The sequence below is a fragment of the Stenella coeruleoalba genome (genome assembly GCF_951394435.1).
Source record: "Stenella coeruleoalba genome assembly, chromosome: 8".
Taxonomy (NCBI): Eukaryota; Metazoa; Chordata; class Mammalia; order Artiodactyla; family Delphinidae; genus Stenella; species Stenella coeruleoalba.
In genome coordinates this window covers 58,901,266-58,973,354 of record NC_137154.1, presented here as the reverse complement: position 1 = coordinate 58,973,354, position 72,089 = coordinate 58,901,266, and the positions used below count along the sequence as shown (strand labels likewise).

The window sequence follows — 72,089 nt, the reverse complement described above, 5'->3', positions numbered from 1 at the left end:
TATTTTTCTCTCTCTGACTTATTTCACTTAGAATAATGTCCTTGAGATCCATCTACATTTTGCAAATGACATGATTTTCTTCTTTTTTTAAGGCCTAATAATATATATGTTAGATATAAAACATTTCCTTTCATTTTCCTTCATATGTCATCTATGGATGGACATGTAGTTTGTTTCCAGGTCTTGGCTATTGTAAATAATGCTGCAATGAGCGTAGGGGTGCAGATACCCTGCTTGACCATGGGTACACAGACAGTGGATGTGTTCCTCTCTATGACCACAGTTCCTAGCAGATGCATATACTCCCATGGCCACAGATATCACCAGACTGGAGAAAATCTGTTCCCTTCCACTATCCTTCTGGTCATCCAGTTGGGTGACAATGCACCTTAAGGTAGCTAGTTCTTGAATGCTTAACCAGCCCTTATTGACCTCCTTATCTCTCTCCACATCTTTATAAACAGTTCCATCTTTAAACCTTTGTAATTAATTTTTTGAGTGTGCCATATTTTTCTTTCCAGGGTCCTACCTGATTCAACAGGGACCATTTTTAGAGGACTGACAAATGACAAATAATACAATCAGAACTGGCAGTAGAGAAGGCAAGCATGGTATAAGGGAAGAAAAGACCTGGGCCAAGAATTTGGTCCCCAATATATATCCCTTCTTAACCATTTACACCACATTTCAAGTGAATAGAGTTCTACACATATATCTATCTTCTGGCCTGACTGACATAAATTATCCACTTCCCTCTACTTGCTGAAATCCAGTATATGCCCACATTCATTCCAATTTCTTCTAGTCTCTTGATAGGGCTTATATATTGATGTGAGAGTCTCCAGTGATGCAGTGAGGATCCTGAGCATAGTTTGATAAATACAAGGGAAGTATTTTTAATTCTTAACAAAGGGAAGATATTAGGGAAGTGATGTTTTAGGAAGATTCAGAGCCCTTCCATTTAACGTAATTTTCCCCAGAGTACTCAGCAACAAATCTATTTATGATAACAGTAACTAAATAATTTTTGAATGTTTAAAGGTGACATTTAGAAGTTTGTAACTTATCAACTAAGAGTATCTACAATTCAACTGCTGATAAAAATGTCATATTTCACATGAGAAATACAGAACCTTTAAAATGAATCCTCTTTACTGATAAGGCTTCTCTCAATTTCTCTTAAAAATATACTTTCAGAAATTTTTAACAAACACCAATAAACAAGATGGAATTAATACTTCATGATTCTGACTTTTTTTTAATATTGAAAAGGACATCTTTATCATTTTCATGCCAAAAGCAACTAATTAAAACATATTTTTTTCTGCATAATAAAATACGATGATATTATGGGCGAATATTCTACCAATAAGTTAATCTGTTATCATGTATTGTAAAAATTTTTTAAAAAGTCTATGTGGATATGTTTTTATATTGTCCAGCTGAGCCTGAAATGAACTTTAAGTGTCTCCTCCATCCCCCCTTACACCCCCCAAAAAGGTAGGAAGAGGGTAGAAACACACACAATACAAAACATCATTCTTAAAATCTGAGAACTGCAGGATCATCTTGTTTATTTAATTTAAAAATAGCATTTATTACAAAATAAAGAATAGCATGGATCTGATAGCCCTTCATTTATACCATGACAGTCATTAGTGCACTTTAACTTACATGTGTTCATGATATTCATAGTCCTTCTTCCTTCAAAATGCTGGGGCTTTAAATTACTGCTCAAGAGCTAGGAAGTAAGATGGGGCTATTAGATTTAATATCATATATTTTCCCAAGTGGTATACACAGCACTGTTTAAATATGTATGCAGCCTGTTTTAGACTGTAATCTCTCTTCAGTTATTTATACCACTGACGGGCTTTAGATTCTTATTCCTGACACTATAATTTAATGCCATGGCACAAGCTCGAGATTTACAGCTTCCACTGTTGGCCAGAGAGTTCCATTCCACTTCTCTGATACAGTGAATTCAGGGGAGTTGCAGAAGGGAATTTCATCAGCCTTTTTTTCTTTCTTTACAATAAATTTTTGTAGACTCAGTGTTGATTCCTTTGTCTTTAGAGAAGTGCTCTAACTCTGAATTTTGAAGGCCATTTTGTAATCCCTGATTTTCCAAAACTGGCATTCCACTGTATTTATCTACCTAAGTTCACACGTCATTCACTGAAGGTTTACAAGACCATGGACAAATCATTGGACCTCTGTAAGCATCCATTTTCTCACCTGTAAAATGGGGATAAAATATCTACTTCATGAGGTTGTTGTTAGAAATAAATGAGTTTTTCCATGTGAAGTACTTAGAACATCATCTGGTACATAGCAAGGGGCAATGTAAAATAGCATTCAAAGTGTGGGTTGTGAAGTTGGAGGCTATGCACTAGACAATTTCAGGGACCTCCAACCCACAGATCACAATGAGAATGGTGTCTTCTGGAATCATTCAGTGTGGTAGCCCTGGCTTTAACCAGAATTTCAAGAATGTATCCCAAAGGGAAAAAGTGCGAACAGACCAGAGATGTATAGGGAGTTGTGTGTGTAAGAATAATTTGAATAAATGAACAGAAACAATTTAAATGTTTACTTAAAAAAAGATGCTTAAATAAATTATGTAGCATACAAAGAAATACATACTCTGCAGCTGTTATAAAAGAATGCAGAAATATCTGTACCAACATTCTATACATACTATAATATGTTAACTGACAAAAGCAAATTGCAGAAGTGTATGTGCATCAAGATTTAACATTTTTATTATATAGTAAGCATATAGGGAAATATTGAATACTGATCCTAAACTATTAACCAGTGATTATACTGAAGAGTGGAATTACAGAACATTTCCCTTTATAAGTATCAGATTTCTATAATTTTTTAAACAAAAATATTACTTATGTAGCAAAAATGTCAATAAATACATATCTGATAATATATAGTATTTCTATTTGTCTTAGTCCATACAGGCTGTTAAAATAAAATAACGTAGATTGGGTGGCTTATAAACAACAGAAATTTATTTTTCACAGTTCTGGAGGCCAGGAAGTCCAAGATCAAGGCACTGGCCGATTCAATGTCCTGCTTCCTGGTTCATAGATGAATGTCTTTTTGTTCTGTCCTCACATGACTGGAGAGAAGAGGGATCTCTCTGGGGTCTCTTTTATAAGGGCACTAATCCCATTCATGAGCTTTCCACCTTCATGACCTAATCACCTCCAAAAGACCACCCATCCAAATATCAACATGTTGAATGTTAGAATTAAACATATGAATTTTGGTGGGGATGGGAAGGGGGACACAAACATGTAGTTTATAGTACTAGTGACAACCTTTTAACTAATACTCATTACTTACAGGGTAAAGGCCAAGACCTTCATAAACTATATACTTCCCTACCTGTCCGGTATCTTCTATCATTATCCATATTGCCACAAATTCTCAAGTTATAGAGAATGATTGTAGTTCCCATTAATCATCTTTCGACTGATGTTTTCGTTCATGCTGATTGATCTGCCTATAATGCATACCTCTGTGATACACCTTATTGTAATTGCCTATTTGTATATACAGCTCTCTTTGCAAGTTTTGACCACTTGAGAAAAGACAACTAACAGAAGGGCTAGAAAATAATAATCTCTCAATAAATGCTCATTAAACTAAAATGAACTATACTGATATTTTGGGAGAGTTGACAGGCCAAGATGAGCTCACACACAGAGAGAAAATCTAAGCAATATATGTTATAAACTGAATATTGACCAGTATATCAGTAGGTTGAAAGAAATTTGTTGCAAACCATGTTCAATCGGGCAATATATGATTTTTGTTAAATACATGTAATTATAATAATTCAGCACTTTTGGGTGGTTAATATTATAATGGTTTGTCAGATACATGCAAGGATATAAATAAAGAGCACAAATTGTTACATTAATACAAGATTGAGCAGATAAGTTTCTTAAATAGAGTTACAGACCACTTACAGATAAGGCTGGGGATAAGAAAGGCACTAAGAGGTGGAAGATGGGACAGAAATAATGTAGGAAAATAATTAGAAAGAAATAATGATGCTTTAAAGGAAGAAAATGTAAGATAGGAGATTGAATTTGAGATTGCTGATGTAAAACAGTAGAGAGGAGATATTTTGTAGAATGTTCTTGAGGATCTTTTAAAGTACCAGCAGAAGCTTTTTATGGTAGTGCTTCATCTCTTTAAATGGATCGATTTAAACGGAAGCCATGTTACTTGGGACTATTTTGATTACTTCTAATAAAACCAATTCTAGCTTCATTTGATAATGTATCTATCTTCCTTTTTTGTTTTTAAAGAACAGCCTGATCAAGGATGAGCTCTCTTAATTTCAGATCCAAATTTATTGGGAAGAGCCAATTTAGCCAACATAAACCAGATGTCCACTTACACTTATTTAGCTGGACCAAGGAGGTTCAATCATGTTTTTAGAACATTGCTTTTAAGAATTCACAGCTGTCACCATGAAGTTTGAGATAGATGCTGTTCACAGAAAAATGTGGGCAGAAGTAATTCCAATTGATGTTCACTGCTACACTCAGAAAGAGGTATGAAAAACCCCAGATTTCTCTTGGATTGCTTTTTTGTAAACATTTATGTATCCATTCATTCATTCACTCATACAGCCAATCATCTATTCATTCATTTATTCACTCTCAAACTATGTTTGATGGCTGAAACTGTCATGAATGCTATCTATAATCATCAAGACATAACCTTGGTCATTTAAAAGAATACAGACTGGCAGGGGGGTATAAACATTTTGGTACAAGTTAGAAAGTGCTATAATAATTTCTTGGTATATGTCTGCGAGCTGTCAGAGCACAAAGGACAGCTTATTAACTTTGACCAATAAAATCTGTAAGGGGTAATAGTTGAGCTGAGCCTTAAAGGATACATAGGAGTTTCAAGAAGAAAAGGGAGGAAAAAAATAACATGTGCAAAGCCTTAAAAGAAGAAAGGGCTTTATAAGTTTAGGAAATGGAGAAGATATGGCAGGAGACAAATATAGGGAGGTGGGTTGATCACAGAATACACAGGCCTTAGTGTAGCATGTTAAGGAGTTGGGATTTGTCAAGGATTAAAAATATCTTTAAGAGGGGGAAGAACTTGATTAAATCATTGTTTAGAAAGAAGAATCTGATAAGGGTGAGGGTGATTGGTAGTGAGATGGTATGAAAGCAGGGAAAACAAATAAGTGGCTTTTATAAAAGCTTAGGTGACAGATATAAAAGTCTAGACTGAAGAAAACGTAGTATATAATTTCTCTTAGTAATTAGGTTTTTCACCTAAAAAAGAAAAAAAAACGAATACAGAAAAAAAACAGAGTTCTGTGACTGATGAGGTGTTTCCCTACATCTGTGGCCTAATTAATTAATTGTTCTCTGATAGATATTTAATTAAATAGTTGTAGTGATCTTTGTAAAGGATGTGGAACAACCAATTAAAATTTTCATTGTGGCCTTTCAAAATTAATTAACAGTTAAATGTCACAGACTAACCTATATCACAGATATTTAGACATAAGGGAAAAATAATGTTTGGATTTGGGTGAATCATAGTGTCTAGCCTATATTCGTATCTCATAGGGAAAACAAAAAGCAATCAGGGATATATTACAGACAAGTGTTTTTCAATAAAACTTTCGGTGATGATGAAAAGTTTCTATATAGATGCTGTCTAATATACTCACTTCTACTCGTATATGGCTAATGAGCATTTGAAATGGACCTCGTATAACTAAGGAACTGAACTTTTAATATTTTATATTTTTATTTAATAGTAATTAATTTAAATACAAATTTAAATAATCACATGAATCTAGTGGTTACCATATTGGAGAGCAGAGCTACAGACCGTGAGAAATGTGCAGGTTCAGTAGGACAATACTGCAATGTCTAGTGTGGAGAAGGCAGCGAGAGGCAGCAGGGGAAGAAGAGGGTGGAGACTGGGGATGAAATTTATTCTCAACACAACTGGTTAGTAAGCTGTGACAACTTGGAGAAATCAGTTCACACATAGACATTGGTATCTTCACACATACTTGCAAGTGATTAGCCATTTAGGTGTCATGTTTCTAGAGAAATAAAAGCAATCTGTCACAATTCGACTAAATAACATAGCATTTAAGAAAATGGCTTGGGACTTCCCTGGTGGTGCAGTGGCTAAGAATCCGCCTGCCAATGCAGGAGACACAGGTTCAATCCCTGGTCTGGGAAGATCCCACATGCCACGGAGCAGCTAAGACCGTGCACCACAGCTACTGAGCCTGCACTCTAGAGCCCATGAGCCACAACTACTGAAGCCTGCATGCTCTAGGGCCCATGCTCCAGAGCCCGTGCTCCACAGCAAGAGAAGCCACCGCAATGGGAAGCCCACGCACCATAACGAAGAGTAGCCCGGCTCGCCACAACTAGACAAAGCCTGCGTGCAGCAACCAAGACCCAAAGCAGCCAAAAATAAATAAATAAATTTATATTAAAAAAAAGGCTTATTTTCCTCGTTGTTTCATTAATTCTTATTATGAATTCCTCTATTCTTCTTATAAAATTACTCTAAGTGTGAATTTGAGATATGAAAGTCAAGAATGTGTATTTTGGGCAGGTTGAGAAAGGGAAGGCAAATGTGTACACTTGGTGAAAGCTGTTTATTTTCAAAATAGTAATTTATGTATACCTGACTTTGTAATTGTCTTTTATTGCCTTCCCTTTATTGTCTGTTACCTTCTGTAATAGCAACCTCCAAAATGACTTCCAGTGATCCCCAATTCCTGCAATTCACACCCTCCTTTTATCTCCTTGCACAGATTAGCAGATTTGTGAATCTGGCATAAGTAATCTGTGTGAATACGGCAGAAGTAATGGAAATTGACTTCTGAAATTAGGGTATAAAGCCCGAGGTTTCTAAGCTTCCATCCTGAGTTTTCTCTCTCCTACTTTTAATCCTTTGGAAGGACTACATAGTGAAAAACTTAGGTTTCCAGCCTACAGCTAGTAAGGAAGAGAGGACTCCAGATAACAGCCATGTGAGCAAGTCTCCATGGGAATTCTCCAGCCCCAGTCCAAGCTTTAAATGATGCAGCTTCATTACAATCTTATGAGAGACACTGAGCCAGAATCACTCAGCTAAACTGCTCCCAAACTTCTGATCCTCAGAAACCATGAGATAATAAATATCTGTTGTTTTAAACCACTAAGTTTGGGGTAATTTGTTATGCAGTAATAAATAGCTAATACGTCCTCTTTACTAATCTTTCAAAAGCACTGGTCATCATACTAAACTATCTGTAATCCCCCAAATATTTCCCATTCTTGTGGTCATCCATAATTTCTTAAATGTTATGCTTCTGGTATGGAGCATCCTTCTTCTTTAAAGTATCTTAACACACACTCTCTCTTTTGAACTGTTGTTCCTTTTTAAGAATTCCGTGTTCCCACTAATCGGAGTTAAATACCCATAATCATTCATGTTTCCATAGAACCAGCTGCCTGTATCTAACTTAGCACTAGTCACATTGTTATGTTCATAGTTTTCTACAAAACAGATAGTATTTCATATTCTTCAATCTATATGTATAACATTTCCTTCACCCCTCCCCCCCCCCAGACATACTATCCTGAGAAAAACTTAACAGAGAAGCTTTGCTCTAGAAAAAAAACAAACTCAGAAACAAAGAGTAGAAAAGTGGTTGCTAGGGGCTAGGGGGTGGGGGAAATAAGGTTCTTGAAAGGACTTAGAATTAAATGTAAAACATGGTGACTATAGTTGATAACACTGTATGGTACAATAGAAATTTGCTAAGAGAGTAGAAGTTAAATGTTCTCACCAAAAAAAAAACAAAAAAAGAGATAAATATGTGAGGTGATGGGATTTGTTAATTTACTCAGTGGGGGGAATCCCTTCACAATGTATACATATATCAAATTGCTACAATGTGCATTAAATGTCTTACAATTTTATATGTCAATTATATCTCAATAAAGCTGAACGAAAAAGAAGTTTGCTCTGACGTGATTCTCAACTACAGATTTAGAGAAACTCAAATCTTTCCATAGTCAGCTCAGAAAATCATTATGGAGTTTCTCCTTCACTGTGGCCCAAAATGTTTCTGGCTATTATTGACACCTGTCATTTTAACAACCATTGGTAAATTGCTTTCTTTCATTTCCGGTTTCTGTGAAAGTATCATTTTATTGTTCAGTACCAGGTATTTTCAAAAAGTGTTTCAACAGATTCTAACAGTCCTTAATGCCAAAAATTCTATCTATTTCCAGTCTAACAAAATGTTTTCTTGTGTCCCTGGTCTCTTTGAGACTTTAGAAATATAGATCTTTCCACTTAAAATTCAAGATCATAGAGAAGATAGGCTGGAGGGAAAAACAAAGAAGAATAGGAAAAGAAGAAGAGCAAACACCAACCTGTACTTCACTGCTTTTCAAAGAGCTACAGCCAGGTAATATAGCAGAGAAGTGTGAAAGCACACCTTACCCAGATATCTCATGCTCTTCAACATGATTATGTTGTTTTAAAACAAAAATAATTTCCCTAAAATTACCTACCACTGGATGAAATTAGGGCTCTGGGAACAAAAACCTGAAACATAATAAAACATTCTTATCATATAATTTTGCAGTTTTTGCACAGTCATCACCAAAAATTCCATCTCAAAAAAATAAAATCTCTTTTCTCTCTTCATAGCAAAACCTACTTTTATTCTAAGCTTATTTTCTTGGCCCACTATTCTGCAAGGATTGATTTTTTTTTTTTTTTTTTGGATGAGGCTTCTTGGGCTGTTTTGCAATTTATGTCTATGTACTTCAACTTGAGCTTTAGCATATCAAAACCTGTATTGTGTAGGAACTGAAGCCTGCATCTTGAGACCAGAAATATTCAGATAAGGGGGTTTTGAGCAGTTCTGGATGAAGTATTTAGCTATCCTAAAATGAAATAAAATGGAGCCCTGCATTTAAAAAAAGGAAAACAAAGTTGTATTTGATAAAAACAAACCCACCATGGACAGAGCCTTGACTTCGTTATCAGTGTTAGCCATAGTAGATGAAGATGCTTAATAGCTGTTCAAATAACACACAATGTATTTACACCTTTTAGACCTAAATTTCCTTACCCAAAACGAAAATAATAAAGGTGAAAATACATACACACTACCCTCTAAATTATATCACAATTCTATCAGTTGGCTTTCTGTGAGAGTTGGTACACTGCCAGTTATTTGGAAAGTCTCTGCTTGACTGACTTCTTTCACAGAATATATCTCTTGTTTGTAGAAACTGGTTGACATTCCATCACTCCCGGGCATATCTCATTGTTGCTATAATAATGTGATAATAATTTAATGGCACAGTGTATTAGAGAGATATAGTGGCTACTCCCTGCTGAAAGTTTTACAAGGGGTGCTTTTCTTCAGCTCTGAAGAAGGTTTGTTACAGAATTAAGAAAAATTACCCAAGCCACAGTAGAAAAATGAGGGTGATTTTTTAAATAAGGTTTCAGGGACTCCTGTCATTTTCTTATTATTGCTTGTGGGAGGCACCTGGAGGATGGTGGAAGAAGCATTGGTTTTAGTGCCAGAAAATCTAAGATTGAATGAGGGTTCTGTCTCATACAGTCTATGTGACCTGGAGCATAATTGTAGGCTAACTGTAGTCTTTTTCCAACCTTAATTTCCTATGGGTAGGAAGAAATATACATTGGTAAACAAGAAAGATAAGGCTCCTCTCCTTATGGAGAAAGAGTCTAGCAGGCAACATAGAAAGAGAAGTAGTACTTGTGTGTCAGGAACAGGAAGGGTAGGATGAAGCAGTGATGTTTAGTGGGGTGTATGTCATGAAAGCCATCCCTGAGGAAGTGACAAATAAGCTGAATACTGAAGATAAGCAGATGCTAAGCAAATAAGGAAAAGTACTGGGCAGATGAGAAGAAAACTCGTCCTCACACTCCTAGAAAAAAAGACTCATTTTTCTATAGCCCTGGTAACAAGTAGCCACCCAAAACATGTTTTAAACTCTTTCAATAAGTCAACAAGGGCAACTCACACCTCAGTGAACATGTTCTTACAAGTTGATGAATCTGTGACAGTCCCTCACATTTAAGTCAGTCAATCAGGAATGGAAATATTCCAGTAAAAACTCTTCTAAGTTCCAACCAATCAAAAATACCTCCATTCAAGTATTTAAATATTTATAATTCTCTGAAAATCCAATCAGCCAATTTGGTCTAATACAGGTCCCTGAAAATCCACCAATTACTGAACTCTACATATTCCTAAAACCCTATACAATATCAGTGATCTGTTCTGCTGAGAGAAATTATGCCTAGCAGCATAGCTCTCCCTCACTAAAGAAAGCAAAACATCTAGTTTTTTATTCCCCCAGATATTGAATAATGGTCTATCATCCTTTGTCATAAGTGAAAGTGTGGCATATTTGAGGAAGTGGATGAAAGTCCAGCAGAGCTTGATGGTTATAAACGTAGGGAAAATTGGCAGAGGGGTTAGTCAACAACAGGATTGCGGAGGGCTTTGTAAGCCATGCAAGTGATGTTGGACTTCATCTTAGAGCAACGGAAAGTCACAGAAAAATGTTCAATCCATGCATGGCATGATCACATTTCTTTTTTATAAGGATAACTAGGGCTGTATTGTGGAAAATGGTATAAGGAGGGTATAGAGAGAGAGAGCAAAGAAGAGCTGTATTAGTAGTTGGGGTGATGGCCAATTATAGCTTGTACTGGTTTCTGGGAAAGGGATGGATACAAGGGTAGGAATTAAAGAAAATCATAGAAAAATAGAATGAGCTTAATACTTACTGGAAGTTTTAGAGTGAGGAGGGAGAAAGGGCAGCCCTGATTTCTGGTCTATGCAGCCGGATGGTTGCTGTCACCATTCTCTGAGGTCAGGAAACACTGTAGAAAAAGTACTTTTGTGGAGAAAGTGGTATCAGTGTAGTATAGGTTGAGTTCGAAAAACACGAAGAAGTGGAGCCATTTAGTAGGAAGTTGGAGTCCAGAAGAGAGGGCTGAATTGAAGATGCAAATGTAATATGTCCTATTTCCACTCCAAAATTCTGTAATCATTAATTTTTTTGGAGAAGTGATATCTGGAGATATGCCCTAATAATTTCTAACATTTTTTTCCACCATGCAGATGAAACCATTGTTTTTCTCTTTCTCCTTCTTCTTCCATAACCACACCAGTCTCCTGTGGAGACCGTAGCCCAGATCTGAATGAGCAACATGTCTGTGCCCACTGCTGAACCTCAAAAGACTTAATTATGGGCATGCTGGAATGCTGGTTCTTTCAATGTTCTGGTGGTTGGAGGCTCCAAGCCATTCAAATTAGGCTCCCAGTGCACCTTGTTGGTTGATCTCATAATACTGAATAAATATTATGATTCTCTATGAACTCCAAAATAAGAAAATATTAGGGAAGCACTGGTAAAAACTATTTAATTGAAAGACCTTTGTGCTTCAGTATGGATTTCTGGTTTATGTCCTAAATTGGCAAGGATCTTAATTCCTTGACTAAATAGAAAAGCAGGAGTTTTTTGCTTATCAGGGGACCAATCAAAGAACGAAATGAAGAATTGTGATGAGAGGGTATCCAGCAAGGTCACAGAGGCTGTACAATGTTGATTTGGTGCCTCCCCATGATCCTTTCAGACATCTATGAAGTATAATTCTCATGATGTGCATGGTCTGAAAGAATCTGTGGTATAAATAGGGTAATAGGCTTAATTATGTGCCAGGTTTGTTGTGGAGGAGCATGTTTAACACTTATAAAACATGCAGTTCTGAAGAAGAGCCATGGGACAGTGAACATGAGAACTTTTAAGAAATGACAGAGTTTAGGAGTTCTACAGATTGTGGAATCGGAAGTTCAGTCTTAATCAACCTAGATCTGGGTTGTACTTCTCTTCATTTTTTTGTAAACTCAGCTTTTTTTTTTGTGGTACGTGGGCCTCTCACTGTTGTGGCCTCTCCCGTTGTGGAGCACAGGCTCCAGACGCGCAGGCTCAGCGGCCATGGCTCATGGGCCCAGCCACTCCGCGGCATGTGGGGTCTTCCCGGACCGGGGCACGAACCCGTGTCCCCTGCATCGGCAGGCGGACTCTCAACCACTGCGCCACCAGGGAAGCCCCTGTAAACTCAGCTTTTAGAGCTAAGCCCAAGGAAAAAAGGCTGAACTTCATCTCAACAGCTGATTTATCCCCAAATGATGTAGCCTTTTTGTAATAAGCTCTTGATACCAATATTATTCCCAGCCACAAGGAGCTGTCTAAGAGTAAAAGGCTTGTCTTTCCAAATTATAGGATTTTCTTAATGAAAGCAAACACTTTGGGAGGAATTTAAAAGTTGTTCTGTCCAGCTCATCTCAAATTTCTCTTCAGAGCTCTTGTCTAGGATGGCTTTTCCTTTGGGTGGAAAGAGTAAGGGTGTGAAAACCTGAAGCTTTATATCTGCCCAAGAAAAAAACCCAAATAGAGTCCTCAGCAACCTTCCAGGTAAAATGGAAGTGTTTCCTCTGAAATGCAAGTAACAAGGAAACAGATAAACTCAATTGATTTTCTAAAAGAATTACAAATTAAGTAAAAGAGGTTTTCTACTGAAAACATGAAGACCTCTGAATTCCAAAAGAGAAATATGGAAAATAACATTTATCAAATATGGACTTTAAAAGGTTAATATAAATTTACATTTAATATTAAATACTACTTCTAACAAGATATTTTCCATCAACATTTTGAAAGTTTTTAGTGACAGATTAAATTTTTAATATCAAGTCAGTGTGTTGAAATGTACAAACTCTTCTTACATGTGTGCCTTTAAATGAGACATCTTTCTAAAAGGGCATACAGATAACAAACTGTTTCATTTGTATGACCTAAAAAATGTTTCTTCTCCTTTTTTCTTTATCTTATAAATTATAAACTTTTTCAAAATTATGGCATTCTAAGACCTTGAAGAAAATATCAGCAACTTTGTTGAAACTCTGTACTGGAATATTGTTTCTGAAGTACTCACTGTTCTTCCTTCATTGACTTTTTCTCTTTAATCTAATACCATCCCAGGTTACCTAATGTTTGATCAACAGTATCTTGTGACAATTAAGTCACAGTGCTGGTTTTTCTCAACTCAGACTGTCTGGAGCCTTGTTCCATCAAGAGGTAACTTTGCACTTAACACCTTAATGGTCTTAACAAAAAGAGATAGAGCGAAATGGAGATCTTCAGTGGTGGGAATAATTAAAGACAGACATACAAATGCATTTGGTGCCAGATTTGATTACCTCAAATGAGTAAAATTAAAGCAAACATTTTATCATCTCCAGTTACACAGTTACTCCCTTGAGCATAATTAAGACAAATGGGTAGAAGACACTAATGACAAAGCTTTACTTGGTTCTCAAGGCAAATGGAAAACTCACAATGAAAATAACTTCAGATCAGAAACAGTTACTATTTAGTTATTGTTTCTGGTTATTATACAAGCTAGAATAATCCTTTTTATTCTCTCCCCCAATCTCTTGTCAAATCATAGACAACATTTAAGTCCCATTTCCTGCACCAAGCTTTATTTGAGCATAGCACTGCTTACACAGAGACAGCCTGAGTTAGCAAGAAGCAATTGGCTTTTGAATTCGGATAACCAAAATCTGCATCTTATTAGCTAAGTGATGTTGACCCAATTAGTGTAAACACTCAGTTTCTCTGAGCTTCAGTTTCTTTGCTTAAGCAATAGGTATTGTAATAATACCCAATCACATTAACCCCACAAGATGGCTGTGAGTAGCAAATGTAAGTGATAATATTCAATGAATGGTAAACTAGTATACAAAATTTAATCATCAGTTACTAACCTCTCACCCTCTTGATCGTTAATATTTTATAATATTCTTACAATAAGATGATTGCCATTGTAAATTCAAAACCCAACTAGCAAATATTTACTCAAAAATTGTTATATGATTCGCATAGCTAAAATCTTGTGAGGACTCAATAGCTCCTTTGCATTGTGTTGGGGTCATTTATTCAGGTAAGATGTGCATTATTCATTTTTATGTCCCAAATGTCTATTCCAAAAAGTGGTAAATTTAGTGGCGCAATAAATAGTAAACAAATATATTAAAGAATATAAAAATGTGTCTTATTGATTGATTTCAGCAACAATATTAGGCAAGTAAAGTTTGTTACTGAGAAAAAACACAAAAATTCAGAGAGTTATTATGCTCAGGGTTAAAAAGATAGCAGTCAATGATAAAGTGGTATTATATTAAATCAATCTAATAAATTGTTTGCTAAGATACTGTTCAGATTGTTTGGATTTGGTGCATTATTTCTACTTACAATAGGATTTTCCTAATCAATGCATAATCCAAGTAGTGATTGAAATAAAAATATATGAAAATATTCTAGAACTTGGCTTTGTATCCAAATATATATCTTGAGTTTATATAAAATGCTGCACATGACCTATTATATCTACAGAAATCCCTGGCTTTGGACCAGCAGCATTTTCACATTAAAGAAAATCTATGAAATTCATTACTTTTGGGCAGAATTGCCCAAGCATTTGTTTAATATATGAATATCCCATGACCACTTTAATAGACAGCTTTTCATGGAATGTAAATCAAAGCATCACTTTTGTCTGCCTTCTCAATGGTACACTGAGTTCTAAATACAAACACTATTTGGTCAGAATGGCTTGGTGAGGAGTACCTGATTTTTAAAGATGTTAATTTAGAATATGGTATCACTTTATTTTTCTTTTCCTTCTTTTCTTTAATTATTCTTAAGTATCAATTGCTCTCCCATTAAACCTATCTGTCCAGAATCCTCACTTTCACTGATACCCACATCCTATTCCAGGTCTTCTTACAGAAGATACCTCTAGCTCTGGATTCTTTTTTTTTCCATTTGAATTCCTGAAAGCTTTTTGTCCCATATATCCAGACTTTGCTTGTGATAGTGCTGATAGAGTTGTCCGCTGGCACATTCTTCAGCCTATTTACTTCTTGCTCCTTTATCTGTACAATGAAAGATGGAGTTGAACTTAGTGATTTCTAAGGCTTCTTTCATTTAGATATTGCCATGCTTCTTTCTATAATACTGTTTTGGAGCTTGCCTTCATATTTCTCAAATATACCTTTGCATGTTTCATGGACTAACAGTATAACAGCATCTGAAGGGAGTTTAGAAGCTATCTGCATCTTTGACTCACCAGTCATCCTCTCTGAATATTTTCAGTAGCAGGAATACTTTCTCCCACATGAGAAAGATGTTTTAATTTGCTGATACTTCTGACTATTGGAAAGTATTTTCTCATAGGGATCCAGGTATAATTCCAACCATCAGTTCTACACCTACTCTACCAAACTGAAGGCGCTTCACAGATTAGAAGTTGGAAGTTGTGGGCTTCTGGGGTTTCTCTTATTTAGGGTTAATCTCTTCCCATGTAAAATCCTATAACTCAACATCCCATAGTCATCAGAAGCAGTGTGGTATAATGAAGTAGCACAGGGTGGGAGGCTGTGTTTGAAATCCAGATCTAAATAAGAGCTGTTTGACCTGGAGCTTTATATTTAACATATGCAAATTTCCAACTTTAGTGCCTGGAACACAGTCACCATAATGTTTCATCCCTGTATCTACAGTACTTGGCACCCAGCATACCTTTAATATTTGTTGAAAAAATAATGTGACTAAAGGTATCACTTCTTGTAGTAGATGTTATATAGTCACCTCAGAGCAGCAAAAATAGAGGCTTTCAGAGGACCTTCAAGATGGCTGAAGAATCAGACATGGAGATCACCTTCCTCCCAACAAATACATCAGAAATACATCTATATATGGAACAACTCCTACAGAACACCTACTGAACACTGGCAGAAGACCTCAGACCTCCCAAAAGGCAAGAAACTCCCCACGTACCTGGGACAAAAGAAAAAACAGAGACAAAAGAATAGGGATGGCACCTGCACCACTGGGAAGGAGCTGTGAAGGAGGAAAAGTTTCCACACACTAGGAAGACTCTTCACTGGCAGAGATGGGAAGTGGTGGGGTGGAAGCTTCGGAGCCACAGAGGAGAGCGCAGCAACAGGTGTGCAGGGGGCAAAGCGGAGAGAATCCTGCACAGAGGATCACTGCCAACCGGCACTCACCAGCCTGAGAGGCTTGTCTGCTCACCCGCTGGGACAGGTGTGGGCTGGGAGCTGAGGCTCGAGCTTCGGAGTTCACATCCCAGGGAGAGGACTTGGGTTGGCTGCGTCAACACAGCCTGAAGGGGACTAGTGCTGCCACAACTAGCTGGGAGGGAGTCCGGGAAAAAGTCTGGAACTGCCTAAGAGGCAAGAAGCCATTGTTTTGGGGTGCACGAGGAGAGGGGATTCAGAGCACCGCCTAAACGAGCTCCAGAGACAGGCGCAAGCCGTGGCTATCAGCGCAGACCCCAGAGACGGGCATGAGACATTAAGGCTGCTGCTGCAGCCAACAAGAAGCCTGTGTGCGAGCACAGGTCACTCTCCCCACCTCCCCTCCCGGGAGCCTGTGCAGCCTGCCACTGCCAGGGTGCCGTGATCCAGGGACAACTTCCCTGGGAGAACACACCACACGCCTCAGGCTATTTCAACGTCATGTAGGCCCCTACCACCGCTGGCTCGCCCCGCACTCCATACCCCTCCCTCCCCCAGGCCTGATGTGACCCAGAACCCCCTAATCAGCTGCTACTTTAACCCCGTCCTGTCTGAGTGAAGAACAGATGCCCTCAGGTGACTTACAGGAAGACGCGCGGCCAAATCCAAAGCTGAACCCCAGGAGTTGTGCGAACAAAGAAGAGAAAGGGAAATCTCCCCCAGCAGCCTCAGGAGCAGCGGATTAAAGCTCCACAATCAACTTGATGTACCCTGCATCTGTGGAATACCTGAATAGACAACGAATCATCCCAAAATTGAGGAGATGGACTTTGGGAGCAAGATAGATTATTTTTTCCCCTTTTCCTCTTTTTGTGAGTGTGTATGTTTATGTGTATGCTTCTGTGTGAGATTTTGTCTGTATAGCTTTGCTTTCACCATTTGTCCTAGGGTTCTGTACATCTATTTTTTGGTTTTTTTTTTACTTAAAAAATTTTTTTTCTTAATAATTGTTTATTTTAATAACTTTATTTTATTTTATTCTCTCTCTTTCTTTCTATTTTTTCTCGCTTTTATTATGAGCTGTGTGGAGGACAGTCTCTTGGTGCTCCAGCCAGGCATCAGGGCTGTGCCTTTGAGGTGGGAGAGCCAACGTCAGGACACTGGTCCACAAGAGACCTCCCAGCTCCATGTAATATCAAACGGGGAAAATCTCCCAGAGATCTCCATCTCAACACCAATACCCAGCTTCACTCAACGACCAGCAAGCTACAGTGCTGGACACCCTATGCCAAACAACTAGCAAGACAGGAACACAGCCCCATGCATTAGCACAGAGGCTGCCTAAAATCATAATAAGGCCACAGGCACCCCAAAACACACCATCAGACGTGGACCTGCCCACCAGAAAGACAAGATCCAGCCTCATCCACCACAAAACAGGCACTAGTCCCCTCCACCAGGAAACCTACACAACCCACTGAACCAACATTAGCCACTGGGGGCAGACACCAAAAACAACGGGAACTACCAACCTGCAGCCTGCAAAAAGGAGACCCCAAACACAGTAAGTTAAGCAAAAAGAGAAGACAAAGACACACATAGCAGATGAAGGAGAAAGGTAAAAACCCACCGGACCAAACAAACGAAGAGGAAATAGGCAGTCTACCTGAAAAAATATTCAGAGTAATGATAGTAAAGAGGATCCAAAATTTGGAAATAGAATGGAGAAAACAGAAGAACATTGAACAAGGACCTACAAGAACTAAAGCGCAAACAAACAATGACGAACAACACAAGAAATGAAACTTAAAATCCTCTAGAAGGACTCAATAGCAGAATAACTGAGGCAGAAGAACGGATAAGTGACCTAGAAGATAAAATAGTAGAAATAACTACTGCAGAACAGAATGAAGAAAGAAGAATGAAAAGAATTGAGGACAGTCTCAGAGACCTCTGGAACAAAATTAAATGCACCAACATTCAAATTATAGGGGTCCCAGAAGAAGAAGAGAAAAAGAAAGGGACTGAGAAAGTACGGGAAAGGAAATAGTCAGTCAGTTCCAGGAAGTGCAGAGAGTCCCATACAGGATAAATCCAAGGAGAAACACTCCAAGACACATATTAATCAAACAATCAAAAATTAAATACAAAGAAAAAATGTTAAAAGCAGCAAGGAAAAAACAACAAATAACATACAAGGGAATCCCCATAAGGTTAACAGCTGATCTTTCAGCAGAAATTCTGCAAGCCAGAAGGGAGTAGCAGGACATATTTAAAGTGATGAAAGGGAAAAACCTACAACCAAGATCACCCTACCCAGCAAGGATCTCATTCAGATTTGATGGAGAAATTAAAACCTTTACAGACAAGCAAAAGCTAAAAGAATTCAGCACCACCAAACTAGCTTTACAATAAATGCTAAAGGAACTTCTCTGGGCAGGAAACACAGAGAAGGAAAAGACCTACAATAACAAACCCAAAACAAATAAGAAAATGGTAATAGGAACACCCGTATCTATAATTACCTTAAATGTAAATGGATTAAATGCTCCAACCAAAAGACATAGACTGGCTGAATGGATACAAAAACAAGACCCGTATATATGCTGTCTACAAGAGACCCACTTCAGACCTAGGGACACATACAGACTGAAGGTGAGGGGATGGAAAAAGATATTCCATGCAAATAGAAATCGAAAGAAAGATGGAGTAACAATTCTCATATCAGACAAAATCGACTTTAAAATAGAGACTATCACAAGAGACAAACAAGGATACTACATAATGATCAAGGTCTCAAACCAAGAAGAAGATATAACAATTGTAAATATTTATGCACCCAACATAGGAGCACCTCAATACATAAGGCAAATGCTAACAACCATAAAAGGGGAAATCAACAGTAACACAATCATAGTAGGGGACGTTAACACCCCACTTTCACCAATGGACAGATCATCCAAAATGAAAATAAATAAGGAAACACAAGCTTTAAATGATACATTAAACAAGATGGACTTAATTGATATTTATAGGACATTCCATCCAAAAACAACAGAATAAACTTTCTTCTCAAGTGTTCATGGAACATTCTCCAGGATAGATCATATCTTGGGTCACAAATCAAGCCTTGGTAAATTTAAGAAAATTGAAATCATATCAAGTATCTTTTCTGACCACAATGCTATGAGACTAGATATCAGTTACAGGAAAAATCTATAAAAAATACAAACACATGGAGGCTAAACAATACACTACTTAACAACCAGGAGATCACTGAAGAAATCAAAGACGAAATCAAAAAATACCTAGAAACAAATGACAATGAAAACACGATGACCCAAAACCTATGGGATGCAGCAAAAGCAGTTCTAAGAAGGAAGTTTATAGCAATATAATCCTACCTCAAGAAACAAGAAACATCTCAAATAAACAACCTAACATTACACCTAAAGCAATCAGAGAAAGAAGAACAAAAAACTCCAAAGTTAGCAGAAGGAAAGAAATCATAAAGATCAGATCACAAATAAATGAAAAAGAAATGAAGGAAACAATATTAAAGATCAATAAAACTAAAAGCTGGTTCTTCAAGAAGATAAACAAAATTGATATACCATTAGCCAGACACATCAAGAAAAAAGGGAGAAGACTCAAATCAATAGAATTAGAAATGAAAAACGAAAAGTAACAAATGACACTGCAGAAATACAAAGGATCATGAGAGATTACTACAAACAACTATATGCCAATAAAATGGACAACCTGGAAGAAATGGAGAAATTCTTAGAAATGCACAACCTTCAAGACTGAACCAGGAAGAAATCGAAAATATAAACAGACCAAACTCAAGCCCTGAAATTGAGACTGTGATTAAAAATCTTCCAACAAACAAAAGCCCAGGACCAGATGGCTTCACAGGTGAATCCTATCAAACATTTAGAGAAGAGCTAACACCTATCCTTCTCAAACTCTTCCAAAATACAGCAGAGGGAGGAACACTCCCAAATTCCTTCTACGAGGCCACCATCACCTTGATACCAAAACCAGACAAAGATGTCACAAAGAAAGAAAACTACAGACCAATAACACTGATGAACATAGATGCAAAATTTTTCAACGAAATACTAGCAAATTCCAACAACACATTAAAAGGATCATACACCATGATCAAGTGGGGTTTATCCCAGGAATGCAAGGATTCTTCAATATACGCAGATCAATCAATGTAATACACCATATTAACAAACTGAAGGAGAAAAACCATATGATAATCCCAACAAAATTCAACACCCATTTATGATAAAAACCCTGCAGAAAGTAGGCATAGAGGGAACTTACCTCAACATACTAAAAGCCATACATGACAAACCCACAGCCAACATCCTTCTTAATGGTGAAAAACTGAAACCACTTCCACTAAGATGAGGAAAAAGAAAAGGTTGCCGACTCTCACCACTATTATTCAACATAGTTTTGGAAGTTTAAGGCACAGCAATCAGAGAGGAAAAAGAAATAATGGAATCCAAACTGGAAAAGAAGTAGTAAAGCTGTCACTGATTGCAGATAACATACTATACATAAAGCATCCTAAAGACTCTACCAGAAAACTACTAGAGCTAATCAATGAATTTTCTAAAGTAGCAGGATACAAAATTAATGCACAGAAATCTCTTGCATTCCGACACACTAATGACGAAAAATCTGAAAGAGAAATTAAGGAAACACTCCTATTTACCATTGCAACAAAAAGAGTAAAATACCTAGGAATAAACCTACCTGGGGAGACAAAAGACCTGTATGCAGAAAACTATAAGACACTGATGAAAGAAATTAAAGATGATACAAAGAGATGAGAGATATACCATGTTCTTGGATTGGAAGAATCAACATTGTGAAAATGACTATACTCCCCAAAGCAACCTACATATTCAATGCAATCCCTATCAAACTACCCGTGGCATTTTTCACAGAACTAGAACAAAAAATTTCTCAATTTGTATGGAAAAACAGAAAACTCCAAATAGCCAAAGAATCTTGAGAACAACAATGGAGCTGGAGGAATCAGACTCCCTGACTTCAGACTATACTACAAAGCTACAGTAATCAAGACAGTATGGTACTGGCACAAAAACAGAAATATAGATTAATGGAACAGGGTAAAAAGCCCAGAGAGAAAGCCACGCACATATGGTTACCTTTTCTTTGATAAAGGAGGCAAGAATATACAATGGAGAAAAGATAGCCTCTTCAATAAGTGGTTCTGTAAACTAGACAGCTACATATAAAAGAATGAAATTAGAACACTCCCTAACACGATACACAAAAATAAACTCAAATTGGATTGAATATCTAAATGTAAGGCCAGACACTATAAGACTCTCAGAGAAAAACATAGGTAGAACACTCTATGACATAAATCACAGTAAAATCCTTTTTGACCCACCTCCTAGAGAAATGGAAAGAAAAACAGAAATAAACAAATGGGATATAATGAAACTTAAAAGCTTTTGCACAGCAAAGGAAACCATAAACAAGACAAAAAGACAACCCTCAGAATGGGAGAAAGTATTTGCAAATGAAGCAACTGACAAAGGATTAATCTCCAAAATTATAAGTAGCTCAGGCAGCTCAACATCAAAAAAACAAACAACTCAATCCAAAAATGGGCAGAAGACCTAAACAGACATTTCTCCAAAGAAGATATAAAGATTGCCAACAAACACATGAAAGAATGCTCAACATCACTAATCATTAGAAAAATGCAAATCAAAACTACTATGAGGTATCACCTCACACCAGTCAGAATGGCCATCGTCAAACAATCTATGAACAATAAATGCTGGAGAGGGTGTAGAGAAAAGGGAACCCTCTTGCAGTGTTGGTGGGAATGTGAGCTGATACAGCCACTATGGAGCACAGTATGGAGGTTCCTTGAAAAAATGAAAATAGAACTTCCATATGACCCAGCAATCCCACTAGTGGGCAAATACACTGTGAAAACCATAATTCAAAAAGAGTCATGTACCACAATGTTCATTGCAGCTCTATTTACAGTAGCCAGGACATGGAAGCAACCTAAGTGTCCACTGACAGATGAATGGATAAAGAAGATGTGGTACATATATACAATGGAATATTACTCAGGCATAAAAAGAAATGAAATTGAGTTATCTGTAGTGAGGTGGTTGGACTTAGAGTCTGTCATACAGAGTGAAGTAAGTCAGAAAGAGAAAAACAAATACCATATGCTAACACATATATACGCAATCTAAACAAACAAGGAAACAAACAAAAGGTTCTGAAGAATGTAGGGGCAGCACAGGAATAAAGATGCAGATGTAGAGAATGGACTTGAGGACATGAAGAGAGGGAAGGATAAGCTGGGACGAAGTGAGAGAGTGGCACTGACATATATACACTACCAAATGTAAAATAGATACCTAGTGGGCAGCAGCTGCATAGCACAGGGAGATCAGCTTGGTGCTTTGTGACCACCTAGAGTGGTGGGACAGGGAGGGTGGGAGGGAGATGCAAGAGGGAGGGGATATGGGGATATATGTATACGTATAGCTGATTCACTTTGTTATAAAGCAGAAACTAACACACCACTGTAAAGCAATTATACTTCAATAAAGATGTTAAAAAATAAAAATATGCTTTCCGTTCCCCTAGAGTTTGTATCCCTCTTCATGCCACGTTTAACTCTTTGACATTTCCAATCACTAAGGCTCTTTCACATGAACTGGTATGTGAATCTAGAAAAAGAAAAGTGAGAGCAATTGTTTCACAGTGTCTTGCCATTTGGGGTGTAATATTTGGTTATACATGGCATTTGTCTTCTACTGAAGTGACAGGAGAATCATAGGCTTGTTCCTCAGCAACCTCACAGATTAGCTACAAAGCTGCATGTGGCTTAAACCTTCCTTTTCTCAGACTGGCATCTGCTGAGCCCCTTCACACCTCTCTCTCCCCCACACACACACTAACATTCACATACACACACACACACACAGAATGCCAGTTGCATTATACAGCATTCCTAACCGCTTATGTGCCATTTCTGTCTTTCTGAGTCTTATTTTGGGATTATCTTTATCTATGTATAATTATGTTACTATGATACCCCACAACTAGTCAATTTTAGCTGGTACGTTGAGAGAAATGTTAATCAAACCAGATATCTGGGCAATGAGAAAAAAATAGTTGTTTTGGCTTCAGACTTAATATTTACTGAGCAATAATGTACAACACAGGCAATTTTACATATTGCAATCACCTCCTCCCTTCAACGGTTAACCCTTTTTAATCAATCATCCACACTCTTTGCAAAGGGATAATTCTAAAACACAAATCTGGGACTTCCCTGGTGGTGAAGTGGTTAAGACTCTGTGCTTCCACGTCAGGGGGTAGAGGTTCGATCCCTGGTCAATGAACTAAGATCTGGCATGCCACGTGGCATGCGCCCCTCCAAATAAAACCCGAGAAATTTAAATATGTTGCTTACTTTTTGAAAAAAGGGTTTAATACTTTATTAATGCCTTCAGGATAAAGTCCAAATTTTTTAGAACTAAATGCAAGACTCATTATTATTTATATCCAGCCCTTCTAAACCCCCAGAAGTTAGACTCAGACACAGACATACACACACACACACACACTCCTACATTTTAATCACTTATCACAAAACCTGCTCATTGTTCCAAAACCCCATTGTGTTCATTCACACCATTGAGCCATCCCTTTGTTAATATCCTTGCTTAGAATGAGATCTTCTTCTTCCTCTTATCTGAATATTTTTTACTGTTTCTTCAATATATGTTTCAAATGTTATCTCTTCTATGCTTCTTGCCCACTTGGGTATCACACTGTGCTACATTTGGCAGTTCACCTCCCTTTCTTCCAGATATAACATGAATTTCTCCCTAAGAGGTGGGCTGTATCATTTTCTTTTCATTATAAGAATACAGGCTTTAAATCAGGTGTTCTGAGTTTGAATTCAGGCTTTGTCACTTATTAGCTACATGACCTGAGAAAGATTTCTTTTTTCTTTTCAAATGTCAGTTCCTTTATCTATAAAATGTAGATAAAGCTAATTACATTACTCCCTTATGTAGTTATTGTGAGGATTAAATGAGGTGTAGCCTAGGGAAGAGTAAATGGTGGCTTTCAGAGATTTATACAGTTAGTACCTATTAAGTAACTCTGCATCAGTCAGTGAGCAAAATGACAGAGCTCCAAGAATGCATATCTTAAGAGGATCTTTAAGATTCATCTGTATTTCTGTTACCGAACTAAACTTGGGTCCACTTGCCCACATGCAGTAAAGCCACTTATGTCTTTTTGACACCATGTTTTGGTGAAGGGAATTGCAGCATTTATTGCAGAGCGCTAAACAAGGAGTTCAGGTAGCTAGTGCTTAAAAGGCCCAAACTCCCCAAAGACTTTCAGGGAAAGGTTTTTAAAGACAGGGTGAGGGAAGGGAGTTGTAGGGTATGGGAAAAGCTCATGGATATTCTTCTGATTGGTTGGTGGTGAGGTAATCCGGAGTCAACATCATCAACCTTCCGTTTCCAAGCCGTGTAGGATCTACGTGCTTGTGGGCAGCATACAGTTAACTTCTTCCGCCTGATGGGGATTTCCATATCTACGAAACAGCTCAAAGGACATGGGTCAGAGTATTATCTATAGCTCTTGAGGAGGAACTAAAGTTCCTTGACTCTGTTTAATGGCTTACTATTATAATTTTGTCTTACTTGACTGTTTTCCTTTCTTTCTGCATTTTCTCACTTCTCTGATTAAATTTACTCTTTGGAACTCAGGGAAGGCCTAGGAGGCTAAAGTTTCTCTACAGACAAGAGGCATGTAGAGGACATGGAGTGAGGTTGGGGGGAGGTCTGTTCCATGAAGGCTCCCCAAGGTCCTGCTTGGTAACATCTCCAGGACCACCTAGCTAAGGTCTTACCATAGTAGTAGATGTTTCTACATCTTAAAACTGTCAGCTCATCTATGTTCTCCCAATAAGCCTACTCCTTACCCGGCCTTTGCTTTGCACTAAGAAATCTAAACAGGTATCTACAGAATTATACTTGTTTCTGTTGAGATTGCCACACATCCCATATACAAAAATCCCTGTTGTATCACAGCAAACTGCTTAGGAGTTCAACCTCCTACCCCCTAATGATCATAATTAGAACTTATTACCATCTTGCCTCGAGTGACCATTAAGACTGATTGCATAATGCCCTGCAATTCTTTTGATTATGTTACCACAAGGAATCTCAGCCTTTCAGGTCATCACTGATCCCTACAATCCTTCATGTATTCCTTAATCTGCCTCAGATATCCTAGGCACAACTCCTTCCACTCTGCTCTCTGTAACTCATGGACTATCATCAACAACTTTCTCTTGACCCCCTTCTTTCAATGATTTTACTCACTTCAGCCATGCATTTCCATAGCCATACTCATACAAATCATTTTGATCACCACCTTCTAACTTTTCATCTCACACCAGCCATATCCTCACCCCACTGATTCTTCAGCTCTGTCATAATCTTCAATGCATTGACTTGACCATTTTTCTATCTATCACTCCCCTCATATCTTTACTTCTTTTCATATCAAGCAAGCATCACATGGTTTTGATTCTAAACATTACCAACCTCTTACTGTTTCTTTTTTCCCTTCGAAGACTTGTCTGTAAGACTTGAACTATCATAATTTTCAACTCTGTGACTATCCCATGTCTACCTCTGAACAGCTGAATATATTTCCAGGAAATATGCTACCACTGACATGCTATGTTAAATTTATGACCTTATATTGTTAGGGTTTTTAAAAAGTTATCTTATAGCTTCTCAGTCATTTGGTCCTCCATCCAATTCTCTGAAAAACTATTTTAATATCTTCTCCTCCCACTTTAAAATTCCAACACCCAACATTCTCTTCATTTTTCCATCTTACCTAATGCTCTAGCTTCTTATTTGACTGAGTAAATGAAGAAAATTGCCATGTCCCTTAGCCACCAAGTGGACCAAAATTTTTTTAGCTTTCTTCTCTCCTATTGCAACTACTGAATTGACTCTGTTCTTATTTAAGGTCTGCACCATTTATTTTTTCCATCTTTATTGAAATGTAATTTATGTATAACATTGTGTAAAAGTTTAAGGTGTACAACATAATGATTTGATATACATATATATTGTAAAATGATTATCACAATAAGGCTAGTTAACACATCCATCATCTCACATATTTTTGTGTGTGATGAGAGCTTTTGATCTATTCTCTTAGCAATTTTCAAGTATACAATACAGTATTGTTAACTATAGTTACCATATTGTACATCTCCAGAACTTATTAATCTTATAATTGGCAGTTTGTACACATTGACCACCTTCATCTTTTGCCCTACCCCTCCCACCTCCACCCCTTAGCACCACAAATCTGTTCTCTATTTCTGTGAGTTTTTTTTTTTTTAGATTCCACATATAGGTGAGATCATATGGGATTTGTCTTTTTCTTCTGACTTATTTCACTCCATTTCATATCACACATTCAAGAACTCTACTCCTGTGGTTGTCCTCTATCTTAAATCAACAGATTTCCCCTTTCTAAACTTAGTTCCATCAGCAGAAAAATGTTGAATATTAGCCTCACTTAAAAAACATTTTTCACTCCACATCTTCTTTTGTTATTATACTATTTCTCTGCCCTTTATAGAAACTGTCTTTCTATTCTCTTTTAAACATAATTTTTTTAAGAGTAAAGATTATTCATTTATTTATTTAGGCATTTGATGCCTTCCCATGCAATTTTCTAGTTTTCTCAGATAGCCACAGAGTTTTTTAAATTTTTATTTTATTGTGGTAAGAACACTTAACATGAGATTTATCCACATAGGTTTTAAAGTGTGCGATACAGTACTGTTATGGGCACAGTGTTATATAGCAAATCTCTAGAATTTATTCATTTTGCATAACTGAAACTTTATGCTCACTGAACAGGGACTTTTTTCCCCTCCCCTCTGCCCCTGGTACCACCATTTTATTCTTTGCTTCAATGAGTTTGATTACTTTAGATACTTCATATAATAAGTGGAATTGTGCAGTATTTGTTCTTCTGTGACTGGCTTATTTCCTTTAACATAATGTTCTCAAGATTCATCAATGTTGTCATGTATTGCAAGATGCCTTCCTTTTTAAGGCTGAATAACATTCTAGTGTATGTATATACAAATATTTTTTAATCCATTCATTTGTCCATGGACATAAACATAATGTAATGAATCTCCAGAGACTGCTAATTTATGTCCTCTACTCTTCAGCAATGGAATCTCTAAATTTTAGGTAGGCTTGTGGCCATCAAATATAGATATCATATTTTTATGCCTCCCTAGCAGCCAGGTAACCTCCTTTAACTAACTCCCATCAAATAAATAAAAGAGGGAAAAGAGATACATGCTATCTTTTGGAGTTATTGTTTAAATGGTGGGGTCAAAGCTCTTTTTCTCTATCCAGCTCCTTGGACTGCATCCCAGGTGTGGCATAGTAGCAAATTGGAAGCAGCCTGTTTACGGACCACAATGGCCCTGCAGTATTAGTCCCAACCTGCTTACACTTGGACTTACCTTCAGAAAATAATAATACTCTGTTTTTAAGCTACTGTTGAGTCTCTTTATGTGGCCAAACCAAAATTCTAACCAACATAGTATGCAAATTACCTTCTTATATTTACATGCAAAATACAAATATTTGGGATCCTGGGCATGTGACTATCCTTTCTTTACTCATCTGCTCAGTGGCATTAAATAGGTGAACTTTACCTTACAGTGTCCTAGCCAAATGACTGGATTGAAGGACAGACCAAGGGTATAGAAGATACAGGATTTTAATTACACAAAGGCTCTTTGGAGAGAGAGAGAGTGAAAGAGTTGAGGTTGAGAGAGGGAGTGGAGAGAAGCAGAGAGAGGTGGAGAAAGGGAGAGAGACAGAGAGAGAGGAAGAGACAGAGAGAGGGAGAGAGGAAGGAAGAGGGGGAGAGGGGGAGGGGGAGAGAGAGAGAGAGAGAACTACAACTGTGAGGCTTGGGGAAAAAATAACACCACAAACAGCCACAGAAGATTTAAGTCTCAATAAACAGTTTTACATGCAATTTCCGCAAACATATTTTCATTTGCTATAAAACAGCAAACAGCTTGGGATGGAAAAGCCAGAAATATGCACAGAGGAAAAAAAAATAGTCTTAAATAAATACTGGCTTACATAAAAGAAATGGGAGCCTGTACTGAAATATGTTTATCTTATCGTTTTAAAATGCAATAAATTTCTCCTGACAATAATTTGGTTCAAGGTTAAAACAAATTCCCATTTTGTCCTAAAAAAGGTGTAATTTCAGACTTTTGAAGATGAATGGCTGCTTTTGCTTAGATATTGATCATTAGCCATGCAATTGTGGCTGGACTAGGTTACTTAGACTTTGTAGTTGTACTGAAAGAAATTGCATTAATACGATTCTTTGAAAGTTAAGCAAAGATGTCTGAAGAAAAAGAGATATTAAAAAGTAAGTGGAAAGCAAATACAATTTTCATTATAAGGAAAAAAGAAAAATATTTTCAGAAAAGATCTTCCTTGGGACAGGGACTTAAAGTGAAACACGCCATAATATATTATATTTGAATAATTATGACTTGTAATAGAATTTGACTTTATACCCCAAAAGCCCAAAGCATTTTAGGTTAATGAGTCAAATATCGATAGGATCCAATAAAACAGTAAGTCCCATTGTACCAGTTCTATACCAGAGCAGAGTAATAGCATTATATATATACATTTCTCTGTGTGTGTGTGTGTATGTGTATGTTACTAGGGCAGATAGCACAAGTGGATGCCCATTTTACTTATAGAAATTAGAATATGGCCATGTATTCATTAAACTTTTACTGTACACCCATTATACAGAAGACATCATCCTGGAAATAAAGAATACAGAAATGAAAGTATTTCACAACCTCTCTTCTTGATGAGTTTATGGAATAATGAAACATATAGAAGCAAATAAACAATTATAACATGCTTTCTGTAAGGAAGTCTGTAATCTCAAATGTTTTATCTCAATTGTTCTAGAGAGAATTTAAGGAAACAAAAAAATAACATGATTTGAAAATGAAACAAAAAATGTAATTTTATTACAACATTTCAGTAATTAAGAAAAAAAAAACTCTAGCAATTTAAATGTTCAACAAAAGGAGTCACTTCAAATCAATAAGAAGACGAAACACATCCAGATACTTAGAATACTCTGTATGGCCACAGAAATATTTTCATAGTGTAATTAAGAAGAAAACATTATAATTAATTTGAACCTATTTCAGGAAAAACAGTATATATGTAACTATTAATTTGTGCATGTATATATATAATACCCCAGACACACACTTTACATTTGCAATTATTAATGACTTAGGGCAGGGAAGAAGAGCTAAGGGAAGTTCCTACAAAGTAATTCCAGTCATCCAGAAAGCAGGGAAGTGGCAGCAAAAGGAACTAGACAGAAAACTGCAGGTAGGACTCAAGAGAGAGAGAAAGGACTCCAAAAAACGGCATGCTAGCTATAAAGCAGCCAGGGATCTCCCATAGGTTAGAGACTAGGCACCTGGATGTGAGAGATTTCAAAAACCTTGACACTGCTAAGATCCTAGTCTCTGCTGGAAGGCAATTTTTGATCCTACTTTCGAAACTGAATCAAATTAAGTCTGCAGTAAGCCCAAAATAGTTCAACCTTGCCATGTATCAACCCAACTACTGCTCTAGCAAACTGACAGAAGAATAGAAATGTCACTTTCTTAAGATAGATATCAGTTATTTCAATCTATACTGAGTTGTTACAAAAATATCCAACACTCAGTTAAGAATCATAATATGTAAAAAATAAAATGTGACCCACAGTCATTAAAAAATCAACCAAAGCAGTCAGAGAGATGAACCAATGTTACAGTTGATTAGAGGACAAAACCAACCAAGCAAACAAACAAATAAACAACAACAAAAAACACTTTCAAAAATTCTAAGGAATCTAGTGGAAAATAAGGTAAATAAAGTGTATAAAGATACATAAGAATTTTAGAAGAGACATGGGTATTTTATCCTCAAGCACTGTAGCTTTCATCTCTAGTTTTTAGATATTTTATGTCTCTACATGTTAAACCATTTTTCACCTTTTAAAGCATATTTGATACAGTTATAAATTACTGTTTTAATGTCCTGATATAAAATTTCTAACATCTGTGCTAGTTCTTAGAGGGTTTTGATTTTCTCTTGATTTTGCATCATATACATCTGCTCCTTTGCATGCCTAATAACTTATTTATTGGATGCTAGATATTGCAGATTTTACATTAATGTATACATTACATTCTTATTACACTGCCTTATGTTTTGTGTTTATAAAAATATTGTTTTGCTTTGTTTTGTTTTTCTGGGATGCAGTTACGGTACATGGAGACATTTTGAGCCTTTCAGGTCTTGCCCTTAAGATATGTTATACGGGATAAGGATAGTTGTTAGTCTAGGGATAATTATCTCTAACTACTGAGGCATGACCTTTCTGAGTACTCTACCCAATACCCTTTAAACTAAGAAGTTTTCCAATCTGACTAATACCTGGCACTCTTTGTGGGCCTGTGTAAGTGGAGAGTTCTCTTTCTTCTAATTATTTATAGTGGTTGTTTACTTTCTCTTGGACATTTTTCACCCACACATATGCTCTCATTAGCACTCTGCTGAGTACATGAGGGGAATCCTGTGTAGATCTCCCCAATCCTGGCTCTGTGCAGCTCTTTACTTTCTAGAACATTCTAGCCAATTTGATCTCCTTGGACTCAGCACTATGTCTTTTACTCAGGAGAGTCTTTCTAGCTCTGCCTGGGTTCACCAGCTCTATGCAGCTACCTGGAATTTCACTTATGACAGTAAGCTGGGACAAGTATAAGGCTCACTTCATTTGTTTCTTATGACTCAGGGATCATTACCTGATGTCCAATATCATAAAAACTTTTTTCATATATTTTTCCTGTTTTTTTTTTACTTGTTTCAAGTGGAAGGATAGATCCAATCTTAGTTACTACTTCTTAACCAGAAGCAGAAGTCTGTGTGATTCTATTTTCATGAAACTTATGGATGACAAAACTAATCTGTTTGACATAAATTAGAACAAATCTGCCTGTGGGTGAGGATTAACTTAAAGGGTACAAGCTGTTATTCAGTAGTGATGTAAATGTTCTATATCTTCTGTGAGTGGTTGTCAAAACTCATGGAAATTAACACCTAAGATATGTGCTTTTTATTTTCTATAGAGTATGCCATAAATATGTACAATAAAAATCTCTACAGTTGCTTTTATTCGAACTACCTCTGATCTCCAAACAAGAGAGATCAATCTGACAGTCTAATCGAGAGAGTCGTGTTTTGTCGCTGCCATCTTCCCAAATACCCCACCCCTCAAACACAGAGACAGCGGTATTTGGGCTTATTCCCAGCACAAAAGAAATTCTACCTCTTTAATTTCTATCCAAGATATACAACATATTGAAGCTATTTGAAGCTATTTAACACAGTTTTGGGTTATATAGAAAGAACCCCACTCATTCATGTTGTTTGATAAAGGCTAACTCAGTTTTTCTATTCCTTTTGGCATTACAGGGAAATACGTTACTTTACCTAACAGTGTTTATTTTAAAGACCTTCAACCATAATTTCCACAAAGTTGGCCTTGTGAAGACACTATTACCAGCTTCCTGTTTTTTATGGGACAGATTTACTACCACACCAGTTTTAATGGTTTCTAAGAGTTGTGATTTTTTTTCTTTCAGGGCCACCCCTCAATTGGGTTTCATAGCTTGGCAGTTAGGTCTCCTTAATTTATTCTAACAAAAGTTAAGGTTCGCATACTTGTTTTCAATTCATTATTCCCTCCTCACCTTAAAATATCTTACATTCTGTCATTATGATAAATGGGCATAGTAGTTAAGATAACCTTAGTTTTAAAAAAATCCTTGCTTGCTCATATGCATTTTAAAAGGTAATATAAAATAAAGCCAATTATACACCTTGGTTATGGATTTGATTTCTAGGGTGATGGACAACTGATATCTAGAAAATATTTGTATTTGGGAACTAATGTGACAAAATAAATTTCCTCATTTGATAGAATGATACTGAAATGATAAGCAAAATTTAGAGGGCTAAAATCAGCGCCTCCAGCAAGGTAGAACACAGAACTGGGAGGCCCATCTGGGTTCCGGTTCCCCTGCTTCTCTTTGCTAATCTCTAATTAGAACAAATTTTACCTTACTGTGGCAGTAAAGGAAATAAGGATGAATATATAAAATTATCCACTATGTTAGTTGTAAAATATATACTTCACCTGTGATTAAAGTCTTTATTAAGTCATTAAGACATGAACTATCTCATCTTTAATTTAAGGGGTACCTTGCTTTCCTGAAGGCCAGAGGCTGTTCAAATGATCATTATGCAATATTTTTTGAGGCTTCCCTATAACCCAGGCACTACACAAAATGCTAAGGATGCAGATATAACAGCTTGTTTGAGGCGCCTACAAAGAATCAAATTTAATACAAGCTGCAGGCTTCCCTCCTGTAAGATCAATCTGAAGAGAAATCATAGAGGGAAACATGGAATTAAGGAAATAATGTCAACATCAACAGCAGCATAATAAACAAAATAAATATGACAAACCACTGTTAAGATAGAAAGCTGTTTGAACTCAAGAGTTTGTAGGGTGGTGAGGAATGGCTACATCCTGAGACAGAATGAAAGAATCAATTAGAGAAGAGTAGTTGGAAACCAGCTCTTTCTTAAATGTTTCTGTTGTCTTTAGACTATCATTATTTACCTCCTAAAAAGTTCAGACCTCTGATGTTGATGTTTACAAACATTAGATAAAGGCACTAGAAAAGGTCTGCTGGGATGAAAAGTTAGGAAAAATGGGAGGGAAGTGTTGATTAGTTCTTGGCATTCACTCTTCTACTTCCGTACCACCAAATATTCAGGACTGTTAGATTCCATTCTATGCTAACAGCATCTTCCCAGAGCAACTTACATCTGTAAAACCAAAGGTGAGGCCATGACCTAGATGACTGATCGCCAAAGTTAGGCCCAAATGCAGTGATTTGTTGTGGTTTTGTGATCCCTGTAATTCTTAGCACAAAGACAATTCTGCTCTCTTTTCTTGAACTTCCCCAAGCAAGCAAACCCAGAACAGGTTCTTCTGATGTCTCTTCTCCAATGTGCAACATGAGAGAGCTCTCCGGCAGGTTATGAGCTCATAAATCAAATTTAGGAGAAACTATTCCATAGTAAACTATCTCCAAAGAACAAAACAACTACTGCACAATATGTATCATTAGAATGATTAGCATTTGATCAAGAACACCAATAATTTAAATAAGCAAAAAATATAAGACAAGGTGTTGGATTATCAATTTGAAATGCAAGAAGTTATCATAAAGACAAGTGAAAATATTAGAGATAAAATATAAATTAGTTTTAGTAAGAAAGATAATAGATGGAATTGATAGTGTAGAATAGAGTTTAAAAATTAGTGATTTGAAGTATGAGATTGAGAAATCCCGTTCCCCCCCAAAAAGCAGAGAATGATAAAAAACAGAAAATATTACAGAAACTTAAGATATATAAAATATATAATTAGAAGCTTCTAATAATAGGAGCCACAGCAAAGAAGAAAAATAAAATTAGAAAAAAGAAAATGTTTGAAGAAATGGAGATACATTTACAGGAAATGAAGAAAGATGAATTATCTCAATGGACATCATGCCAAGTGCCAAAGAAGAGAGTTAAAAAACTCATATTAGATACATTATAGTGATATTTAAGGGCATCAAAAACAAAGACAGCATTCTAAATGCTTCCAGAAAGAAAGAGCAATTCCCTTACAAAATAAAAAATGTATCATTTTGACATTAGCTTCTCAAAAGCAATACTAGTTGTAAAAAGACAAGGAAGTAATATATGTTTCTTAGTCACTGAATGAAACTCTTTGTTGTATAGTTTATGTAAAAATATAACTCCATTTCAATATTAGAGGCTAATAAAATTATTTCATAAAAAAAGTCCTAAGAAGATTTTACCAATTACCCAACTGAAGAAAATGTTGGAATAAGTTCTGAAATAAGATCAAAAACAAAAGCAGGAGACACTGCAAGAGATAGGTGCAGTAGGGGTAGTCAAATATCTTACTGAAGTCTCTTGTCGAGGCAAACATATTCACATACACATACTTACATGTACACACATAAAGATGAAACAAAAATGAGAAATTCTGTCTCTAATAACTCAGAATTAAAGTTATATAAAATACCAACATGCTAAGTCTTTCTTTTGCTGACGCTTTTAAAAATGTTTTTAGTAACTTGTCATGTTGGACACATTGGCTAGTTTTTACATTTATATTATGTTATTTAAAGCTTTACGTTTTCTTTGATTTTTTATATATATAATTATCTTTTTCTAAGTATTTTTATAATTTCTATTACTCTTTTTTCTTTGATCAATAAACTATTCAAGTGCCTTCTTAAAAGTATAAATTATAGGAATTAAAAATGTAATTAACCCTTGGTTTAACTACATTATGGTTTGAAAATATGATCTGTATGATACCAGCTCTGTTATTTGTTGAGGTTTGTTTTATGGCTGAGCATATGTGTTTATCTGTTTGTAAATGGTTTATGTACACTTGAGAGAATTTGTATTCACTAAAGTTTGTTTACAAATATCTATACATACATTTCTGAGTAATTTTAAAATATATTAAGAAATTTAGATAACAGTATTATGTCTAGTGATCAAACTATAGTTATAACCTTGAAATGTAGAGAAAAGAAAAAGCAGCCAAAATATTGATCTATTTAACCAATTAGAACAAAAATAATCATGTTCCATAACTTTTTGAACATATATAGAAGTAAAATGTATTACAACAATAGCACAAAGTCTGAGGCAAAAAAAAGTGGAAGCACACTATTTTATGGTTCCTATTTTATATGTGTAGTGTTATAATATTCGTTGAAGATACACTGGGGTAAGTTAAAGATGTATAAAATAAACCCCAAAGCAATTACTAAAAGAGTTAAACAGTTATAGCTAATAAGAAAACAAAGGATAAAAAAAAAATTATAAAAAATTTCATTAATCTGAAAAAAGGCAAGAAGAAGGAAAACGGAGAAAAAAGAGTAGATATATATACATAGAAATAGAAGACAAACAGAAAAGACAAGAAAAAAAATAGGAAGATGATTGACTTAAACTTGACCATGCAAAAAAATAACATCAAATGCAAATGATCTAAACACTCCAAAATTAAAAGGCAGAAATTGGCAGATTGTATAAAATAGCATGATGAAACTCTTCAGTAGAGGAGTCAGAAATCATATATCTGACAAAAAATTACATCAAAAGCATGTAAAAAAAACTTCAGCAACTCAATATTACAAAGAAAAATATCTCAATTTTTTAAAAATTAGGAAAAATATTTGAACAAGCCACCTCACAAAAGAAGATATATGAATAACCATTAAGACTATAAAAATATTCAACATCACTAATTATTAGGAAGACTAAAATTAAAACCACGAGGAGCTACCACACAAACATACTTACATGAAAAAATAAAGACTGAAAATATTAAATTTTGGAAAGGATGTGGAGCCATCAGAACTCCCACACATTGCTGGAGGAAGACAAAAATGGTTGAAATCAATTTATGTTGAGTGAAAGAAATCTTACAGGAAAAAAGTATACAATGTGAATATTCCATTTAGTTCTAGAATATTCTAGAATAAACTAGTAAAACTCATATATGGTGAGAAAAAATGGAATTCAGTGATATATCTGAGGGAATCTGCTTGAAAAAGAGCACAAGGCAAATTTTTTGGATGATGGAGGTATTCAGTATACTGATATTGTGAATGCATTTGCCAAATCTAATCAAACTGTGTGCTTAACATATTATGCATCTTACTGTATAGAAATTTTAAGGAAAACAAACCTGAAAAATAATAATAGATTGGAGTGTGCAACATGGGGATATGTCTCTACCAACACTAGCTTCCCCCCCACCCGCCGCCCCAACATCTCAAGACGCCATCCCAAAGGTGAGGAAAAACATATATCAGAAATGTGACAGATGATAGTATAAAAAAATCCACTAGGGCTTCCCTGGTGGCGCAGTGGTTGAGGGTCCGCCTGCCGATGCAGGGGACGCTGGTTCGTGCCCCGGTCCGGGAGGGTCCCGCATGCCGCGGAGCGGCTGGGCCCGTGAGCCATGGCCGCTGGGCCTGTGCGTCCAGAGCCTGTGCTCCGCAACCAGAGGGGCCACAACGGTGAGAGGCCCGCGTACCGCAAAAAAAAAAAAAAAAAAAAAAAAAATCCACCACAAGTATGATAAACCAGCCGTGTTAACTGTGAAAAATAATTGACAACTCTATATGGTCTGAATGATATAAAATGCATTTTTAATAGTTTTTATAAAGAAAAATGATCAGTTCCAAAATAAAGAAAAATGTGTTACTAACTAGCAGATAGGGCTGTATGCAACATTTTTGGTCATATAAATGCTTCTTTAAAACAATGCTACTTGCATAATTTCCTTCCATTTTTAACTACCAGGTTCCATATTCAAAGCATTTATAAACTTATCACCATTCTTAACAACAATCATAGGTGTTAAGGAAATATTATTCTCATGTTGTGATTCACCAACTAAGGTTCAACATGGTTAACTAAAGCTGGTAAATGACAGATCCAGGTTTGAATCTAGGCCTTCAAAGTGAAAACTCTACCCTCTTTATAATTCTTCCTCCATAATTGAGTACCACCATGATTTCAGAAACAAACGGTCACCAGGCCTCTTATTTCTTTAGTTCTGGTGCTAGAATCCAGTTTCTCCCCAGGCTCCAGCCTTCTTCACTTAACTTTTCAGGACCTAAAGGTTCTTACTCTGTTTTTCTCTTTCTTTCCCTCTTAGAGATGGGTCTTTTCTCTCCTAACATAAACCAATCGTTTGAAATATACCACCTATTCTGACATCTTGCCTTGCAAGACCTTACTATTCTGTCAGACCCTCAGAGGTAGACATTCTGTTCTTACTGAATTTTCTCCAGGCCTGTGCCCTTGGTATAACCCCCTCCTTCAATTGGTCAATCTATTTCCAGGTTTTGTCCCATCTCCTTTTCTCTGATGTATGACATGACTTGTTGACAACATAGGTTTATAGGTTTAGGAGATATACATATTAACTTCCAAATACCAGGTCTGCCAATAACTGTGTGCATTTAACTTTAAGCTTCAGTTTCTCACTGTTAAATATAGACATACATGCCTACTATATGGAACTATTTTAAAGGTTACATTCAATGAAATTACATAATTCCCTAGCAGAATGCTAGTAACAGAGTAGGTGTCTAATAAGTTGCACTGTTATTATCATCATTATGATATAATTTTTCTTATGTATGGACCCAAGGGGCTTGGGGGAAAAATAAGTGTCCCTGGGCCAATGTGTTTTAGTATCCCCAATTTGAGATGTGAGAAACATACACATATAAAGATATTGAAATAGTTTTTGGTAAATTCACTTACAGCTTATAAATATCCCATATAACACAGAATAAACTTTGAAAGATCTTGTCTTCAGAGAAGCCATCCATTGTCTTCCATTTGCTCTTCTGCATATGGAATCCATGCTGCAGGCACCAATATTCTATTAATTTATAGTGGCACTAGAAGTAACCATAAAATAAGTGCTATGGGTCATACTAATAAGACATGTCTGTTCAAAGTCAAGAATGCCAACTAATGATGAAATGCCTAAAGCAAACATATATTGATAAAAACCATTTCAATTGTAGAACATGACAAGTTTCTTAAATATCAAACTAGGTATTGCTGGAAGGCATAAAATCAAATTTTATTAACATTTATTTTTCCACTGGGAAATTTACTCATGCTGAGAGTACTGAACAAATTGATAGGATTACAAAATTTTGTTTAGCTTTAGATTCAAAGACAAAACTACTAAATTTTCTTTCCATTATTATTGTTATTAAGAACAGAAAATTTTTCCTAATAAATACAAATTAGACCATGCTTCTCTTCTACTTGAAAACATCCAATAGTTTTTTCAGCTTAACATAAAATCACATCCTATAATTTGTCCCTTACTTATCTCTTCAGCCACAGGTCCGATATGGCCCTTTATTACAAGCAATGTGAATATTTAATGTCTTCCTGGGACAATATAGCTGGCCATATCATAATTTTGTATCTTTCTATAGGAATTTTTTCTGCTGTTTAGAATGTCTCTTTCTCTCTTTATTTCCCAACTGTATCATTTTACTTCAAGCTCTTGCTCCATTCAACACTCCACAACTGCTGAAAGCCTCTAATAATAATGCTTGACATGTGACAAAACAAGCTTTTTTTTAGTATTAGGGAAGAGAAGTTGAATTCCAGATCTTGCTCCTTCTACCTGTGTGAATATGGATAAGTGGATTAACTTCTTTGAGCTTTGTTTTCCTATTTTAAAAAAATGAAATACAGAAATAATGCCTACCTTAAAGATATCTTCTAATTGTTAAATGAGACGTGTAAATGTCACAATGTCACAGACACACAACTTTACCCTGAGCAAGCATTTGGATGACAAATGTCACATCGATTCATATTATGCCTCCAGGGTTTAATATGATGTTTGTCATATTCCTGTTGTTTAAAAATGGTTATTTTAAATGAAAATATAGTGATAATGATAGTAGTAGTCATCGTTGTCATCTTGACAACTTGACAACTTGACAACAAATCTCTCAATGATGAGATTTTTAAACAATAGAAATATGACAAACATCATATTAAATCAATTATTAACTCTGTTTTCCAGTTCCCTCCTCTCTCTGAAGAATGGAGGCTGAAAGTTCCAAGTTTCTAATCATGGATTGGTCTTTCTAGTGACCAGCCCCCATCCAGGAGCCCACCAAGAGTCATCACCTATTAGAACAAAAGATGGTCCTATCATCCAGGAAATTCCAAGGGATTTAGGATCTCTGTGTCAGACACTCCTATCATTCAGGAAATTAGAAGGATTTTAGGAACTCTGCCAGGAACTGGGATCAAGGACCAAATACTGGTAGCAGGGGCAGAGACAAATACACACACACACACACACACACACACACACACAAAATATTATTTCACAACATAGTATTCATCAAGAAACTTTACAAATTGAATTAGAGAATAATCTTAAAATTTTTAAGATGTTTAAATACAAATGCCCATTCTAAAAGGGTTGTCTCATATGTATTTCTTGTACTTCTATGTGCTTTTCGACTTTAGTAGGATATTAAAATATAATAAGTTATTCTGTCAGGCATGAGCATGACAGAATACTAAACACAATATAGAGAAAGCAAAATTCCTTTCATTTATAATGGCCCACTGCTGATAGTCTCAGATTCAGCCTCTTTTGACTGCAAGACATCCAACATGGCTTACCAACAGACACAGAAATCCATGCATAATTTCTTCAATTACTCTAGCTACCTACTACTTGATATTACATATAACTGACAATTATTTAAGGTATTGATTTTTTTTTCAGGCTGTAATTTTTAAAGAGGTTTTTAGAAGAAAAGCACATTAACTAATCAACCATCCATTTATCTTTTAACATGACAGAATTGAGGGAAAATCCTTTAGGAAAAAAAAAAAAAAGTAAAATGCCCAGGGACTGTAATTCCAGTTGAAGATCTATTTCATGTCTCTTAAATATTTGTCTCTGGGAATTGCTCTAACAGTTCAGACTTTGAGAGCAGAAACTCTGATATAGATTACAAAAAAAAAGACCTTGCAAAAACAATAATTAAATCATATAGAGGAAAGTTAACAAAAGTTAAAAAAGAGTTAGAATAAGAATACTAGATAATATTTGGATATTGCTTTTATCTGTCACTCTGCTATGAGAAATCTAAGACTAGTTTTCATAATCATCAAGTTATATATATAATGTTAAGATTATATTTAAAATGATGCAATTGAAGCTCAATGGCACTAATAAGGCAAAGTCCACATACAATGGCAGGACCTTTTTGTCAGTAAAGTGGCAGGGTTGAAAGCCCAGGATTTGGGTTCTCTGTGGAGACCTGATTTAGAAATCTGAGTCTGTCACTTGTAATTATGTGATTTTATTCAGTTTTCTTAACCTTTCCATATTCAAATATCATATAATTCCCTTGTACAATGGGGAATATATAATTTATAGTTTTCTGTCAAGGTTCAGTATTGTTCCCTTGTCACTGTTGAGTGTAGTTTTACTAAAAGTATAGATCTATATTCTCTGTATATGTATTTAAATTGAATGAAAATAGAGAACTGTTAATAAGCCTAAAAGAAGCAGAGGCTCCAGCCAGAAAAAGAAGGACCCATCAGACTCACTGTTAACAGATAGAAGTCACAACAGGAGTTGGACTAAACAGGTGTGAGAGAGAGCTGTTTGTAAATTAGATCACCTGTTCCCTGAAAGATAAATTTTCTGCAGGGCCTTACTAACTACAATAGGGTAGAAATAAAGTATAATGAAGCAAGTAAATCAAAGCAAGAAAATCTGTGACCCAGACTTGAGGAGGAAGGATAAAGATGGCTCTGGATTAGGAAGAAGAGAAGGCGAGGTTTTCAAGTAAAGGAAGAAAGAATATTCTTTGTACATAAGACAGAATTTTCTCTTAGTCATCGAGTCTTGCCCAGGCTTAAGCTAGTGACAGGGTCCCTTGAAACAGAAGGGAAAAGCAAGAAGAATGAAGTGAAGAAAGTTTGCCACTGGGGTAGATTTCATATGACAGGTGAGGTGTCAGTAGAATCTTTCTGAAATGGTTTGCTTGGTGTGAATGGCTTAATTCCATGAATTGGTGAGGCATTTGCTAAAGTTATTTACCAGTGTGCAAGGCAGAAATACTCAATATATTGTGAGAACACAATACTGTATTTAAATTACCTGACACATGGTAAGAACTCCTTAAATAATGTTCCTTTATTATTTTCTTCTAAAACTATGCTCCTTCTAATAACACTGTTTTCTGCTTACATAAACCCTGTACCCAAAAGTCAACCTGACATGCCTTTTCACCAATCCCCTACAACTCAATAAATAGATCTACAGATACCTTAAGAGTGTTTAGTGTGAAATATAGAGATGTAGAAAAAAAAATTGAGGTTAGGTCATAAAGAGTCGTCTTAGTCATTTTATAGAGTGCAGATTTTACAAAATAAAAGGGGAATGAAGATTGCTGCTAGATTGTTGTCAAGAGAATCTCACAGGTCCATACTTGAACCCAAAAGAGGTCTCGCACTCTTCTGGCAATTTGAGTCAGCTTCTTTAAATGTGATCAGCCACACATGTCATGGACACCCATGGTAAGAGGTCACAAGCCCCTCTTTGGGGCCCTTAAAAAACAAACTTAGAAACTAACTAGAGCAGATAAACAGGAATCTTTCACTACCACTCCTTTCCTCATTTTTTTAAAGTAGCATTAAGACTAGCTGTTGTTGGAATTGGGAAACCTGAATTTAATAGCGAGTTCTTAAATACCACTAGCCTCCATTTCCTTATTCTAAAAGGATAAGAAATAACACCTTAAAAATGTGCTCTTAGAATTGTAAGGCCAACTGGCCCGAGGCAGGGGAACAAAATCAGATTCACAGGTTGCATCAGACCGAAATTCTCCGGACCACCCAGTTCCAGAAACTGCCCTGGAGACATTCCGGACCACCCAGTTCCAGGAACTGACCTGGGGACTTTGAACCCAGCCCAGCCTTCCGGCCTTTCGAGGGGCGGGACTAACGGTCCCCCAGGATACCCGAAAAGACCACCAAATAAGGAATACCCTGCGCCCTCCCAGATTCACCACACCCCTTTCCCTTCTTCCCCTATAAAATCTTGCCCAACCCTCAACCGGGTGCGACTTGTCTGGCCCCTTTATCTCGGACCAGTGAACCTCGCCCGGTAGCGCTCCCTAATAAAGCTCACTTGAAGCTTTCCTGTTTCGCGGTGCCGTTTGTTAAGATCCGACCTTACAAGAATTAAGTAGAATTAAGGCTTCAAGTAGAAAAATCTTTAGCCCATTAATGGTGTTCATAACTGTTTGCTGATTTTGAAGATTAGGCCCAGCAACTATATTAAACCAATCAATACAAGTATCAACTTAAAAAATAACATTTAAGATAGTGCTTATAAATTAACTAGAACCAAAAAGAAATAAATGTTTTCTTGCATCTTTGTGTACTGATTCCTTGTAAAGAGAGTAATTTCAGTGCAAGTCTTCGTAACAGATGTGTGATTTCCATGGGTGTATCTTTGGAACTTTGAAGAGGACTTATTTATAAAGTACTTATTATTGATCGATTATCTGCCTTTTCCATTCGGAAAGTTTTTCAAATGCCTACTACAGGCCAGCAACTCTTAAGGCAATTTTCTATCTGAAAATATTTTCAATTCCCTTTTATTTTATACCGTTCTGTCAAAGTTAACCAAACAAATCCCAAATGCACAAATTACATGTGAACAGTTCAATTAATTTTCACAAAGGAATATTCCTGTCATAACAAGCACCCAAGTAAAGAAATAGAAAATCACCAGCAACCCAGAAGTCATACCCTCTTTCAGTCATTTACCCCTGTCCCTTTTTATGGGTTGTCTTTTACAATTGAGCTGTGCAGTTCTATATATGAAACTGTAAAAACCCTGCTTTGCCAGATATTTCTTTTCAAATTTCTTTTCCCTAACTATAAGTTGCCCAATGTTCATGTCATCTGAAGTTGTCAGATGATAAAATCCCAGAAGAATGCCTGGAGGCTGTTGAGGCTTTAGTTCCTTTCTTGAACCAGAAGCCAAAACACAGAGGGAGAGGCAGGTGGGTGGAGGACAGAAAGAGAACTGTCTGGGGGTTGGGGGTAGTGGTGGTAGTGGTGAGGGGCGTCATAAATTGCCTGCAGAGAGGAATGGACAGGAAATAAAGAGACTTGGGGCACCAGAGATGTTGAGACTAAATCGGGTACAGGGTCTCTGCCACAGTGATGGGTCTCACCTTACTTGGATAGTCTGACTTCCCACTCTTCATGCTCTTTGATGAGACATTAAATTCCTACTTACGGAGCCTCTACTCTGAACAAGACTCAGCCCTTGCCCTCCATTAGCCCATGGTCCAGTGGGGGTGGCTGGGGTCAAAAGAGGTGATGATTTTAGTGCAATGCGGAATGATCTCTAATAGAGGTCTGGACTGAGTCTAAAGAGGAAGGTTTAGGCAGCATCAGTCACAGAAAGGGATAGATCAGGTAAGCTGCGGTAAGGGACAAGAATATTTAGAGTTAAGGAACATTGATTTCAAAATGCAGCTAAAGGACTCATTGGATATAGACTACTTAGACCTTGCACATCCAACCTCAATATCGGAATCAAAAAACAGAGATGCCGTCAGGAGAACGTGGCTTCACATGTTGCTGAGTAGGCACTTATTACAATACAGACAAATGCCCTCATGATGTTGTCCAGTCTGTTAGTTCAGTTTAAAAATTTGACTGTGTTGTACCAGAATTCCAAAGCCAATTGGCTAAAGGTGTTACAAGTAGCTTCACTGAAATCCTTAGGACACTGATCTACGGCTATAATTTTCTTTTGCCAGGCTGGTAATAGATCTGTATTTGTGTAATCTTAATGAGAGTATATTCTGGAGGCTTTTTGGTTGTGTTCCAGTGGGTTTCCTCAAATGGTGAATCAGAGTTCATTTATGTAGGAGCTCAGAGGAGAGCCCCAGGGTTAGGGAGAGGAATGCATTTATTTAGGAAAGCTTCCCCACCCACCCCTCCCATGTCCTGATAATGTCTGAGCTGATAGCCTGACACTCTAAAACTACTACATCCCTCCAGAATTGAGAGACCTAATCCCTCTGATTAAAATAATTCAATGACTTTCCCATTGCTCTTGGGACAAAAGATGAAATGCCTTATCTTGAATTACAAATTTCTTCATGATCTAGTCCCTGCTTATCTCTTAAGCCTCACCAAAAACTAATTTCCTCTTCATTGGTATGTTCTAATCACAGTATTTTTACTTTTTACACTGAGCCATGCTCTCTCCTGTCTCTGTCTTCCTGTTTGTTGTTCCCTCTTTGCTACCTCCACTGTGTCCTCTTCATCCTGTTAATTCCTGCTTTTTTGTTCAAGTCTCACCTTAGGCATCACCTCCTCTGAAAAACATATAAAATCTTGAGAAGAGTTGAGGTGTCTCTCCAATGGGTCCATGCACGTCTTATCAATTATTTTATAACCCTAGTTATTTGTGTGGAATTGAGAATCCTTATTCACATGGCTTCTTCAGTCTATCGACTTGAAACCAGAAACCTTAATCCTCTAACCAATCAATCTCCAACTCCTAGGACAGTATTTGGCTCAGAACAGATGCTCAACAAATATTAAAATATCTGAAGAGATGAAAAGATGAATGGAGGACTCTATTCTAGAAAAACATCCTATTTTAAGCAACTGGCTTTCCCTACCTATTGTGGGTGAAATTTTCCACTTCCTACCAAGGGACTTACCCTGTTTGTAAACCAATGATAGACTCTCATAGGGGCAGGCACTGCTCATTTTATAGTCTAGATGTGTTCCTGTTAAGGTTTATTTTAATTTTTTAAATTTGGATTCTAGTTTCCCCTAGATCTATGATGTAATTACCTTCATTTCAGATTGTTCAAAAATCACCAATCACTTTTTATATTTTAGTTGAAATGTTACTGCTATTATCCTCCACTCCATACATTTCTCTAAACGTTATAGTCAGTAAATGAATCCTTGTATGCATAAGGAAAATATACTTTTACAGAGAGCATAGGATGAGCAAGTGAGCAATGCTTGCAAATTCCAAACAGTTTCTCACTATATTTTGTGGTTTATTAAGTTGCCTTTTAATATATTTGGTTTTATTAATGTGCAGCTCAACTATATGATTTGCAAGTGTGTTTGCAGTGTGTAAATTTAAGCCTGAAACTCATTTCTATTAAAAGTTAAAATGGAAAACTTGAAAAAAAAAAAAACTGTAGGAGTGGTGAAATAATGATTTATTTTTCTTCTTTCTTTTTTTTTGGCATTTTGTTACATTTCTGTATAATGGGTAAAGAATTTTCTTTAGAAATAAGTAAAAGAAATTTATTGGGCTTCATTACAGACAACTCAAACTTGCCTGGGTTTCTGTGTTTGTGAGCCTTCTCTTCCCTCGGGACACTACTCTTCAGCATGAGCAGCTGAGAAATCAATTGAATGGGGACTGTGACATTCACACTGTCTGTCTCCTCTGTCCTGCTCTTGCAACTTAAAAGAAAGTCATTTATTCTCTTGTGGCTTTTCTGCCAGTACATGATGAAGGCTTTGCAAAGCTTCATTTAAGTGAGACATCCATCACTTACAGCCTACTCCTTCACTTGCCAAAGACTCTCACACTCCAGTACCTGGGATGTAAACAAAGATAATCCTTTTGATTTTCATATTGATCTTGTCTGTCTTAGAGCCTGGTTGCCTCCACAGGGGCTCTTTCCAGACCAAATGGCCTTCCACTGACCTCACCTGCCACAGCCCAGGATCTCTGCTTTCCCAGCCCCTTTTCTGTGGATGCGAATGTACCTGCTCATGCTTTCCTCCCTCTCTTCCCCTCTCCTTTTTATCTCAGACAATAAAATAAGTGATGATGATTCCTTAACTTGGATGACATCTTACAGTTCATAAAGGGCCTTTATGAAAGAATAAGTACGTTTAGTGGGTACAGTAGCAGTACACAAAGAACTCAGACTCTAGAACCAAATTTTTAGGGATTTGCAAACTGTTTCTATCATTTATCTGTTTCATAGCTAGGAAAGGTTATTTAAATTTTTATTTTATTATTTGTAAAATGGGGATAATTACTTTATTATCTTGCTGTAGACACTTATTTCTTTGTTGGTTGGTTTATTTATTTATTTAGAAAGTAATTATTAAGTTCCAGAACCTCTTCCAGGCACTGGAAATAGAGCACTTTACAAGACAAATCAAGTTCTTCTTTTGTATAACTTTCATTCTAGTTGATGAGTGAGACAAAGTAATTATGAATATTTGATAATATAAGATAAATGATATCACATATGTCAAGTAACTGGCACATAGTAGGTTTCAATAAATAGTATGTTCCTTTTTATTTCTATTGCTAATACAGGTATTAAGATTTTAATCAGTTTATTTTTCTTTTTCTATTTATAAAAGGAATGTGATGGCTTTGTGATGTGTCTACTTGGTTGTTCTGAACTACAGTCGCCAAAATTCCTTTTCTAGCATGTTTCCACTTAGTGTTGGCTACAGCAACATTCTTTCAGTGAGCTAGGAGATGAAAGGAAGACAGAAGCCGTTTTGTAGCCAACACACACACCTTCTCCAGTTATTCAATCAAATGCTAATTCAGATGCTGCTGTGAAGGGATGTGCAGATATAATTAAAGCCCTTAATCAATAGGTTTTAAGTTAATCAAAAGGGAAACTGTTTGGGGTGGGTCTGCTTTAATCAGTTGGGAACCCTTTATAAGAGTACATAGGCCTTCCCTGAGCTGATGGGACGTCAAATAGCTGGATCTGCCATAACCTTCTCTTGCCCCTTCCTGGATTTTTGTTCCTGCCTGCACACCTGTGGATAACAAGCTTCAGCTCATGCCCGTGGCGTTACAGGCTGCTTGTGGTCTTCCCTTCCTGTTCCCTGTCCTAACGACTTCAGGCTTTCAGTATAAGACTTTAAATATATTTAATATAATTGGTTTATGCCATATATAGATATATATTTTACCGGTTTTGTTTATGTGGTTGAACTGTACCTGATACAGGAACATATGTTCATTTTCAAAAATTTCCTAAAATTCTAAATGGTAGATAGAAATTATCATTTTAAATATTTAAATTCATCTGTTTTCACAAAAAATATAACATATGCGTTGTCCCATAACATTACAAACTCTCTGAAAACAGAATGTTATGTACTACATGATAGTTATGTGAATGCCTTTAGGATGATTATTCTGTCTCATTGATGTAAATAACATTAACGTCTTTGTGCATAAAGCTTAGTTTGTATTTTGTATTCTTATTTAAGGACAAAGCCCTAGAGGTAGAATTGTTAGGTTTAATGGCATGGGCATTTTGCAGCTATCAATAAATAACAGTTTTTGAAATGACTGTGACCTTTGTATTCCCACCAAAAATGCATAAGTAGCAACTGAGATCTTGCCTAAAATAATTACATGTTCACCTAAATTAACCAGTCCTCTTCAAATTGTCACAACTTGCAAATAGCATGGAGTGGAGTTCTGCTACAAATTTCATTCCTGTCTTTACTAGAAAATTTGTGAAGGTCTTATCAAAGTTTACATAAGGATATTTTCCTTGAGTTGGTGCTGTTCGGTGTCCATTATTTGTCACTACCTTGTCTTTTTATATGTGCCACAGAGTTCTTCCATCTATTTTTTTACTGCTTTGTAGTAAGAGAAAATTACTCTAAGTGTTTTTGCTATAATTGCTCAAAATTTGTACTTCAAGTATAGGGTCTTTCTCAGTTAGGTATATAGTATTCCTATGACTGACTTGTTACCTAAAAATGTTCTGCTTCTCCATTGAGCACTCAGAAAAATATCACTATTCTTTCTTCCTCTCCCCTACTTCATATAACAAACATTTTTTGGGCACCTAAAGGAAGCATGCCTGGTCTTTACTTTCAAGGTGATTAAAATGTAGCTAAGGAGGCAGAAGTAAATGAACAAATATGATTAAAGTTTTGAAAGTACACTGATGGAAAGAATCACAGTGCAATCATAGAGAATTATGAGTGCTTGTGTATTTAAGAGGGCAGATTGCACATAAGTAGGGTGACCAGGCAAAGCTCTCCGTGGAAGTAACATTTAGTAAAAGACCTAAGGACTAAGAGAGGTTAGCTATGTAAGAAATTTACTGGAAGAGGAATGTCCCTGTCAGATAGAAAATAAAAGGTTCTGAAATTACCTGTTGGAAGGACTGAAAGTGGGTCAGAGTGAAACACTATGGGCAAGAAAAAAGAGGCACAGAGTGAGGCTGGAGAGATCACAGGAGACATGGAACTCGAGGAAACCTGAGCGCCAAGTATAAGTCTGGATTTGTTTTTTGTTTGTTTGTTTGTTTGTTTTGGGTTCGCGGGCCTCTCACTGTTGTGACCTCTCCCGTTGCGGAGCACAGGCTCCAGATGCGCAGGCTCAGCGGCCATGGCTCACAGGCCCAGCCGCTCTGCGGCATGTGGGATCTTCCCAGACTGGGGTACGAACCCATGTCCCCTGCATCAGCAGGCGGACTCTCAACCACTGTGCCACCAGGGAAGCCCTGGATTTGTTTTTGAGCACAGTAGGAAACCAGAGAGAAGGGCTTTTAGCAAGTGAATAACAGGATCAAATTTTCATTAAAATAATCTGCTATTTATTGAAGTGTCTATTTGCTAAGCACTTTGCATATACTATTTTATTTAATCCTCAAAATCTCCCCAAAAGTGATATTATTATCAATTTAATTTCATGCATGACTAATTGGAGATTAAGGTAGCTAAGTCATTCAATTAAGGTCATGTAGCGACTAAGGGACAGAGCCAAGGTTTAAGCCACTGCTCTTCCCACAATCCTAAACTGTCCAGTTTTCTGAAACAAATTACATATCTATTAAACTATATTAATTTTATCGTTTTTCTCCCTAGCTCCTTCTATCTCTCTCTTCATCTTTCTCTTCCCTTACCTCATCCATGTTTTTCATCCCTTGTAATTGGGTCTTCGTTTTAATGTCTAGCCTTTAAGTGATTAATGTGGCAATTCTAACACTATTTTTTAAACCTACAAAATAGAAACATGAATCTTCATTCAAAGCTGTTGTTTAAGCTTTTTCTTTAGTTTAGAACACTCTGGGTTTAGATATTTATTTCAAAATACTTTGCAGGGGACTTCCCTAGAATCCACTTGCCAATGCAGGGGAAACGGATTCGAGCCCTGGTCCGGGAAGATCAAGCCCATGCGCCACAATTACTGAGCCTGTGCTCTAGAGCCCGTGAGCCACAACTACTGAGCCCACGTGCCACAACTACTGAAGCCCGCTTGCCTAGAGCCTGTGCTCCGCAACAAGAGAAGGCACCGCAACAAAGAGTAGCCCCCGCTCGCCACAACTAGAAAAAGCCCATGCGCAGCAAAGAAGATCCAACACAGCCAAAAATAAACAGATAAATAAATAAATTTATACAAAAAAATGCTTTGCAGGCTGGGGATCCTTTCTTAAGGCTCAGACACATGAAAAGAGCAGAGTCTGCTTATCACCTTTCAAGAGCCAGTCCACCAGACTGAGGACAGGTGCTCTTAGCCCATTTGGTAGCACTGAAAGCACAAACCTATTTCCCTAAGACAATCTCATTTTAATCTACCTTGATTTCCCATACCAATTACCTCTGTCTCTAAGCTTGAGCACATAGAGCATTTCTATTTAATTATCAGCAGGTTTTAATAAAAATGACTGAGCAAAGGCACCCTAGTATATACATTAAGCTTTTGAAGTAAGCCTTTTATGAGATGCATGCCAAGATACTCTGAGTTGGACAGTCTTTGCTTCATATCCAGAATAAAGTTTTCATAAGACCTCCTGGCATGAATTTATTACCTTTTAAAATATTGTTCTGCCCTATAACATTGTATTTCAATATCTGAAAATATTAAAAAATCAAAATTATCTGCTTTATAGTTGGCCATAAAGAAACAATTCTATTTTTCTATTGCTTTTACATATGAGTTAGGATTTTGTTATTGTTGTTGTTAACAATCACTCAACAAAAAATTACTGAAAACTGAATGCTGTGATAGGAGCTAGGGATTTTTTGAAATCTAAGAGAAGTGTCTCATCCTCCAGAGCTAACAGGAAAAGAAATAAAACACAATCATTATAGTGACACTTTAAGGAAGTTTCTAGTACCAGGCACTGTGGGGCTCAGAGGAGGGAGTAAAGACCTCATCAAAATGTTGAGATTTGGGGCTTCCCTGGTGGTGCAGTGGTTGAGAATCTGCCTGCCAATGCAGGGGAAACGGGTTCGAGCCCTGGTCTGGGAAGATCCCACATGCCGCGGAGCAACTAGGCCTGTGAGCCACAACTACTGATCCTGCGCGTCTGGAGCCTGTGCTCCACAACAAGAGAGGCTGCGATAGTGAGATAGTTGAACATTCAGGGAGCAGGGAACAATCATGGAGAGTTAAGAAGGGAGTAAAATGCAATTTGTACTTTAATAAAATTATTGAGTTGCAGTTGTATAATGCATTTTTGATAATATCTTACCCAGTATATATTACTTCCTGCAAAGAATGTACCCAGTACTCACCCCTTCAGAATCAAATTTATACACTGATTTACCACAGTCACTTAGGTACTGTGGTGCAATAGTAAGATTGTTCAAAATCAACACTGAGCACCTCAACCTCTGGGCTTCCTGGACAAGCAATAGCTGGAACCTGGGGCTCCCTCACTTCTTCCAGAAGGAGGAGTTACACCAAACTCAGCTTCTCACAGCTACCAGATCTCCAGATAATTGGCAGTTGTCATTCTCAGAACACACTTATAAAAACTGACATCTAACCCACCCCCCCCTAAAAAAAGGTCTGGAGGACTAGAGTTGTATTAAGAAAGGTTGCTTTGAGAAGGTAAAGTTTGACCTGGGTCTGCAAGTATGAGTGGAAGAAAAGATGGGTTGGGTCATTTTAAGGAGAGGTGGTATTTCCATCAATGTCATGGGGGCAAGAAGTATTGTGACAAATTGATATGATTTGGAAGTAGGTTATAGATAAAGGATACCACTGAGGCCTTGAAAATGATTTTAAACTTATGTATATTAATATTATGCAATTCTTTGAAATCTGCTTCTCTGGAGATACTTCCTCCTAGTAACTTTAGACACATTGGATATCTAAGCTACACAGATAATTTTGCATATTCATGTAAATAGATCAGTTTAGCTCTTTATGGGCTTTATATTTTCATTCAAGTACTTGTTGAATGTCTATTATATTTAATATTTTGTGGAAATTAAAAGATAAATCAGACTTGGTACTTTCCTTCAAGGGACTCATCATTCATTAGAATAAAACAATAAGTTTATAATTAAACATTTTAAAATTATTACAATAATTAAAGCAAGGAAGGCATAAAAAAGTATGAATGAAAAGTATGAATGCCGAAGTCATTATGGAAAACAAGAGCTGCAAAAAAATGGTTATCTATAACATCTAGGTTGTCAGAGAGGCCTTCATAGAGGAAGTGACTTTTTAGCTAGGTCTAGGAAGATGAGTAGGGTTTTCAAAGGTAGCTCATAGAAAGGAAGATCATTTTAGATGAGTAATTTTAGACATATCTGAAAGATATTTTATTTCTAATAACTGAAAATTTCTGGATCCAAACTAAGTCTTTTCTTTCTTTCTTTTTTAGAACTGTACCATGATGTCAAAAGCATAGGGAATACTGAGCTCAGGCATCAAAATAGTATGCTGTGAGGAATGTAGACTCATGATTTGAATTTTAGCCCTGTTTGAATTAGGTGCTGCTTAGGCAAGTGTGTCTTTATCTAATGCTCAGTTTCCTTAGGTGTAAAAGTTAGTAATGACACTGTTTTGTAGGGTTGCTGTGAAGATTAGGAGAGATGACATAAAGTCCAAAGCACAGTGCTCAATACGTGTTAGTTCTTCTTAGTATACCTATCCTACACATGCTTGGTTTGTCCCATCTTCATAATAACTAATCAATCCGGCATGTATTTCTTTGGTGTCGTTACCAAGTCATAGATACAACTTTTAAATGAAGGAAAGTGGTCCATGGACAAAGATCTCAGCTAAATCACTAGAAATCTCATTGTAGAGGAAGTTGATTAGCCAATAAAAACTTGTTTTCATGATTCACTTAGCTCCTAATCAGACTTATCATTCTAGGTTCTGTTTCACATATTTCTTTTTCTCCTATATAGGGTGATTGAAACAGGCTCCTTCAATGGTCTTGCTGATGTCCAACTACACTATGACCGCTAAATGCCACTGTTTCATCAGGTGTAAAGAAAGAATATATTAGGCTTTGGGAAGAGGATCATGCCGTCTTCGTAAATCATGACATGCAGCCATTTAGAAATACATCATCTACCTTAGTGTTGTATTCTAATTTTGGTATTCTTCTCTTTTGTCAGTACCAAAATGTTGGGGTTTATGAACCAGATTTTTTTCAAAATATGAAGAAACACCAGAATTGGGGGACCTATTTCAAAAGAAAAACTAATAACAAATCCATTACCTTTCAACTTTTACTGAGCCAAGACTTTTTCATTATTATCCTTAAGTCTTTGAATGTCTTCTAACTCAAACTATTTTATTTCATGATATAATCATTGGAAAGGTACCATTTTGTCTGGAACATAAAAGTAATTTCTGTTTACATTTTAGCCCATAACACAATGTAAATACCAAATATTATGCCACAGAATTGTTATATGTAGTATTTAATAAACACAAATCAGTTGTCTTTTTCAACTAATTTCTTTTCTCTTTTACATATAAAATTCAATGAAGGCCATATATTTTTCAAAAGATGAATTTACTTTACTCTCTCTTCTTTTCCTCACAAAAATCATCAAGATTACATTACATTACATACAATTGGATTTGGCACTTGAGACTCATGGAAAGAAGTGTAGATGAATTATTCACATCTGAGAGGAAAGTCAATTGGAGAAATAAACATTAAAATGATTTGCAAACTGCAGTTATTCAAGAGAGGCAGAATCATCCAGTGTAAGAGAAAGATGAGAACACCAGGAAATAAATGGCTCAACTGATTTAAGGGATGTTTTCACAGCACCCAAATTTTGAGAAAAGGCTTGAATCAATTGAAAAGTCCCATTAATGTCTTCATATCTAAGATGGTGAAATTACATACATTATTACCATTTTGACTGTTATTATTGAATAAGATTTTCTCAGAGGCTAAAATCATTTCTTGATTAAAACTTAGAAAAAGTTTTTAAAGTTATATTAACTTTGGTATAGCTAAGATATAATTCAATAAATTATCCTTTTGATATCCTAAATGGCAGGCAACTAATGTTCCAAGAGTCAGAACTATGTCCAAACTTGCCCAAGAAAACCAAGGAATTACTTGTGAATGATAAGAATACAACTTTAAACATACACAGCATAACCTTCCTTCCCAGAAAGAAGTGAAGCAGCTAACTGAACAGAGAACACGTTGGTCTTGAAAGCCAACAGGCCTGTGCTCTAATTCTGGCTGTGCCCTTGACCCATGGGCAAATTACTAAACCTCACCAACCCTGACTAACGAACTTCACTGAAAATGGGCTTTCTGCTATTGAGCTGTATGTGAAGTACATAGGACTTTGCCTGGAGCAAAGCAAAACACACAACCAATATTAGTTTCCTTTTTGTTCTACCTCTTGCCAAACACTAGTAGCTCAACATCACAAGTAGGATCATATTTTCCCTTAGCATTTCCAGTCCGCAGTATATGGGGGAAAAGCTATTCATCTGGATTTCCAAACTGGCTAAGGCAGAGTATGATGAGCTTACATGAGAAAACACTAAACAATAAAATGATGTGTACATGACAATTGTTTCATGGTGGCGGTGGTGAGGTCTGAGTGATGATTGTGTAGTTCTGGAATTCAGGTCTTTCTGATTCAACTCTCATGCTCTTACCATTGGAAAAAAGCATTAACATGTCACAAGGAATTGATATCAGTCAAGCAACTTAGCAGTGTCTTGGTCGTTTTTTCTGTTTTTGTTTTTGTTTTTCCCTGAAAGAACTGATCCTACAGAGGAGTTTTGCAGGAAGTGATTCCACACCTGCATTAACGATGATCCTTCTAAAGAAAAATAGCTGTTTCTAGCTATTAGGCATTAGGAATGAAGTGAATTTTAGAGCACCAGCTCTACTATAATCTGTGTCACTTTTATAGCAGCATGAGAAGTAATGCTTAGATGTAGCAGATTTCTTGTTGGAGCAACAAGAGATGGGATGGAAAGAAAAGGCAGAGAGTGAAGGAGAAAGAAAAAAAGGGGAGGGAGAGAGATAAATTTATTTTGAGAAAAATTCACAAGCAGTGGATGGGATGGATGGAGGGGGAAGTCTCCATGATGAGTATGGTAGTGATATTTTCTTTATGAGGATGTTGTGAATATTGACTGAGATAAAGCACACAAAGTGCTATGAACAATGCCTGACACATAGTATTTAGTAAACACTAGGTATTGCCTTTACCTTCAGTGTTGTTGTTCTTGTTATGATTATGATTAGAAAAGACAGAGTTATGTGGAAGGTTATGTATAAAGAAGGCAAAAGAGAAGTGAGGAAGGAGGGAGAGAGAGCAAGGCAGGAACTCCAGAGAGAACATTCACCACTGAAAGGAAAGCAAAGCAAAGCCTTTCAAGAAAAAAAGATTTTAAGCGAAAGAGCAGGTTGTAAGGATTTGTAGCAACGGTAAAGTTTGGTGCACACACACTTGCACACTCTGAATATCAGGGTCTTTCCATTTGGCATTTACAATTTGCACACAAGCACTATTCCCAAAAATGTTTTCTCATTTGGACCTTCCAACAAATCTCAAAATGGGGCTGAAAGAGTATTCTCGTTTTACAAATAAGGGAAAATCTGAAGATTAGGATATGAATGTTTTTCTGAAATTTGTGTAGTAAGAGGTGAAGCTTACACCCAAACTCAGCCTTGAGCCTCAACCCTCACACTGCTGTCCATGGAGCCATGATTCCAAATTGCACAGGAGGAAAGTGCATAGAGGCTCGAAGAGAACAGTGTCCCAGGCATAGAGGATGTAAAAGTGGGCCTGATCTTTTCATAAACTGTGAAGGGAAATTGATACTTTATTCAAAACTTCAGCCTGCAGAAAATATCCACAAGTTTTAGTTTTTGCACTAAAAAATTATGCTGAATGTAGCCAGTGACCTGATGAATTATGCATTATAAAGTTATGCAGAATGTAACCATTGATGTGATGTTTATAAATTCTACCATAGCATAAGCAAATTATTCTTAACTTACCACTTTTTGTTTCAATTTCTAATTAACAAAATCTAATTAGTTGTAGTAGAAAGAGTGGGGTCATTAATTAAAAGACTGGTATCCAGGAAAGGAGAGGTTGCTCATGGTCTATTTTAATTTCTACTGATGCCAACCAAAATGACCAACTATGGGTGTGTAGGTATTTGTACATGTTATTGTCTTTTGAATAGGAAGCCAGTAATTAGGGAAGGAAGAGCCAGGTGCAGTATTGCTCTTTTTGTATTCTCAATTTTCCTAGACTTTTCTGTCTTAATTTTTTATTACATCTTATCTTCATCACAGGAAAATAGAGTGTAGCAGTAAAGAACAATAAAATTTCTGAAAGGAGAAATGTCTTCGATAGCAACCATATCTGGATTCAGATCTAGAATCAATACCTTACTAAGATGTCAGGCTGGGCATGTTATAATTTAACTTTCTAGAAACCTTGCTTCCCCATCACTGAAGTTAATATAATAATACAGAGAGTTATTTTGAAAATTTAAGATACTATATAAACCACCTAATGCAGGTTTAGCTATTGTTATCTTCCTCCTTCTACTGAATATATTACCTATATCACATATAAATAGGAACATAGGTCATTGTTGTTACATTCTAAGAGACATTACCTAGATTTCTTATAAAGCATTTTTTTCTGGCAAATATTCTTATTAGGACTTTTTAATTGTAGGTTTTTTTTGGGAAACAGGTGTATAAAGAGCTATAGATAGACATTTTCTATTGCATTGTCTTTATTCTCTGGAGTGAATTATAAACAAGGTTGATAATTTAAAAATATTTTTATAACAAATTTTTAACTCATTAAAAAATGTAAAATATCAGCAAAATCTCATTTTGCTTCAAATGGTAGCTAATATAGGAAATGGAAGAACTTACAGAACAATTGCTGAGTGCTTACTGTATGCTAGGCATTCAATGCTCATAACATCACATGAAACAGATATTATCCCCGCTTAATGGATGAAGAACCCATATGTCAGAGACATTAGTTGCACATAAAACAATGGAAGACTTGGATTAGTACCTAGTCATACTCCCACATCCAGGCTATTTTCTAAACCATCTTGTCTCCTAGAAAAATTATCCCTCTCCACAGGAGTGGTGGAGCAAGGAAGCAGTACTAATTGACTGCCTATTATATGCCAGGCTCTAAAGAAGGTTCTTTAAGCCAAGACCCAGTTTGATACTCAGAGTAAATTTAGATTGTTATTATATACACCTTGGAAAACTAAAACTTTGTTAGATTAATTTGATGATTACCACATCACTAAAAGGAGTGGCAGAGGCAGAATTCAAATCTAGCAATGTCAAGCACTAAAACCTGGATGCAAAAAAGGCCATGATGTTGCCACTCACAATGGCAGAGCCTCATAACATTCAGTGGTACATTAAAAGAGATGAAATCTACATTCTTATCAAAAGAATAATTAGTATAGAAGAACTGCCTAAGTGGTTAGTAATATACTGTTCATTCTGGTATAGGCAAAAAAGTTCTGGATTTAGAATCAGAGACCATGGTTTATTTCCAACATTGTTTCTTAATAGGTACATTGCCCTTTTTATAAGTCACTGAACACATCTGAACCTTTTTCCTCATATGCAAAGTATGGGAGTTGGACTGAATAATATCTAGGGTCCATTCCAACTTTATGACTGTATCATATCAAATTCCCAGATGATTTTTTGTTTCTGATAAGTATCTTTCATTTAGATAAAACCAATAATATTCTCCTTCTTGTTGTCAGTTTCTGATCCAGACACCCATAACAGACCAAAGCTAATGTTTTGGTGATGACTGTTTATTTTCTATTTCCTCTATCCTTTCTCTAAGGGCAAAATGGATGAGTATTTCCTAGTATTACAGTTAATAATAATACCACAATAATAAAAAGGATATAATTAAACAGGACAATTGTCCAAACACATTTCTAAATTCTTTACCTCATGAAAGTGACCAACAGAACTGGTGGGTCTTGATATTAGAAATATTTATTGAGCATAAGGCATTATGACAAGTAATGTGGTAGCTATATAGATGAAAAAAGTAATGTACTAGTATCTCTGCCATTTTTCAGTAAATTTAAAACTATTTCAAAATAAAATTTATCTAATGAAGACAACACAATTCTTAATAAATGTATTTCCTAATAAGTATGCATAAAATACATACAGTAATAGCTACAATACAAGGCAATCTATATTTAATTCTATGTGAGAGCATGATAATGATTTAGGATGTTGTAAGGACTAAGGAATATATGTAGATATATAGATATATCACTTATACATATAAGAGAGCCAATAATGATCACAGTGATAAGCATAAAGTAAATGCTCAATAAATAGTGAATACATGAATAAACTACTAGTAATGAGCCAATAAAATCTTTTAAAAACTTAGGAAAGGGGCTTCCCTGGTGGCGCAGTTGTTGGAGAGTCCGCCTGCCGATGCAGGAGACACGGGTTCGTGCCCCGATCGGGGAAGATCCCATATGCCGCGGAGCGGCTAGGCCCGTGAGCCATGGCCGCTGAGCCTGCGCGTCCGGAGCCTGTGCTCCACAACGGGAGAGGCCACAACAGTGAGAGGCCCGCGTACCGCAAAAACAAAACAAAACAAAACTTAGGAAACTTAAAAACTTTGAAAGTAAGTGTGAAGGAATTATAGTACTTAAAGGCATATGAGGGGCAAAATACAAATATTTACTATGACAGCTAGGAAACATTGTCCTAAATGTTTTACAGAGTTAAGATTAATGAATCCAGAAGTTTGACCTTCTACTTAACACTATTATATGTTCAATTTGGCATACAAAAATTATTTTTTAAAAATTAGTTAATTGCTATGCCAAACTTCAGAGAAGCCATGTTTGATGGGATAGTACAATTGAAAGAAGTTAGCAAGAGAAAGGTGGAATGTGACAGATATGCTGCTTTTTCCCTGTTCAATATCTTTCTCCATTACCAGGCAACACAGCCTCTGTTTCCCTGTGGTTTGGATAGAGCAGAGCCACCCATCCTTTGCCATGGGGGTGGCACTGTGACCTCTGCTTTGAAAATCAGAGAACACATTTCCCAGGCACTTCCTTTAGATTGTTCCTGGGATAGTATTTGTCCCATGCAGAGCTGCTCAGGCCTCAGACTCTCCTGGAGAGCAGGAGAGAAAGGGCATCTTTGTTACTGCTAGCTGTGAAGATATAAACCTGGAGTTGTGCATGGTCACATTTGCCTGAGCCTAACTGAGAGTGAAGCCAACCCAAAGCAAAGCAGAGCCAATAGAAACTTCAAGAGTCCAGGTGACATCATTTGAACTCTGACCCAGTTGTGTCTTTTACAGTTTACATTTGTTGTTAGTTTGTATTGGGTTTTTGCCTAACTGAAAGAAATAAGTATGAGATGATTGTGATTAATGGAAAGATAGAACTAATTTTAAAAAAAAGATATAAATGATACAGGTCCCCTTTGTCTGTAAAAGTTACAACTTAATTGTGTGAAAAGAGGACTATAGATGGCAACCAGCTGTTGAGTGGAGGAAACTCATGTCAATTCCTCCCCAAGGGCCCAGAAGCTCAGGCTGGTCATGTTGCAGGGGTGAGGGTCTTATGTCCTCACAGTCATTCTTAACTGTTCTGGGAGACATATAGCCAGTATGTCTATGAAATAACCTGCTGATCTGGAATAGCTAGGGGCAAAATATAAACTGAAGATCTTAAGGTACAAGGTCCTTATGGCTTAGGAGTAACCATAGCTAACGATTTTAAGTGCTTATTTGTGCCAGACATTATTCTAAGTTATTTATATCTGTAACTTACTTAATCCTTACGAAAATCCTATAAGTAAGGGAAAATTGTTATTCTCCATTACACAGATGAGGAAACTGAGGCATGGAAATGTAAATGACTTGCCCAGAGTCACACAGATTGAATACAGGCAATTCAGCTCTAGAATCTGAGCTCTTACTCAGCAGGTATTACTATCTCTGTCACGCTCACCAGCTGTGTAGATAATATGAGCTATTCCCAAAACCTTTCTGGGGAATTATTATGGGGGCCAGTATCTGATTATCTCGGGAAGAACTAAACTTCATGCCTGCCTGGAGTCATCTAAACCTAGACTGTAAAGTAATAACTTAAAATAAGAAGCACATTATACAATATAACTTGAATTAGTTCCTTATGATATATATGTGCATTTAATTTCAGTTAATTTTCATCAGACAATGAAGTTGTTATTGTTCTGGTAATCCACTTTACAGATGAAGTCCTTTAAATCTTCTGAAAATGGTTTGTTTTGAATCATATTTTACCTTCAGCCCATTTGTGACCCTAATAAGATTATTATTTTTATAACAGGCATTTACTTGCATGTCTTTTTCCTCATTAATGGAATTAGAAACAATGGAAAATGCATTATATCTGGGCAAGAAGATAGAGAATGAGAGTGATGGGATCATTTGAAATATATAAGGTCTGACAGCTCTCTTAACAGTGATTTCATTTCCAATATTGAAAGAACAGGAAAAAATGGCTTTGTAAATAAGACTTCTTGTAATTTCCATCTGTAGTTATGCAACTGCTTCTCTCAAAGGAATAAAGATTGTTCCTGTGTGCTTGACTCCTTTTGCTTTCTAGGAATTTCCACATCGCATTGCTTTACATCATTTGAAAGGTGTTAGTTTAGAGCCAAAAGCAGTTGTATGAAAACAGTAAAAACTTTGGGGAGGGAAAACAAAAACAAATAGTCTTAGGGGAAAATAAATCCCGATCTTTGTAACTATTTTATTTAAATATGATATTTCAAGTTTTGTTTTAACTTTTTTTCATATTTGTAAATTACGTTTATAAGCTACTCTTTTGAAGGACAGAATACCATTTAAGAACTAGAATTGATTACTTTTTCTATATTTGTAGAAACACCCTCACAAATACCATTTTCTTGTATTTCCCTAATAGCCTTAGAAATTATATATTAGTTCCCATTTTACAGAAAAATGTGAGATTTGGAAAAGGTTTAGTCATTTATAGAATCATAGTCATTAAAGGATAGAATCTGAATTCCTTCATCTGGCCCAAAGGAACTTCTAAGACAACGGTTATCTCTGTGTTCTCATATCTCATGTGTCTTCAGACGCACTGAAAAGTTAAATTTCTCTAAGGTCAGTGGTGTAAAAGAGAGTACATTTTTATTCTATGTAATTATTTTATGTTAATGAATGTGATAAAAGTATGTCTCACTGTTTTCTTTACATAAATCCATTGTAATTCAGTATTTGTGCAAATTGATCTATGGTTTGAGCTTTATGTCAGATATTATTCTTCTTTCTCATAGTTACTCATCAATCAGTACTTTGAGTGTAAACTATATTGATTTCATGGCACTCCAGTCTCCCTGGCTAGTGTTTGTTTGTTTTATCTATAAATGGATATAAAGGGACTCAATTACATTTTTATTAATCATGTTATAAAGGAAAATATAATTCTGGTAGACAAATTAAAAACAACTTCAGTGTAACTACATGTGTTGCTCCCAGCTCTAGCAAGTAAAGAGAATCTGGAGAAAGCAGCCTCAGTTGGACACCATTCAGGGCTACCTCACAATGGGTAATTGCAAAGCTTTGGCCACATCCTTGGTAAACTAGAGGGAGGGCTTTAATTATTTGGCAGTAGGGTCTGGAGATTCCATTGCAAAAGAATATAGGTGAAACTGTCTCTTTCTTCCTAAGGCACAAAGGTTAGAGAATAGGGTAAGAACAGAGAGGAGACCATCATCAAAAAATCTACAAACAATAAATTCTGGAGAGGGTATGGAGAAAAGGGAACCCTCCTGCACTGTTGGTGGGAATGTAAATTGGTACAGCCACTATGGAGAAGAGTATGGAGATTCCTTAGAAAACCAAAAACAGAGCTACCATATGACCCAGCAATCCCACTCCTGGGCATATATCCGGAGAAAAGCATAATTTGAAGGGATACATGCACCCCAATGTTCACTGCAGCACTATTCACTATAGCTAGCACATGGAAGCAAACTAAATGTCCATCAGAGAAATGGATAAAGCAGATGTTGTACATATATACAATGGAATATTACTTGGCCATAAAAAAGAACTAAATAACGCCATTTGCAGTGACATGGATGGACCTAGAGCTTGTCATATGGAGTGAAATAAGTCAGAACAGAGAAAGACAAATATTATATCGCTTATATGTGTAATCTAAAAAAATGGTACAAATGAACCTATTTACAAAACAGAAATTGAGTCACAGAAAACAAACTTATGGTTACCAAGGGGAAAGGAGGCGGGGGATAAATTGGGAGATTGGGATTGACATATACACACTACTACATATAAAATAGATAACTAATAAGAACCTACTGTATAGCACAGGGAACTCTATTAAATACTCTGTAATGCCCTATATGGGAATAGAGTCTAAAAAAGAGTGGATATATGTATACATATAACTGAATCACTTAGCTGTACATGTATAACTAACAAAACATTGTAAATCAACTATACTGCAATTAAAAAATTAATTAAAAAAATAATAGAGACAAGAGAATAAACTGAGAGATAGAAACAGAGAGACAGAGAGGGAGAAAGACTGACTAAATCCCAGGACTTCAGATACTGGATATACTGGAGTCAGAGCGGAAGAAATAATTTCTTTTCTTTTTTGAGTTTTATATGTTTGTTTTTAAAAATAGGAATATAATTATCTAATAATCAAACTTAAATTTTTACTGTGGTGAATGCGACCCTCTGTCTTCCGCCAATCCAGTCACATCTATTTCACCTTGGCATAAGTGACATCAAGATTCTTTGAGGAAATTAGTCAAAAGGTCTGTGTTGGGCTTCCCTGGTGGCGCAGTGGTTGAGAGTCCGCCTTTCAATGCAGGGGACACGGATTTGTGCCCCGGTCCGGGAGGATCCCACATGCTGCGGAGCGGCTGGGCCCGTGAGCCATGGCCGCTGAGCCTGTGCTCCGCAATGGGAGAGGCCACAACAGTGAGAGGCCCACGTACCGCAAAAAAAGAAAGGTCTGTGTTCCCAACTTGATCCGATGGATGGGGAAACAAGACAGCCCATAGAGAATGGTCAGACCATCCCTGCAGTGAGCAGTCTAGACGGGGAAAAAGAGTGCTGAGCCAGGGCTAAAGATGAAAATGAAAGTTTCCAGATCATTGAAGGGATTCAAAATTCCTCAGCATTGGACTTTCTTAATATGGAGTCAACTAGAAGCTTCTCTAAGTGTAACTGAGCAGGACCCTATGGGGCCTTCCTAGGAGAGCACCCCCTCCCTCCGTGTCCTCCTCCTGCCTCTTGTCTGAAGAGAAACTTTAGCTCCCTAGGGCTTCCCTGAGTTCCAAAGAGTAAATTTAATCAGAGAAGTGAGAAAATGCAGAAAGAAAGGAAAACAGTCAAGCAAGACAAAATAATAATAGTTTAGCCATTAAACAAAGTCAAGGGCCTTTAGTTCCTCCTCAAGGGCTATAAATAATATTCTGAGCCATGTCCTTTGAGAGGCTCTGCAGATACAGAAACCCCCACCAGGTGGAAGAAGTTAACTGGATGCTGCCCGCAAGCATGTAGACCCCACACCAGTTGGAACCAGGTCGATGCCGCTGACTACTGATTACCTCACCACCAACCAATCAGAAGAATGTCCACGAGCTGATCACGCACGCCACAACCCCCATCCCTTACCCTGTCTTTGAAAACCTTTCCCTGAAAGTCTTCGGGGAACTCAGGCCTTTTAAGCACTAGCTGTCTGGGCTCTTTGCTTGGTGCCCTGCAACAAACACTGCACTTTCCTTCGCCAAACCTGGTGTCAGTAGGCTGACTTCACTGCACAGGGGCAAGCAGACCCAAGTTAAGTTCGGTTACATAAGTAAAATACATACATCTGTAAAAAATCACTCATTTTCTGAGTTTACTTTTGTCCCTCCTGAATCAGAATCTGGTGATCTAACCCTTCACGGGCAGAATCTTCAGCTCACTAATTGACTCGTCCTTTTGCCACACCAGCCTGAAAACGCCGAAGTAGGAAACAAACTGCTCTCTCTGTTTCTCTCTCGACACTATAAACTGACGAGCTGCAGCGCCGTCAACACCTTCCTTACCTTTATTTGTTTCTTCAGACCTTTTTTATTCTCTGTGGCTTCCTGAAAGATGATGGAGTTTGTCATCCAATGGAAGGGATAATAGAAAAGGGAGGTAAACATATAAACAAACTAGGTGAATCTCTAAGATAAAAGCACAGAATAATATCCAAAATGCTGAAGATAAACTCAACTTAGAATTCTATAACCTACCAAATAGGGGTGAGAGAAAATGAAAACGTTTTCCTATTTACCAAAGCTAGCTGACTTTAGCACTCCAACTCCCTCACTAAAGAGAGTAACTAGGCGAGCGCCTGGGCGCTGGGAGGAGGCCCGAGCTCCTGCACTCTCGCGAGATCCAAGGGGCTTACGTGAAAACGCTGGTGCGCCGTGCGGCCTCCAGTGGCGCGCTGCCAGGTCTTTTTCGCGCCGCCGGGAGCCGCAACCCTCACGCCGGTCTCCTCAGCCCCTGGCCGCCGGCCCTGGCCCAACCGCCGCAGACCCAGAATTAAAAAAAAAAAAGAGTAAGTAACATTGATAAGAAAAATAAATGCAGAAATAAGTTGTGGGGGAAAACGATAAGCACAAAAGTTGATAATATGCTAGTAAAGTCAACTGCTGGATACCTAAAAGTAGGGATATTTAACAGGAAGAATGAGAAGAGACTTTCTATCACAGTAACGACACAGAAGAGGGTCTGTTAAATGTGTAATTAAACATGTAAACAGCTCACATATTTGGTAGTGTGATAGAGACAATGCGTTTCTTAATTTTGTTAGAAAAGTTTAGAGGCCAATTTATATCTTCAAAACTTAAGGAAAACCACTGAAAAATAACTAAAATCTATACCTTCCGATCAGTAGAGGAAAGAAAATACAATTATCTCGATAAAACTAAAAAATAAATAAATAAAAATGGTGATGGAAATAGAGGCTGGGAGTGATTTGTTGAACTGCAGAAGGAATTTTGGGAGAACCGAATCTGTTCAGGTCTTTGGGAACCCTTGTCCCTAAGCCACAAGCCTAGTGGCTGGATGAGGAGGAACGTTAACCTAAATGGGAGCCAGGTTAAAATCCGGAGATGCTCTGGGTTTCTTTGCCCTCTGAGGGAAGAGAGAGCCTGGATGCAAGAGTCCAATTGGCCCAACTGGTGCCAGCACCCTGTAGGGCTGAGTCTCCTGCCATATGATGATGAGTCTTCAAGAGACAGACATATTCCTGCTTCCCAAGTTATCCTAGAGGCTGAGTCTTCAGACCTGGAGGCCCCCTTAGGAAAGGCTGGAGTTGGGTTAGGTTAACAGGCGGGCTAGCCATCAGCCCAGAGATGCCCCTGAGGCTCAAAAAGAGTCTGTGAAAGCATCAGTTTGCCCGTAAGTCTCCAGGATTATTTTAAATTATGGTGAAAAGTGCAGAGATTCCCAGGATGGGCTCCTTTAAAGGGCTGACACCATATGGAAAATGACTTCAGAAACACCCATCCGGGCTCTCAGGACCAACCCTGGGGAAGATGGACAGTTCCGTTGCATAGAAGGATGAGGTGAAAAGCCAATTTTCTGGAAGTCCAGGTAGCTTTGAAAGAAGGAGGCAAGTGCCCTCTGGGGAGGGCAGTGGCTTCCAGAACAGAGCCCCCCGGGTGTGGGAGCTGTCAACCTCCAGGCTGTGCTAGCTGAGGTGGTAGAGGAGAGGTGCGTTTGCCACTGCAGGTATCCTGTGGATTTCCATGCAAGGGATTGGCTCAGTTTTCCTTGGCCAGAATATCTTAAAGACAGGACCTGTTCTTTTTCAAAGAAGTCATACTAAAATATAATACAAGAACTGCTTCTGCTGTCCCTCCCTTCTCTCATTCTTTGTTGAATATGCAACCCCTGCTATGAGTAAGTAAGAAAAAAAAGTCAATAATATCAAAATAAAAGAAAACTGTAAGTATATTTAAAAGGGAATTTAAAATCATAAGACAAAACATTTTAAACTCAGTTGAATTTCTTAATTTCCATAAAAATATAAAGAACATCATAACTGCTGTATAATGAATGTAAAAGCTGACCCAAGGATCTCTTAATGAATTGAATAAGTAATGAGTCTACTGCTCCCAAAAGAAAATCTCTGTGATGTTTAAAGATTTATTTTAGAAAATAGAAAACAGAACTGCTACCCTGCTAATTTTATGAAGCTAGTAAAACTTGATAGCAAGGCAGACAAAAAAAAAAAAAAAAGCCACCAAAAATAACATTTACAATTGTAAGAAAACATGAAGATATCCAGGAATAAATGTATCAAATATTTGCAAGGGCTTTGTAGACATAATTACAAAATACTATAAATCATATCAGTGGATTATGAGTCAATATCATAAAGATACCAATTGTCCCCAGATTAATCTACAAATTCAGTACAATTCTAGATACAATTTACCATAGAATTTCCCATAGAACTTGATAAGTTGATCCTGAAATTAATATTGGTGAGTATAGGGGCAGGAATAGCAAAGATAATTTTGAGAGACATTTTAAGAAGTGAGAGATGCACTAACATGATATTAATGTGGTATGAATCTAAAGTAATTTTAAAAGTATAGAATTGCTTAGAGGATTAACATGGATGAATGGAATACAATTGAGGTTTGATGAAAATTTAAGTAAAAAGGAAAACTCATACCCTGCTTATGAGGATGCAAATTTTTACACTTTGTTGAACAATGTAGAAATATAGGAAAGTTGAGGAAGTGTATATTGAATGAACCAGAGATTACAGTTCTGGGTGCAGGTCCTAAAGACATTCTGGAACTTGTGCACAAGGAGACACACAAAAAGACCACTCAGCGTTTTTAATCACAGCAGCAGATCGAATTCTTCTAAAATGTCCGTTCTTAGTAGAGTGAATAACTTATGTTTTATTCATAAATATTACATAGCACTTAGAATAGTGTTTAGTCATTAACATACATTTTGAAAGCATAGGGTAGGATAAAATAATTAAATTGCAATAAAATTCATAGACAGTATTAACATTTATGTTTAATAAAATAAAAATAACATTGTTGTTTATGGGGCTCTACATTCAAAGTTGAAATATAAAAACATGGAAGAGAAGATTAAACACCAGCTTCAAGAAGATTTTTCCTTTGAGGATGGAGAAGGAGATATGAGGTCAGGGAAAGATAGTACGGAAGCTCCATCTGTAATAATTTACTTCTCTTTTAAAAAACATTTAAAGATGATGTGGAAAATATTTACATTTTTTAGTCTGGGGAAGTGGGAACACATTTTTATTCTCCAACAGTTTAAAATATTTTATAATAAAAAAGCAAATATATGTTAACAAATTACTCTTCATTCATTCATGCATTTATTCAATCATGTATCCACTCATGTATTTATTTTACAACTCTACACTTAGTGCCAGGCCTGGTGCCAGGCACAAATGATGAGTAAGAGACAGAGTCTCCCCTCTAGGCAGTCTCCTCTAGGTGGTTCACAGCACCATAATTCTGCAAGTTCACACTGGAGTCCAGAGGAAATATTTGAAGTATGCAGTCTACCAGAGGTAATTTAGGTAAGGAAGATGATTCTGGAAATGAGATTTGTAGAGATTTGACAATGAAATTGAGGGAAGAGCATTTATAGACACAACTTGTTTAGATCTCTAATCATCTAAAAGGAAGGAACTTTATGATGCACAACTTTATTCTAGGACTCTGGGCCCCCTGTACAGATATACTATTTCATCTGTTATTGTATTGCATGTACCTGGCAGAGTCCTTGGCTTGTGGGAAGCTTTCAAGAAATATTCAATTAGCTGAGTTCAAGCACTTTGTGCTCACTCTTGAAGTATTTCAGTCCTGAGGAACCAGAGTTGGAATGTTCGCCCTGTATAGGGGCTTCAAGAGTGATTCTATAATTTCCTTATCTTTGCTTTATGGACGCTGGACAAATGTCAGATCTCTTGTCACTCCATGGGCCATTTCAGAAAGATTATGAATTCTGCTTCTGCCACCTTGCAAAAGTGCAAGGTACATTATCTTTCTTTTCATATCAATCCAGACAATCAGACTTACTAAAATATAAAGTTCCTAACCTCTTTCATGGCCTCCAAGCTTAGTGGCGCTAAAATTGTGATGCATTTAAAAATCAGGAGTGGATGTACCTTAAATGCCAGGCATCTAATGGAATTGTAGTTCCTAGTTCCATTAATCTATTGTAATCAACAATTTCAAAATATCTTACAAAAACATCTAAGTTCCATAAAATCCCCCAAAGGAAAAGGCACATTATTTACTAATATAATCTTTATAGAAATGAGACAAAAGTCAGGATTATGTACATATATATAAATTAAGCAGTATTAGAAATGTTAGGGGGAAATAAAGGATTACCAAGCTAATAAGCAGAACATTTTAAATCTCAGTATCTTTCCATTCCTTATTTAATGAGTGCCTATTATGTGCTCTCTAGTGTGCTCAAATTCTGGTGTGGAGAGATAATAAGGTAAAGATAGGTCCTGGTAGAGCCTGAGGTATAACAAGAAAGTAACACACATACAGAAAACAGAATAAGGACACAAGGGTGGGAAACACTGACTCTGCCTGTAAACTAGAATAGAGAACACTTGATTGAATCTTGAGGCCTGGGGCTAGGACCTCGTGAGCCATGAACAATCTGAATTTATCATGAAGATAATTAAAAACATAATGCAGATTTTAAAAAATTAAATCGTATAGAGAATAAAGCTTTAGTTGCAATTCTTGCACAAATTGGTTACATTATCTGCAGCAGAGTCAAGCCTTATTGGCTTAGTCATTCAGTCATAATCAATTGAATTAAAGTTTTGGATAAAACCTTCTGTCATTGCTGCCTTCTAAAGCTGACTCAATTTTTTTTCTAACATGCACTACTTCTTTATTGTTTTCACCACAGTTATTGATTTAAAGAGCATTTGTTGCATTTCAAAGAAGATTTAAGAACCTTCCAGAGCTCTGTGATAAGAAAATACATCATTTGTTTCCATAGAAATGCTCTTGTATATGCTGTTCACTGTTCGTGCTTGAGCAAGATTTCAGAACATTTGGTGTTCTGAGGTTGAAATGTGCACCCACAAAGCAGAACAACTGCAAGATGCTGCCCTCTGTTGAAAAATGCCCAGTATGCAAATCAATCCTTGGAAGGTAGATCAAAAAATTACACCTACATTAGTAAGAGATGATTTGAAGAGCTGAAAAATAATGGATAGGATCTGTGAAGAATTGATAACTTTTCCAGATTTGAATCAAAAAGTACAAGATGAAAGGAAAAGATGATAAATTTGAATAGTTTAAAAGGATAAAACTACATTGAAAAGTATTAAGCTAAGATAGAGTAACAATTTACATGGAAAAATATTTGTATGACAGATGAGTGGCTAATTTCTATAATTTTAAGTAGCTTATGTAAAGCATCAAGATGCCAAAAGATAATTAAGGAAATAATACTGAAGGTACTTCACATAGGAGGTCACAGCAATCATAATATAAGATTTATATATTTAATAAATAAATGTTAATACTCTAGCAATTTTAGAATTGAAATATACATCTAAAAATATTTACACTCAGTGCTGGAGAGGTAGTTATAAAACAGTAAACTTTTAGGGCTGAACTTTATTAACTGGTATAAACCTATTGTAACCCAATATAGCAATAAGCTGAAATTGGTATTTGATTAAGGAAATAATTCAGAAGCTCTAGGTAAGAAGATATCATTTATAATTGCAAAACACAAAAATGAGAACAAATATATATCCTAAGAAATATTCTTTAATATTATGTTATATCAAAATTATGAAGTTTCTGGGAATTCCTTGGGGATCCAGTGGTTAGGACTCCACGCTTCCACCGCAGTGGGCATGGGTTTGATCCCTGGTTAGGGGGAATTAATATCCCGCAAACCTTACAGCACGGCCAAAACAAAAGATAAAAAACAAAAAGACAACTATTTAAAAAAAAATTATGAAGTTGCTAAAGATGATGACTACTGTGATAGGATGAATAATTGTCCCAACCAAAGAAACAAAAGAAAGATGTACACCTGTGAATATGTTACTCTACATGACAAAACAGGTTTTGCATATATAAGTAAGGTCACAAGCCTTAAGAAGGGAGATGGCATTATCTAGGTGGGTCCAATCTAATCACGTAAGCCTTCAATATCAGAGAAAACTCTCTAGCTGAAGTGAGAGATGGCAGCAGAAGTAGAATATAGGTGACAGAAATGGAAATCAGAGAGATTCCAAATGTGAGAAGGATTTGACATGGCATTGCTGGTTCTATGATACATGGGGCTCCAGGCAAGGACCAGAGAGAATACTCTAGGAACTAAGGATGCCCTCCCAGTAGCAATCAGTAAGGACATGCATATGACAGTCTTAAAACCACAAGGTGCTGAATTCAGCTAACAATCTGAATGAAGTTGGAAGCAGATCCTTCCAGTCTCCAGTAAGGAATAAGCCCTGCCATCACCTTGATTTAGACCCATAAGACCTGGGGCTGAGGAATCAACCCAGCCTTGGACTTCTGACCTACAGAACTGTAAGATGATAAATTTATGTTGTGTGAAGCCCGAAATTTACAGTAATTTGTTATGGTTATACAGAAAACGAACATAATATGAAGATTATGTAGAAAAATATAAAGTAACCATGCCAGTATGCTTCATGAAAGAGCAGAACACTAACACTCACAAACACTCTCTCTCACATATATGCACACACAAAAAAAGCAAAACAATACACAGATCTATACACAGACCATTCTCTAACTAAATAAAATATAGAAAAACAACTATGAAAGGAAAAAAATGTGTTTAAGTTCTAGAATTGGGGGTTTTAAAATGATTATTTGAAATTATTAATTTATTATTGTTGTCCCTTTATTGTAAATTTAAACATTAGTATAAAGTATAGATAATAAAAATATGAAAAGAAAGGTTTTCTTAAACCAGTACCTTTGATGAAGGTGTGTGCTGTCTTCCTAAGACTATACGTCCTCCTGTGGAGAATGTGAGGCAACTACACACAGATACAGGTGAACATGTGTGTGTGTACAGCCTTCTAAATTGTTCAACTCTACACAGCTGCTGCCAGGTGATTCCTAAAACAGATTTAGCCCCACTTTTAGTTTTATGACCAATTCTCCACTCTGTCCACGAAACAGATAACTCTGGAGAACTAGTTTAGTCTGAAGAAGAGTCATTTTCTGATCTATGCCTCAGCTTTAATGATTAGACTCATGATGTGCTCCTTGAGAAGAATCCTTCCCAGAGTCAGTTCAAAAAACAGGGTATGCTTCTTTTTGTGTGTGTGCTTATGTCCTAATATGGGAATCTCCCCTTTCTCCCTGAATAGAATATTAGAAGGGCAAACAAGGGTGCTGACCAGCTATAGATATGCGGAGTTTGATCCAGAGAGACTCTGCTATGGCAGGTATATGAAGTGAGATACTTCAAGGTAGGGAAAGCCAATGATAAATCCAGAGTCACTGGAGAGGATTGAGGAATTAACTCAAAGTAATATAAACAGAATAGAGACATTAAATACTGAAGCAGATCTGAAATAAGCTAGGTAGGTCCGGGATGATATCCATAATCACTGGATTTTGGAATTGTGTGTTAATGGGCATGCAGCACTCCACATAGGGTCAAGCTACATGTCAAGTTAAGCATTTGTCCCAGTAAACTGCCAGCACTCCGGCTCTTCTGGTTCTGTAGCCATGCTTTGTTTTCATTTGAAGTTATGCAATTCTGTTCTCAGTTGTTGACCCCATGGTCAAACATTGATGACTGTTGAGATCTCCTGTGTATGGCATTTTCCCCAGTGTCCTGGTCAGCTGCAATTTGAGGGCCAGAAAATTGTGTTTGAATCAAAGAAAACAAAAGGCAGTAGGAATGCTTGAGTAGTCTTCACCACTCTGCCGAGCTCTCTTCTGATCTACGACTGCATTATGCATTTTCAACTCCCTTTCATTTTTACCATTACAACGTGTGGCTCTCATCTTTCCCTCTCTGAATCTGTCGGAGCTTAAAAGTAAATACCTCGGGCTTCCCTGGTAGCGCAGTGGTTGAGAATCTGTCTGCCAATGTAGGGGACACGGGTTCCAGCTCTGGTCTGGGAAGATCCCACGTGCTGCGGAGCAACTAAGCCCGTGCGCCACAGCTACTGAGCCTGCGCGTCTGGAGCCTGTGCTCCGCAACAAGAGAGGCCGCGATGGGCTTCTCTGGTGGCGCAGTGGTTGAGAGTCTGCCAGCTGATGCAGGGGACATGGGTTCGTGCCCCGGTGTGGGGGGATCCCACATGCCACGGAGCGGCTAGGCCCGTCAGCCATGGCTGCTGAGCCTGCGCGTCCGGAGCCTGTGCTCCGCAAGGGGAGTGGCCACAACAGTGAGAGGCCCGCATACCGCAAAAAAAAAAAAAAAAAAAAAAAAGAGGCCGCGACAGTGAGAGGCCTGCGCACCGCTATGAAGAGGGCCCCCCCTCGCCGCAACTAGAGAAAGCCCTCGCACAGAAACAGAGACCCAAC

General features: G+C 36.9%; 1 long non-coding RNA gene across 1 annotated transcript; it reads right to left on the bottom strand.

The window, feature by feature from the left end:
- Nucleotides 1–14,995: 14,995 nt before the first annotated feature.
- Nucleotides 14,996–63,830, bottom strand: LOC307190809. The gene is made up of 3 exons (XR_013829547.1): nt 63,800–63,830; nt 63,567–63,608; nt 14,996–15,082 (listed from the first exon to the last, which is right to left on the bottom strand). It is a non-coding gene; the product is annotated as an uncharacterized lncRNA (long non-coding RNA).
- Nucleotides 63,831–72,089: the final 8,259 nt, after the last annotated feature.